At 42.0% G+C, this 72,089-nt stretch overlaps 3 protein-coding genes and 1 long non-coding RNA gene across 6 annotated transcripts; 3 read left to right on the plus strand and 1 right to left on the minus strand.

Moving 5' to 3' along the window:
- The first annotated feature begins 31,757 nt into the window (after positions 1-31,757).
- Positions 31,758-35,679, plus strand: LOC139435042 (uncharacterized). Of its 3 annotated transcripts, XR_011644324.1 has the most exons (8): positions 31,761-32,208; positions 32,485-32,672; positions 32,973-33,086; positions 33,450-33,688; positions 33,773-33,899; positions 33,983-35,251; positions 35,355-35,396; positions 35,600-35,679. It is a non-coding gene; the product is annotated as an uncharacterized lncRNA (long non-coding RNA). The 3 variants fall into 3 exon arrangements; XR_011644325.1 differs by having other exon boundaries at positions 31,758-32,208; positions 33,458-33,899; XR_011644323.1 differs by having other exon boundaries at positions 31,760-32,208; positions 33,450-33,899.
- Positions 35,680-35,911: 232 nt separating this feature from the next.
- LOC139435041 (interleukin-18-like) lies at positions 35,912-39,730 on the plus strand. Its single transcript, XM_071205329.1, has 3 exons — positions 35,912-36,095; positions 38,412-38,542; positions 39,017-39,730. The coding sequence occupies exons 1-3, from the start codon at positions 35,945-35,947 to the stop codon at positions 39,245-39,247; spliced, it is 513 nt and encodes a 170-aa protein (XP_071061430.1). The 5' UTR covers positions 35,912-35,944; the 3' UTR covers positions 39,248-39,730.
- Positions 39,731-39,928: 198 nt separating this feature from the next.
- Positions 39,929-51,634, minus strand: sdhdb (succinate dehydrogenase complex, subunit D, integral membrane protein b). The gene is made up of 4 exons (XM_034096789.2): positions 51,532-51,634; positions 50,201-50,311; positions 44,660-44,810; positions 39,929-41,408 (listed from the first exon to the last, which is right to left on the minus strand). Exons 1-4 carry the CDS (start codon positions 51,578-51,580, stop codon positions 41,243-41,245), a joined length of 477 nt encoding a protein of 158 aa, XP_033952680.1. The 5' UTR covers positions 51,581-51,634; the 3' UTR covers positions 39,929-41,242.
- Positions 51,635-53,684: 2,050 nt separating this feature from the next.
- timm8b (translocase of inner mitochondrial membrane 8 homolog B (yeast)) lies at positions 53,685-55,665 on the plus strand. Its single transcript, XM_034096790.1, has 2 exons — positions 53,685-53,945; positions 55,045-55,665. Exons 1-2 carry the CDS (start codon positions 53,844-53,846, stop codon positions 55,210-55,212), a joined length of 270 nt encoding a protein of 89 aa, XP_033952681.1. The 5' UTR covers positions 53,685-53,843; the 3' UTR covers positions 55,213-55,665.
- Positions 55,666-72,089: the final 16,424 nt, after the last annotated feature.

Raw genomic sequence — 72,089 nt, forward strand, 5'->3', positions numbered from 1 at the left:
TCACATTATATATGCTTCCGTTAGGCACTATTATAAGGAATCATTCTGTACAACTTTCATTGTTATAAAATAAAATTCAACGACTGCCTTAAGGACTTAAAAAAACGTGGATGACCTTAAACTTTTGATGTTAAACACGACCAAAACTGAAGTTATTGTACTTGGCCCGAAGAATCTACGAAGAAATTCTCTAAAAGACATACTAACTATGGATGGCATTAATTTGGCCTCCAGTGAGACTGTAAGGAATCTTGGTGTTATATTTGATCAGGATTTATCCTTTAACGCCCACATAAAAATCAATTTCAAGGACCGCCTACTTCCATCTACCGTAACATTGCAAAAATCAGGCATATCTTGCCCTCAAAACGATGCAGAGAAAACTAGTCCATGCATTTTGTTACTTCTAGGCTGGATTATTGTAACTCTTATTATCAGGGAGTACCAAGAAGTCAATCAAGTCGCTTCAGCTGATTCAAAATGCTGCGGCTCGTGTACTAACCAGAGTTAGGAAAAGGGACCACATTAACTCCTGTTCTGGCTGCGTTACACTGGCTCCCTATAGAACACAGGATAGAATTTAAAATTCTGCTTCTCGCCTACAAAGCCCTTAATGGGCAGGCGCCATCCTTACCTTAAAGAACTCATTATACCCTACTGTCCTACTAGGGCATTGCGTTCCAAGAATGCAGGGTTGTTGGTTGTTCCTAGAATCTTTAAAAGTACAATGGGAGCCAGAGCCTTTTCTTATCAAGCTCCACATTTGTGGAATCAGCTTCCAGTTGTGTTCGGGCGGCAGACACCCTATCCGTTTTTAAGAGTGCGCTTTAAGACCTTCCTTTTTGATATAAAGCTTATAGTTAGGGCTGATTAGATTCAGCCCCTAGTTTTGCTGATATAGGCTTAGTTTGTCGGGGGACCATCTTACTTCTTCCTTCTCTCTGTCTATACCCGTGTACACTCATGTTCCGATTAACCCAGCTCCCCAAATGTCTTCTCTTTTTGGTGTCTATATACGCTGGATCCGGAGTCATGGATGATCCTGCGGTCCTGTGTCCTGGATCGCGATGCGCTGGATCTTGAGTCGTGGCTGTGGTCCTGGATCATAGGTCCTGGATGGATATCCTCGTGGATTCATCTTCCTATTATACACAATGCATTTCCCAAACATTTGGACTACCTATGTTGCAAATGTATTATCTTTTCAATTTACAAACGGCATATATTGCACGTCTGTCCGTCCTGGGAGAGGGATCCCTCCTCTGTTGCTCTCCCTGAGGTTTCTCCCATTTTTCCCTTTAAACTGGGTTTTCTTTGGAAGTTTTTCCTTGTACGATGTGAGGGTCTAAGGACAGAGGGTGTCGTATTGTCATACTGATATTCTGTACACACTGTGAAGACCACGAGACAAATGTAACATTTGTGATATTGGGCTATATAAATAACATTGATTGATTGATTATGTGAAAAATAAGTTTTGTGTAACTAATATGGGTTTCCAAATCTGTTAGTAAACAGCCTAGAATTTTTAGCCGTGAATATTGAGGGTAACAAAGGGTCAACAGCTCATGGTGGTGGGCTGCTACAGGGCCCCTTCGGCTGTCAAGGACTCTTTATCGTCATTGGCAAAACTGTTATCACAACTTTCCTACAAGGAAATAGTTGCTGCTTGGTGATTTTAATTGGGACTGGTTAACTTCTGTGTCAGAGGATTTTAAAAACCTGTGTACCTCATTGCATTTTACCCAGATTATAGACAGTCCCTACTCGCCCCAAATATTAAGTCCCCAAATAAATCCTCCTTAATTGATCTAATTTTAACAAAGTTCCACCTAAATACTCATCTGTGGGAGTATTTGCTAATGATGTGAGGACCACTGTGTTGTTAGCCACAATTAGGACACTAAGGTCCCAAAGGTTTAAACCCGTATCATCACAAAGAGAGACAAAACACACTTTGTGGAAGCAGGGTTTTTTACATGGATCTGTTTGATTTTGATTGGGGTAGAATCAATTTGTGTGCTGATGTAGAAAACTGCAATGGTCTTATTTTTATCTTGGTTTTATGAAAATCTATAGATAGACATGCCACTCTCTGCGTAAATTTAGAGTGAAGGGACGAAACAATCCCTGGTTTCTGCTGAGCTGTCCAGTCTCCTTCATGAGAGAAATAATGCTTGGGCTAAGGCTAGGAAATCAGGCTCAGAGGTAGAATGGCTACGTTTTAGGCAGCTAAGAAATAGCTTCACATCTCAAATAAAAAGTGCTAAATCAAAGTACTATTTGTCGGTTACATCTTGTCCAGATATTCCAGAGTGTCTCGGTCCCGGGGCAGCGGGGGGCAGGGGTCGCTTACCCTCCGCCCAACCAGCCGCCTGCGGAAGCAGATGGGCCGCCAGGCTCTCATCAAGGGGGGCACACCCGCACACGATGTGTCCGGGCGGCCCTCCACCTTGATGATGCCTGCCATAGCGGCTACTGGGGCCTTCGTCTTAAATGGCTGCTGCCATGTCGCCTCCACACACCGCCATATATCAGGCAGTTGGGGCGAAACAAAGGGTGGTTGCGCTGGATGCACCGGGCCGTAAAACCCCTGTCTCAGGCGGCTATAGGCCTCGGTGGCAGCGGTGGTGGGAGCGGTAGGCCTACGCGCTCCGCTGCTGCCCGGGTCATCACCGCTGGGAAATCCACACGTGCAGACCTGAGAGTCGGACCTCCCGACACCGAGGCGTCCTCGTCCTCCTCCTCCGGAATCGGGGTTGTCTTCTGGCCCCACGGAAGGGAGAATCGGACAGCACTTCCTCCTCTCCTGACTCGCCCATCTCGACGACGTCGAGATCCGAATCCTCCACCTCATCCCGCGGAGTCTCTGCTGACAGGAAATGCTGCCCACGATGCTCACGCGTGAGCCGAGGAAGCCTCTGGCAGGCTGAGCATGCCGGCGTCGGGCCCATATCGCTCACAGCGTGGTTAGGCCCCATACACAAAAACAGGAGGGGTGAGGATCCGCTCCCGCGATCAGGTTTGGACATTTCGGGCAGGTCCTGTGGTCAAGAACTGACTCCATTATCTCTCAATTTTCCGTCTTTCTAGCTCCGTGAAAAACACTTCCGCTTGCTGAAGAGAAAAGGATGATAGTCAGGAGGCGAGGCCTCCTTTTATACGGTGTGATGCGCGCGCATTCAGGTAGGCCCGCCCAGGGCCGGCTACGTCTATAGAAGTCTCAGTGGGAGAATGCTTGCGGGGTAAGAGAGTACCCATAGAGTCCAGTAGAGGGTGGAGCCTGTGAGAGATATAACAGTTAAATATTATTTTGATAATAACATATATTTCAATGTTGATGAATTTCATACTGTTCATTCATAATCTGATAACAATTAAAAAATAATTATATCAACAGCCCCATAACACACAAACACACCTCTTTCATAAATAACACACTTGTTCTGCAATAATGTTTTATGTTTCCTGTAATTTTTGTTAGGAAAGGACATGCCCGAAAGACACGACATCTTCTCCTTCTCTGTGGGTCAAGAAGAACATCCAAGAGGAACATTAAAAGCTGATGTTATGAGATTTTAAGACCAGTACAGGACATTCACTAAGAAACTCCTTTTATTGTGAAAACAAAGATCTGCACACCGAATATTTTTGTAATCTATCAGGACCATCATTTGTTTGTGACACTGCCTGCACCTCAGAGAAGGGGTGGTTATAGTCAGGCTTATAAAGTGTGGCCAATAACATAGTCAGCTGATCGAATGCACCTATTTCCACATCTACACTCCATCAGCTGATTATTTCTATTTGCCTCACTTTATGAGCTTCACATCACTTGTGCCTTGTACCGCAGAGTTTGCAACGTCACAAATAAATGGGGCCAATCTTCAGTCAGATGTGAATGTGTTAATATAACATTTTAAGTAAGAATAATGGACAAAAGGAGTGCAAATACAATTTTATTGAAATGGTGAACCAAAAGTTAATCAAATGTTTTAAATAAAAAGCACATATGGACAGAAGGTGTGTAAACTTATTACATGTATAAGTAAACACATTTAGTCAAATAAAGTGACAGACTAGGCCTGTGCAGTTGGTATCAGCTTTGCCCAGCATGGGCTCCTCCATCAGGCCTGGTCCTCCTCGCAGAGGAAAGACCCTCAGTCCTCTCCAAACCAACAGACAGGACGTCCATCACACAGAGGTTTCTCCCTGAAGTCTCTGCAGCCCTCTGGACACTACGCTGTCTCAATCCGTCCACACTAGGGGTGTAACAGTATCCGTATTCGTCCCGTACCGTCACGGTTCGGACCGTCACGGTTTTCGGACGTCACGGTTCGGCACATACCGTCACACGGGGATGCGCCTTTTTTTACGAGCTGGGAAAAAAGTCTGTCACTCAGGGCAGTTATTGCACTATTATTATAATCCAGGGGCGGTATTGCGGCCTAAAAGCCAGCCGTTAGTTAGCAGCTATGGCGGAGTTCCACACAACACACAGGAGCTAGAAGACCCACCTGCTGCTTTTTCTAGGTGTGTGGGACATTTCAGGTTCCCTGTGGACTACAACAATGATGGTGCAAGTTGTGGATCGGACGAGGACGGTGTGCGGCGTTGTTCGACAGCGGTGCGGTATTGCTAGTGGTAACATGGTCAACATGCTCAATCACATCCGAGTCAGTCTTTTAGGTTTATTGACATAGGTTTAGGTTATTGACATATCATACACAACTACGGTGTAGTTATGCAATGAATGAAAAACTTGGGTCACAGGTTCCTCAACAGTGCATTACAAGACATCTATCAATATGTGTGTACCTCTACCATTAAACTGGTCATATTCTGCACATTTCTTATTCTATCTACATACATAAGAGTATAATTAATGTGTATAATATCAGTTAAAATAAGTGCTTCAACATAGTTAACATTGCAGGAAAGCAATATATTAGACGTTAATACTTTATCAGGCTTAATATTTAATATTTAATGTTTAAATAAAGGTTAATCCGTTTTTTCTGTTTTGCACCTTCTCCTATTAATATCTGTGTACATCCTGCACTAAACTGTTTTTATTGTAGAGATCACTTATAGTATCTTCTTGATTTTTTATATTCTATATTTCTATATTTATACTTTCCGCCCCTATGAAAGTATGTACTCTTAATATTGTTTTAATCAAATATAACATATAAAAACAATAATTCAATAACATGGTTTAAACCACTAGGAGGTGCCACAAGGTGCACACAGCCATAATAACTTTGTATTATTAGTGTGTATGTACAACATCTGAAGAGTCGTATCGTTTTATGCATTTGCTTTCACATCATTTTACAGCATATTGCTATACTATTTCAGACCTCAGTATTTACATTCTTACATTCGAAGAAAATCCAGTAATATCTTTAAAACTACAGTCCTTTTCTATCAGCTGTGCACCGTTATGGTGTAAATTATAACCTATCTATGAATTAGATCAAATGTAAAAGTCAGCCGAATTAGTGTTGATACTGCAAGGAGACGTATTGTGTGAAGAGAAATTGAAGATGTTGTTTATTGTTGATATATTTATGATCCACGTCAAGTATTCAGTTTCGGCGCATTTCTTCCAGTTTTTCCAAAGGTCTTCTATCAGGGCTCTCTAAATAAAGAAAACGGCAGATCTGTAATATGTAATGCAGCCGAACCGTGTATTACAATGCCTTTATGTGATGACTTTCAAGAGGAAAAGCAGAGCACTCGGAATATAAGTATTATTTTATACTTTTAAAATGTTTTCCGGATTTCATATAATATAAACACCAACTCCCAGCATGCATTGCGGCTAACACATCCAATCAGCGAGCTTAAAACCATAGCTGAGGATCTTGGGTAATCGCTCGAAATGCCTACGTCTGTTTCCGGTTATATTTATTTTGAAATTCAGTTCCCTGACGGACGCCAAAAAAAGCCCGAGATTATGGAATTAAACCAATAATAAAAGCAAGGATAATTGTGTGTTATTGGTGAGTAAATAATAGTGTGTTATTTGAAAAGAATAACAAATTAGAAGGAAAAAAAGATTTAAAAAATACAGATTTCAGTATCCTGAGGCTCTGAGCCCCATTTATTTTCCTCACAGACGACAACAAAAAGTCCGAAATTATACGATTTAAAATAAAAGCAATAACTGTGGCTTGATATTGAGTAAGAACATGTTTTTATGAACCACACAGCTTCCGGTCTTCCACGACCCGAACCGGAGAAAAAGACGTGCTGCAGCCAGCAGGCACGAAACAACGTTACCAGTAGAAATACATTGCTTTTAAAATCGTGCTGTGCAACACGAAAAAAAAGGGGCAAATCGTGATGGTGAACACGAATCAATAGATTAAAAATCGTGTTGGTGAACACGAAATGCCGTGAGACTGGGTTGGGCTGTCTGTACCTTGTGTGCACCTCCTAGTGATTAAGCACGTTATTGAATTATTGTTTTTATGTGTTATATTTGATTAAAAAAATATTAAGAGTACATACTTTCATAGGGGGAAAGTATAAATATAGAAATATAGAATATAAAAATCAAGAAGATACTATAAGTGATCTCTACAATAAAACAGTTTAGTGCAGGATGTACAAAGATATTAATAGGAGGAGGTGCAAAACAGAAACACGGATTACCTTTATTTAAACATTAAATAACAGATTAAGGTCTTTGGGGGTATCTATCTACAGATAAATATTAAGCCTGACAAAGTACTTAACGTCTAATATATTGCTTTCCTGCAATGTTAACTATGTTGAAGCACTTATTTTAACTGATATTATACACATTAATTATACTCTTATGTATGTAGATAGAATAAGAAATGTGCAGAATATGACAGTTTAATGATGGAGGTACACACATATTGATAGATGTCTTGTAATGCACTGTTGAGGAACCTGTGACCCAAGTTTTTCATTCATTGCATAACTACACCGTAGTTGTGTATGATATGTCAATAAACCTTGAAAGGGATGTGCAAAATAGCCATAATACAGAGTCTTTAATTAACTATTAGTAGAGAATAACGAGTAATGAATATACTTTATTACTTGTTTCCATTCATGTCAATTGCAGATACATGTTTAGTCTTCTCAAGCACCAACTATCAAATATCTCTCCTGATTGTTGGCACTTGACAATCACCTTACCTGAATTTTACTCAGGTGTAACTAAAGTCTGATGTAAGGGTTGTTTATATTTCACATAATTAATCAGAATCTGCAAAGTAACTCAAATAAATGTAGTGGAGTAAAAATACCAGGTTAACCTCTGAATTGTAGTGGAGTAGAATTACAAAGTAACAATGAGCTGTCATGTGGGTATATATTAATGCTGCGCATTATGGACAAGCGATTTTCACCCATTTATTAATTATATGTTTTACATTTGATAACACCAATGTGTTTAATACTGGCAACTTCTAATTGTGGGAAAAACGAAAACTTTCAGTAGAGACGTCCCATAGAACATTTTGCGTAACACAATAGACAGCATGTGTAGTTCTGGGGGGGTGTTCGATTCCAGTTTTGGATAGTCTGGAGTGGTTTCGTTCCATTTCACACAGCTGTTTGACGCTCTGCGTAACCTTACGGGGACTGTAGTCCTAAACGATAGCTGGGGATTATGGGTAGTGTAGTGTCTTCGGCCATCCTTGTCAGGATTCTCATGTTTTGTCACGTTTGTAGTTTTGTATGTCTGGTTATGGGTATTTTCCTCCTTGTTTTTTTCCTCCCGTCGTTAGTTTCCCTGGTGTGTCTAGTTGTCTGATTGTTTTCACCTGTCACTCCTTGTGTGTCTCCTGTGCTCATCAGTGTTGGCCCCGCCCCTGATTGTTCCCACCTGTGTCTAGTGACCCTGTGTTTAAATCCCCCTGTCTCCCAGTGTTCAGTGTCGGTTCGTCTTGTGTATTGGCTTGTCCTCGGTGAGTGTTCTGTTCTGTATTTGTCAGCATAGCCTTGGAATAAAGGAATTATTTTTACGTTAATCTGCATTTGGGTCCTACCTGCTTCACACACCGTAACATTACGAACCGACCAAAGATTGTCCCAGCGGATTCAGCTTTTTTGATGCCACAGGCGGCTGCTAAGAGAAGGAGGCGCAAAGCCAAGCTAGCAGCCATGCCTCAATGCTCCAGTACCGGCCCACGCAGCTTTGCGTCCATACTGGATTACCTGGCTTACACAGCCAGGGTCCAGGCTTCCGCTCCGGACCTTACAGCCAGGTTTCCGGCCCCAGCTGCCACAGTCCCATCTCAAGTTTCCTCTCGAGTCCCCTCTCCAGTTTCCTCTGGAGTCCCCTCTGGAGTCCCCTCTGGAGTTCCCTCTGGAGTTCCCTCTCCAGTCCCCTCTGGAGTCCCCTCTCCAGTCCCCTCTCCAGTCCCCTCTCGAGTCCCCTCTCCAGTCCCCTCTCGAGTTCCCTGCTCTAGTCCCTCCTATAGTCCCTCCTTTAGTCCCTGCTCTAGTCCCTGCTCTAGTCCCTCCTCTAGGTCCCCTCGCGAGTCCCCTCGCGAGTCCCCTCTCGAGTTCCCTTCTCTAGTCCAATCTCTAGTCCCTCCTCTAGTCACTTCTCGAGTCCCCTCTCGAGTCCCCTCTCCAGTTCCCTCTCAAGTTCCATCTCTAGTCCCTCCTCTAGTCACTTCTCGAGTCCCCTCTCCAGTCCACTCTCGAGTTCCCTCTCGAGTTCCCTCCTCGAGTCCCTCCTCTAGTCCCTCCTTTATTCCCTCCTCGAGTCTCCTCTCGAGTCTCCTCTCGAGTCCCCTCTCGAGTCCCCTCTCGAGTTCCCCCTTGGTTCCCCTCTCGAGTCTCCTCTCGAGTCCCCTCTCGAGTCCCCTCTCGAGTTCCCCCTTGGTTCCCCTCTCGAGTCTCCTCTCGGGTCCCTACTCCGGGTCCTGTCCCGTTGGGGGCTCCGTCGACTACTCCTCTGCCGGAGGTCCTGCCAATCGTATGTCTGTCCCGTTGGAGGCCCCGCCGACTACTCTCCTGCCGGGGGTCCTGCCAACCCTTTGTCCTGTCCCGTTGGAGGTCCCGCCGTCTATTCTCCTGCCGGGGGTCCTGCCAGCTCCATGTCCTGTCCCGTTGGAGGTCCCGCCGTCTACTCTCCTGCCGGGGGGCCTGCCAGCTCCTTCTCCTTTCTCGTTGGAGGTCCCGCTGTCCACTCCCCTGCCGGGGTCCTGCCAACCCTAGGTCCGGTCTCGTTGGAGGTCCCGCCATCTACTCCCCTGCCGGGGGTCCTGCCAACCCTATGTCCTGTCCCGTTGGAGGTCCCGCAGACTACTCTTCTGCCGGGGGTCCTGCCAACCCTTTCTCCTGTCTCGTTGGAGGTCCCGCCGTCTACTCTCCTGCCGGGGGGCCTGCCAGCTCCTTCTCCTTTCTCGTTGGAGGTCCCGCCATCTACTCCCCTGCCGGGGGTCCTGCCAACCCTTTCTCCTGTCTCGTTGGAGGTCCCGCCGTCTACTCCCCTGCCGGGGGTCCTGCCAACCCTGTGTCCTGTGTCGTTGGAGGTCCCGCCGTCTACTCCCCTGCCGGGGGTCCTGCCAACCCTATATCCCGTGCCGTTGGAGGTTCTACCGGGGGCCCTGCCAGCCCCATGTCCATCACCTGTCTCGCCGGGGTTCCTGTCAACTCCTGGTCCACTTCCATGGGGGATCCTGCCGAAGCCTTTCCGACCGGCTCCGGTTTCTGGCCGGCCGACACCGGGTCCTGCCCGGTCTCCGGAGCTGTCCCATCAGCGCTTTCCTGCCCGGCCTCCGGATCCGGTCCGGTCGACACCGGTTCCTGCCCGGCCTCCGGAGCTGTCCGGTCTTCACCCTCGAGCCCGGCCCTCTGAGAGCCGGAGTCTTCACCCTCAATCCCGGTCCCCTGAGAGCCACGGCCTTCACCCTCGATCCCGGGCCCCTGAGAGTCACAGCCTTCGCCCTCGAGCCCGGCCCCCTGACTTTCCCGGCCGCGGTGGCCTTCGCCCCTCCATAACCCCCACCTTGGACTCTGTCTTTCCCCCGGGCCGTCCGCCCGAGTCCCCCTTCTCGGCTTCTACCTTACCCCCGGGCCGTCCGCCCGAGACCCGTTCCTGGTCCTCTGCCTTGCCCCCGGGCCGTCCGCCCGAATCCCCCTTTTTGGACTCTGCCTTACCCCCGGGCCGTCCGCCCGAGACCCCTTCCTGGTCCTCTGCCATGCCCCCGGGCCGTCCGCCCGAGACCCCTTCCTGGTCCTCTGCCGTGCCCCTGGGCGGTCAGTTCAGTCCCGTCCTCCAGACCCCCTCCACCCACCCTGGTCTTTTTCCCTGTGTTTTTCCTCCCGTCGTTAGTTTCCCTGGTGTGTCTAGTTGTCTGATTGTTTTCACCTGTCACTCCTTGTGTGTCTCCTGTGCTAATCAGTGTTGGCCCCGCCCCTGATTGTTCCCACCTGTGTCTAGTTACCCTGTGTTTAAATCCCCCTGTCTCCCAGTGTTCAGTGTCGGTTCGTCTTGTGTATTGGCTTGTCCTCGGTGAGTGTTCTGTTCTGTATTTGTCAGCATAGCCTTGGAATAAAGGAATTATTTTTACGTTAATCTGCATTTGGGTCCTACCTGCTTCACACACTGTAACAATCCTAAACTCAGAAATGTTGACAATCGCAATGATGCTCGAAATGTCCCTTATAGGCCTACGTCTGTTTCCGGTTATTTTTATTTTGAAATTCAGTTCCTGACGGACACCAAAAAAGCCCGAGATTATGGAATTAAACCAATAAATAAAAGCAAGGATAATTGTGTGTTATTGGTGAGTAAATAACAGTGTGTTATTTTGAAAAGAATAACAAATTAGAAGGAAAAAATATTTAAAAATACAGATTTCAGTATCCTGAGGCTCTGAGCCCCATTTATTTTCCTCACAGACGGCAACAAAAGTCCAAAATTATACGATTTAAAATAAAAGCAATAATTGTGGCTTGATATTGAGTAAGAACATGTTTTTATGAACCATACAGCTTCCGGTCTCCCACGACCCGACCGGAGAAAAAGACGTGCTGCAGGCAGTAGAAATACATTGCTTTTAAAATCGTGCTGTGCAACACGAAAAAAAGGGTCAAATCGTGTTGGTGAACACGAATCAATAGATTAAAAATCGTGTTGGTGAACACGAAATGCCGTGAGACTGGGTTGTGTATTCATACCCCTCACTGTTTATTCATCATTCAATTCATTCTATATTTAATTCTGTAGATTGTGTACATTACTTTTCACTTTACTGCTTGTTGCACTCCTGGTTAGAAGCTAAACTGCATTTCGTTGTCTCAGTACCTGTAATATGTGCAATAACAATAAAGTTGAATCTAATCTTGAGCAGGAACAAATGTATTTACTCAGTACATATCTGACATTAACGATTAAACACATATGTGCATTCTTTATAAATGCAAACCGAGTCAAGTCGACTCCGGAGGTGGCAGTATGCACCTTCAAGCTGTTTGCAAACCGCCAAAAAACCGAGAGAAGAAGACGAAACCGACTCCGAGCTTTTTAAAAAATGTTTTATATATATATAAATGTTTTATTGAACATTTTTAAAACATACAAAAGCTCGGTGAGGATATCATCAACTTATCAACATAAGTGCAAGCTGTCCGAGCTGTCCGACTTCAGGCGAGCTTTTTGAGACTTCCCCCGGCTGCGATCGGCTATTCTCGTCTACTTTCGAGGCGAGCCGCAAACGCGTCTCAAACACTGCTTTCATCGCGTCGCGATGTTTCCAGAGAGAACAGCTGTGAGGTCCGTGCAGAAAGCAAAGCAGTGTGTAAAATGTATATCACTCAGTATAACAGGCCTACTCTCTTTATGTGCTTTAGTTTAGTAGATAACTACAAACAAAGAGTCGATATATTTCTAAGACCATAGTGCACATAATAAAATAGTAATACACAACGGCTGTAGACTGATTATGCTTTAGGAGCTGTGTGTGTGGTACAGTGTGTAGGTGTGTGTGTGTGGTACAGTGTGTGTGTGTGTGTGTGTGTGTGTGTGTGTGTGTGTGTGTGTGTGTGTGTGTGTGTGTGTGTGTGTGTGTGTGTGTGTGTGTGTGTGTGTGTGTGTGTGTGTGTGTGTGTGTGTGTGTGTGTGTGTGTGTGTGTGTGTGTGTGTGTGTGTGGTACAGTGTGTAGGTGTGTGTTGTACAGTGCGTAGATGTGGCGGACAGACGGGTCTCAGTTGGTTTGGTGTCCTCTGCTTACTTTTAATAGCCTACTTGTAAATATAACTTTTGGCCCGTAATTTCAATTCCCCATTTCAGCGACCAGAGAGAAGGGGGGGATATATCGAATCTCTGATTGTGTTATACGTTATTATGAGAGTGCTCTCATACTTTAAATTGTATATATTTATATATTTGTGTGTGTGTCCGCATCTGTAGCCTGTTATTGTCTCATTATACCGCACTCTCAATGAATTCAAAGTAAATATGTGGGGGAACAATGTTCAGCTGATCTAACAGAGATTATAAAATACAGTGCTATGACAAAACACTCGATAGCGGATGCAGCTGTTGCCATGTAATAATTAGTGATGGCGAGATGAAGCCTTATGAAGCTTTGAAACTTTCCAGCCAATTGGTTCACAAAAGGGTTCATCTCATGAGGCTTCATCATGGGCTTCATTTGAACACAAACCCCCCTGTTGGTCAAAGTGTGTAAAACAGACAGATTGGACATCTCAACAGTGTGCTCTCTATCTCATACCGAGTTCTCATTGAGTAAAGCCTTAGAATACATCGAACGAACATAAAATCATATTTTCATGTTAACAATATTGTATTTATTCCAGTTTAATGATTGTGATTGATAAGCCTAAGGAGGCTGGTAAACATTGCAAAGAGGGATTTGTATTCCTTAATAATATTCATAAACTTAACCATGTTGTAGCCCGAGAAAGGCTAAACCATATCAAAGAATACATTTATTAACTACATTATCTCATTTAGCTGTAGCTTTTATAAACAACAAAAAATACATATTGTCCAGTCGTTGAACCAGGGACCCTGCGGTCATGAGTCAACTGCTTTCCAGCTGGGCCACAGCACACACACTAAAGCTCCCTGAAAACACTGCAACATGTATTTATTGATGTTTTTATTCCTACATTTATTTATGCTTGTATCTATTTATACTTATGACATGTTCCGACCTCTATAAGTGATCTGAGCTCTCTTGATTCCATCGTGTCACCGGGCACTCCAAAAGGAGCATCTCAATATCTTGGGCTGCCCTGAGGGTGGTGCCCCTGGAGACCATCTGCGCCGCGGCATCGTGGGCGTCTTCTGGCACATTCTCCAGTTGTCATCAGGTCAATGTCGCCACTCCCCATTTTTTGGGCGTGGTCCTTTTGCCGAGCTCTGCGGCTTCCAGTGGTGAGCAAGGGCTTGGATTCTTCATGATATTGTTGGTATAAGTCATCCAGTGCTTAAAGCACCGCCTCTGGCGGTCAGTAGGGACGAAATAGAACGATAGTTACGGCTGTAACTCGGTTCTATGAGTCCCGGATGACCGCCAGAGTTCCCTGTCACTCAGAATTCTTGTGTGCTCGCGAGAAGATTCTGGGAACAGAGCCTCTGACGACACCGGCTGATATAGCCGGTGTCACTTGGGTCACGGGTGACTTTGTTGTTATTGGTACTCGAGCTGCGCATGCACGCGATGGACATATCCAGTGCTTAAAGCACCGCTTCTGGCGGTCATCCGGGACTCATAGAACCGTAGTTACAGCCGTAACTATCGTTTTTAAATGATCTGGTTAGGAGGGTGTGACTTGTTATGCTGAGTGGGAGGAGGAGTCATCTGCAAAAGTGAGAGTCAAAGAAGCTTTGTAGCTTTTTCATCAATCATTTTCAGCCAAGCAGTCAGAGGCACCCGCAAGGATGTTTGAAAAACCCCACATGTAGAGTTGAAATACTCCAAAACTAAATCATGAGAGGGGTCCTTCCCTAGCGTCACCAAACGGGTTGCGCGGTAATACCATCGCCCAGATGGTCCGCTTTCAGTTTCCCAGACGGTGCTTGTCAGGACTCTTGTCACTTCTGGCGATGGGGGAATATCTCCTTCTTCCTCCACATCGAGGGGCAGCGGTGAAAACTCTTCTTTGATATTGCATGCTGTCTGCGTTTCTTTGCTTTTCTTTGCAAATATCTTGTACACCGCTGGTTCCACTATGGTTTCTTGATGCACTACTTCTTCCGATACAGTGGTTGCGTGGAGATCTCTGGAAGACATCAGAGTTAACACAGCCCAATCTGTTGAGGTCAGTGTCGCTTTAACAGTACGGGGTCTATACGTTTCTCCATTCTTCAGATTGTAGAAATGCAGTTCATTCGCCATATAGTTGAATACATAACCCCAAACATTGCCATTTTTCAGAGTCCATTCTTCATGAAGTTCTTCGGCTGGAGGCATCTGAATCTGGCACAGATACTGCACCCGTTTCTTGATTGTCACTCCGGATGGATGGCGATAAGTTGTCACAGGCGTCTCGCAAATTAAACCCATATCGAGGCGTCTCTTGGCCATTTTTCTTTTTTTGATAGTTGACTCGATGAGTGGAAATGACTGGCTTTTTTATTTAGTCTGTATGGAATTCTTTTTTCACCTAATTCCACCCCCCACTATCTTCTGGCCTCATATCGTGTGACAGGAAGGGGTGGAGAAAGGGGGAGAGGCCTGGGCTTTGAGGGGGCGGGGGCTAGACAGTCTCACGCATAACTTCAAAGAGACACCTAGATTAACATCAGAGGCTTATAACACACCGGTGTGAAATCACACCTGCCTGTTATAACACGTCAACCCTCACATCAAAGGACAGACATCAAAGGCTAATTAGATTAGACAACAAAGGGCTGTGAGGGGACAGGGGCCAGACAGTCTCACGGATAACTTCAAAGAGACTGCCTTAATCAATACCTAGATTAACATCAGAGGCTTATAACACACCGGTGGGAAATCACACCTACCTGTTATAACACCTCAACCCTCACATCAAAGGATTAGATAACAAAGGGATGTGAGGGGACAGGGGCCAGACAGCATAACTTGAAAGAGACTGCCTTAAGCAACACATCAAAGGATTAGACAACAAAGGCGCTACACAGGGGGGCATTTCACACCTAACTGTTATAAGACCTCAACTCTCACATCAAAGGATTAGACAACAAAGGCGCTACACAGGGGGGCATTTCACACCTATGTGTGATGACACCTCACCCCTCACATCAAAGGATCTCGAACAAAGGGGGGCGGGACTTAGCTCATTAGCATAATTGTGCCCCTCACATCAAAGGATCTCGAACAAAGGGAGGGGGGACTTAGCTCATTTGCATAATTGGGGGCGGGCCACCTGTCACTTTTCATGCATACTAATGTGATTTAAAGGGGATCATTATTACTACTACAGCCTTTTTATTAGCCTTAACATTAAGTAACTCAACACGTGAACCCTTTGAAGAGTACCGTCACAGCGGTGTGATCATTCTATAATGCACAATTTAAGCATGGGGGATAAATGCTAACGCTACATTAGCATCTGCGATCTTTTCTACTTCACGCTTTCTGCACAAATGGTTTACATTAAACATTAAAAAGACCAGGCAGTTCAGAGAGAATCAAAGGAAGGCAGGCAGGCAGCTTTGCATGACATTCTTCTGGACGTGTTTCATTGTGGTGATAGTGAGGGTAGTCAATCCTTTTGTTGACAAGACAGTAGTGACGGCCATATTGGTGACGTGTGTTGTTCTGCTAGACCGGAGATGTAGTTAATTCAGCGTTTCACACAAACAAATGTGTTACTTCACAGTTTTACGACACATTATTATTTTTTGGCAAAATTATCTTTTAAATTGACAAACATCATATGTGTAATTCGTGGCACAATTCAAACGGGATCGAAAGATAATCTTTCTCTCTCCATTGACTTCAATACATAATTTTTTCTAAATAAGGTCCCATGGCAACACACTCTCACTCCCTAAGCGTCCAATAGCGACGTTTGTTCAGTGTCCGTGGCGTCCAATTGTGACGCTCCTAGGCTCCTTCAGCGTCATAAAGGGACGCAAATAGCTTTCAACTGATTGCAATGTATTCCCATCTGCGTCGGGATTTGACGCTCATGGAAGCACGGCATTCGTTTATGTCGGCTGCCCTTAAAGGCAATGTGAGCGTCCATTGCCATTGGATAACGGAGAATTGTACACCCGGAAGTAAGTATTCCTCTTACTGTCGATTGATTTTACAGTGATATCTGCACTACTCATCGACTAAAAAAACACCAGATTATCCTTGTTAATTACACAACATTGATTGGTGTGCAATGCTTTTGTATTTTTCCCCTTCGATTCGGAGAAACAAATATTTTTTCTGAGTAAAGGATGGCAGAAGACAATACACTACCCAGAATCCCCAGCTATCGTTTGGACTACACCATGTGCTCTGTTTGACACACCCCGTTTTTTTCACCATTCATTCCGATGGCTGGCGTCTATGTCACATGATCTTCAAATTTCTCCTTGCAGAAAAAGAAAACATGGCCGAACTTCGTTTTATTCTCGGTGGAAAATGCCTATTTTAAAGTTAGTTTGGCCATTAAAATGCGTTTTGATGTCATTTGATGCGAGAAATATGAGTTGTTATTTCAGATTATGTGTGCAGTGGATGTACATGATCTTTAGTTTACTACGAAGATTACTTCAGGAAATCGCGACGTTTTCATTGTTACCAAGGTGGTTGCTAGGGACGCTGCTATCGATATTATTTCTGTTATGTTGTGTAACTGTTTAATGGTGTTATCTGTATTGCTACCCCCTTCCCCGTCAATGTATAGTGTTGGTCCACAGCCTAAACATATTAGTTTAACAAAATCCGCATCTAAAGATAGTCTACGTTATTTTCCCCCTGTGCAATTCCAGTCTCACATCTCACAGCACATCGTCATTAAAGGAATGGTATGCTCATGACACTCATTTTTTAAAAATTATCATCCGATAAAACAGACCAGTCTCTGCCAGTCTCTCTTTTTTTTTTTTTTTAATCCGATGACATTATCAGTGATTTTAAACTGATTATATACCGAAATAACATCAACACTGTGGGCGCCGCCATTTCCCGGACGTGACGTAATCCATGCGTTTGGTTTTCGAAGACACGTTGATCTCCATGTTATTTACTGTAGTTTTTAAAAAATGTTTTATATATATATAAATGTTTTATTGAACATTTTTAAAACATACAAAAGCTCGGTGAGGATATCATCAACTTATCAACATAAGTGCAAGCTGTCCGAGCTGTCCGACTTCAGGCGAGCTTTTTGAGACTTCCCCCGGCTGCGATCGGCTATTCTCGTCTACTTTCGAGGCGAGCCGCAAACGCGTCTCAAACACTGCTTTCATCGCGTCGCGATGTTTCCAGAGAGAACAGCTGTGAGGTCCGTGCAGAAAGCAAAGCAGTGTGTAAAATGTATATCACTCAGTATAACAGGCCTACTCTCTTTATGTGCTTTAGTTTAGTAGATAACTACAAACAAAGAGTCGATATATTTCTAAGACCATAGTGCACATAATAAAATAGTAATACACAACGGCTGTAGACTGATTATGCTTTAGGAGCTGTGTGTGTGGTACAGTGTGTAGGTGTGTGTGTGTGGTACAGTGTGTGTGTGTGTGTGTGTGTGTGTGTGTGTGTGTGTGTGTGTGTGTGTGTGTGTGTGTGTGTGTGTGTGTGTGTGTGTGTGTGTGTGTGTGTGTGTGTGTGTGTGTGTGTGTGTGTGTGTGTGTGTGTGTGTGTGTGTGTGTGTGTGTGGTACAGTGTGTAGGTGTGTGTTGTACAGTGCGTAGATGTGGCGGACAGACGGGTCTCAGTTGGTTTGGTGTCCTCTGCTTACTTTTAATAGCCTACTTGTAAATATAACTTTTGGCCCGTAATTTCAATTCCCCATTTCAGCGACCAGAGAGAAGGGGGGGATATATCGAATCTCTGATTGTGTTATACGTTATTATGAGAGTGCTCTCATACTTTAAATTGTATATATTTATATATTTGTGTGTGTGTCCGCATCTGTAGCCTGTTATTGTCTCATTATACCGCACTCTCAATGAATTCAAAGTAAATATGTGGGGGAACAATGTTCAGCTGATCTAACAGAGATTATAAAATACAGTGCTATGACAAAACACTCGATAGCGGATGCAGCTGTTGCCATGTAATAATTAGTGATGGCGAGATGAAGCCTTATGAAGCTTTGAAACTTTCCAGCCAATTGGTTCACAAAAGGGTTCATCTCATGAGGCTTCATCATGGGCTTCATTTGAACACAAACCCCCCTGTTGGTCAAAGTGTGTAAAACAGACAGATTGGACATCTCAACAGTGTGCTCTCTATCTCATACCGAGTTCTCATTGAGTAAAGCCTTAGAATACATCGAACGAACATAAAATCATATTTTCATGTTAACAATATTGTATTTATTCCAGTTTAATGATTGTGATTGATAAGCCTAAGGAGGCTGGTAAACATTGCAAAGAGGGATTTGTATTCCTTAATAATATTCATAAACTTAACCATGTTGTAGCCCGAGAAAGGCTAAACCATATCAAAGAATACATTTATTAACTACATTATCTCATTTAGCTGTAGCTTTTATAAACAACAAAAAATACATATTGTCCAGTCGTTGAACCAGGGACCCTGCGGTCATGAGTCAACTGCTTTCCAGCTGGGCCACAGCACACACACTAAAGCTCCCTGAAAACACTGCAACATGTATTTATTGATGTTTTTATTCCTACATTTATTTATGCTTGTATCTATTTATACTTATGACATGTTCCGACCTCTATAAGTGATCTGAGCTCTCTTGATTCCATCGTGTCACCGGGCACTCCAAAAGGAGCATCTCAATATCTTGGGCTGCCCTGAGGGTGGTGCCCCTGGAGACCATCTGCGCCGCGGCATCGTGGGCGTCTTCTGGCACATTCTCCAGTTGTCATCAGGTCAATGTCGCCACTCCCCATTTTTTGGGCGTGGTCCTTTTGCCGAGCTCTGCGGCTTCCAGTGGTGAGCAAGGGCTTGGATTCTTCATGATATTGTTGGTATAAGTCATCCAGTGCTTAAAGCACCGCCTCTGGCGGTCAGTAGGGACGAAATAGAACGATAGTTACGGCTGTAACTCGGTTCTATGAGTCCCGGATGACCGCCAGAGTTCCCTGTCACTCAGAATTCTTGTGTGCTCGCGAGAAGATTCTGGGAACAGAGCCTCTGACGACACCGGCTGATATAGCCGGTGTCACTTGGGTCACGGGTGACTTTGTTGTTATTGGTACTCGAGCTGCGCATGCACGCGATGGACATATCCAGTGCTTAAAGCACCGCTTCTGGCGGTCATCCGGGACTCATAGAACCGTAGTTACAGCCGTAACTATCGTTTTTAAATGATCTGGTTAGGAGGGTGTGACTTGTTATGCTGAGTGGGAGGAGGAGTCATCTGCAAAAGTGAGAGTCAAAGAAGCTTTGTAGCTTTTTCATCAATCATTTTCAGCCAAGCAGTCAGAGGCACCCGCAAGGATGTTTGAAAAACCCCACATGTAGAGTTGAAATACTCCAAAACTAAATCATGAGAGGGGTCCTTCCCTAGCGTCACCAAACGGGTTGCGCGGTAATACCATCGCCCAGATGGTCCGCTTTCAGTTTCCCAGACGGTGCTTGTCAGGACTCTTGTCACTTCTGGCGATGGGGGAATATCTCCTTCTTCCTCCACATCGAGGGGCAGCGGTGAAAACTCTTCTTTGATATTGCATGCTGTCTGCGTTTCTTTGCTTTTCTTTGCAAATATCTTGTACACCGCTGGTTCCACTATGGTTTCTTGATGCACTACTTCTTCCGATACAGTGGTTGCGTGGAGATCTCTGGAAGACATCAGAGTTAACACAGCCCAATCTGTTGAGGTCAGTGTCGCTTTAACAGTACGGGGTCTATACGTTTCTCCATTCTTCAGATTGTAGAAATGCAGTTCATTCGCCATATAGTTGAATACATAACCCCAAACATTGCCATTTTTCAGAGTCCATTCTTCATGAAGTTCTTCGGCTGGAGGCATCTGAATCTGGCACAGATACTGCACCCGTTTCTTGATTGTCACTCCGGATGGATGGCGATAAGTTGTCACAGGCGTCTCGCAAATTAAACCCATATCGAGGCGTCTCTTGGCCATTTTTCTTTTTTTGATAGTTGACTCGATGAGTGGAAATGACTGGCTTTTTTATTTAGTCTGTATGGAATTCTTTTTTCACCTAATTCCACCCCCCACTATCTTCTGGCCTCATATCGTGTGACAGGAAGGGGTGGAGAAAGGGGGAGAGGCCTGGGCTTTGAGGGGGCGGGGGCTAGACAGTCTCACGCATAACTTCAAAGAGACACCTAGATTAACATCAGAGGCTTATAACACACCGGTGTGAAATCACACCTGCCTGTTATAACACGTCAACCCTCACATCAAAGGACAGACATCAAAGGCTAATTAGATTAGACAACAAAGGGCTGTGAGGGGACAGGGGCCAGACAGTCTCACGGATAACTTCAAAGAGACTGCCTTAATCAATACCTAGATTAACATCAGAGGCTTATAACACACCGGTGGGAAATCACACCTACCTGTTATAACACCTCAACCCTCACATCAAAGGATTAGATAACAAAGGGATGTGAGGGGACAGGGGCCAGACAGCATAACTTGAAAGAGACTGCCTTAAGCAACACATCAAAGGATTAGACAACAAAGGCGCTACACAGGGGGGCATTTCACACCTAACTGTTATAAGACCTCAACTCTCACATCAAAGGATTAGACAACAAAGGCGCTACACAGGGGGGCATTTCACACCTATGTGTGATGACACCTCACCCCTCACATCAAAGGATCTCGAACAAAGGGGGGCGGGACTTAGCTCATTAGCATAATTGTGCCCCTCACATCAAAGGATCTCGAACAAAGGGAGGGGGGACTTAGCTCATTTGCATAATTGGGGGCGGGCCACCTGTCACTTTTCATGCATACTAATGTGATTTAAAGGGGATCATTATTACTACTACAGCCTTTTTATTAGCCTTAACATTAAGTAACTCAACACGTGAACCCTTTGAAGAGTACCGTCACAGCGGTGTGATCATTCTATAATGCACAATTTAAGCATGGGGGATAAATGCTAACGCTACATTAGCATCTGCGATCTTTTCTACTTCACGCTTTCTGCACAAATGGTTTACATTAAACATTAAAAAGACCAGGCAGTTCAGAGAGAATCAAAGGAAGGCAGGCAGGCAGCTTTGCATGACATTCTTCTGGACGTGTTTCATTGTGGTGATAGTGAGGGTAGTCAATCCTTTTGTTGACAAGACAGTAGTGACGGCCATATTGGTGACGTGTGTTGTTCTGCTAGACCGGAGATGTAGTTAATTCAGCGTTTCACACAAACAAATGTGTTACTTCACAGTTTTACGACACATTATTATTTTTTGGCAAAATTATCTTTTAAATTGACAAACATCATATGTGTAATTCGTGGCACAATTCAAACGGGATCGAAAGATAATCTTTCTCTCTCCATTGACTTCAATACATAATTTTTCCGAAATAAGGTCCCATGGCAACACACTCTCACTCCCTAAGCGTCCAATAGCGACGTTTGTTCAGTGTCCGTGGCGTCCAATTGTGACGCTCCTAGGCTCCTTCAGCGTCATAAAGGGACGCAAATAGCTTTCAACTGATTGCAATGTATTCCCATCTGCGTCGGGATTTGACGCTCATGGAAGCACGGCATTCGTTTATGTCGGCTGCCCTTAAAGGCAATGTGAGCGTCCATTGCCATTGGATAACGGAGAATTGTACACCCGGAAGTAAGTATTCCTCTTACTGTCGATTGATTTTACAGTGATATCTGCACTACTCATCGACTAAAAAACACCAGATTATCCTTGTTAATTACACAACATTGATTGGTGTGCAATGCTTTTGTATTTTTCCCCTTCGATTCGGAGAAACAAATATTTTTTCTGAGTAAAGGATGGCAGAAGACAATACACTACCCAGAATCCCCAGCTATCGTTTGGACTACACCATGTGCTCTGTTTGACACACCCCGTTTTTTTCACCATTCATTCCGATGGCTGGCGTCTATGTCACATGATCTTCAAATTTCTCCTTGCAGAAAAAGAAAACATGGCCGAACTTCGTTTTATTCTCGGTGGAAAATGCCTATTTTAAAGTTAGTTTGGCCATTAAAATGCGTTTTGATGTCATTTGATGCGAGAAATATGAGTTGTTATTTCAGATTATGTGTGCAGTGGATGTACATGATCTTTAGTTTACTACGAAGATTACTTCAGGAAATCGCGACGTTTTCATTGTTACCAAGGTGGTTGCTAGGGACGCTGCTATCGATATTATTTCTGTTATGTTGTGTAACTGTTTAATGGTGTTATCTGTATTGCTACCCCCTTCCCCGTCAATGTATAGTGTTGGTCCACAGCCTAAACATATTAGTTTAACAAAATCCGCATCTAAAGATAGTCTACGTTATTTTCCCCCTGTGCAATTCCAGTCTCACATCTCACAGCACATCGTCATTAAAGGAATGGTATGCTCATGACACTCATTTTTTAAAAATTATCATCCGATAAAACAGACCAGTCTCTGCCAGTCTCTCTTTTTTTTTTTTTTTAATCCGATGACATTATCAGTGATTTTAAACTGATTATATACCGAAATAACATCAACACTGTGGGCGCCGCCATTTCCCGGACGTGACGTAATCCATGCGTTTGGTTTTCGAAGACACGTTGATCTCCATGTTATTTACTGTAGTTTCTCTATTCAAATATGCCTCACTGTATCGCGAAATATTGCCATAATTCGGATAGGAACAATCCACGGAATGCTCGGTTCCATCTGTTGCCAAAAGGTAAGCATAAGAAGTACATTCGGAGGCAGTGGCTAGCGAAATGTGGACGGCCCGAACCGAGAGATTTACAGGCTCATGTATGCAGCGAACATTTCACATTTCCGGACGACTACTCTGAGAGTATGATCAAACATAACATGGGATTTAAAGAACAACCATTACTCAATGGAGATGCAGTACCATCGGTCTTTCTGGTGTCATCACCGACCAGGACACCAGTTCGGCCAGTTGAGAAATCTCCCTCTGCAAGTGTGAAGCGACGAAGGAGCAGAAGTAGTGCTCGGAGTAAGAATAAGGTATGTTATAGCGCATTTCCATTGCAGCGGCTAGCCCCGTTTTAACGTCCTTTAGCGTCCAGGCCAGGACAGTTTTTGGTGGCCTTTCCATCAGCCTGTCCTCCTACAAAAAACGACCAAATAGGTCGATTGTTTAAGCACCAGATTACGACCCATAGCCACGTTTTAAAGTGTAGCACCGCTAGTGGTCGTGTAAGAAACAACATGCTCCCGTTTATTTACAAATAACCCTCTCTGGAAAATCCTAAATTGTAGAACAGTTTGGCCATTAAAATGCTTTTTGATTAGATTTCTAGCGAGAAGTGTATATTGTACTTTTATAATCCACGTCCAGTGGAAGTGTAGGATCTATAGTTTGATAGATATTACGAAGATGATTTGAGGTCTCGCCAGGATAACGTGTATATGCGGCAGCTTCCATGTAAAGTTAGCGTGGGTGAAAACAGTATTTCCGGTCTCGAAGTTTTCATAATAAAACCGGATATATTCCCCTCACTGTCAAATGATTACACAGTGATATCTGCATTACTCATCCACTAATAAACATCAGTTTATCCTTGTTAATTACACAATATTGATTGGTTTAAATGGTGTACAATGCTTTTGTGTTTTTAACCTTCGAGTCAGAGAAACAAATAGTTTTTTAGGAGTTTAGACACTACAGTTTCCGAAGACACTACACTACCCAGAATCCCCAGCTATCGTTTGGGACTACAACATCCGCCTTGCTTTACAAACCCCGTGATTAGTCATCAAGCCCTGTGATTGGATGTTGGAGTGGCAGTGCGACAAGGTTACGCTGTCAAACAGCTCTTTGAAATGGAATGGAACCACGGCAGACTTTCCAAAACTGGAATTGGACGGGTCCAGCCCCCGGCTCCAGCTTCCCCCCCCCCCAGAACTACACATGCTGGCTATTGTGTGTTTCGCAATATATGGCACGTCTCTTTATAAGACGTTTTCGTATTTCCCACAATTAGAAGTTGCCAGTATTAAACGTGTACACCTTGGAGGTTTAGGGGATACGAAACACAGTGGTGTTATCAATTGTAAAACATATAATTAATAAATGGTGAAATAATATACCCACATGACACCTAAGGTCAGAAGAGCTTTATTTAACAGATGGTTTTATGTCTACCCCTCCTGTTGTTCATTGATAAGCCGGAAACATGCACTTGTCAAGGTTCAGAGGCAAATTTTGCAAATATGGCAGTAGCCATCGATCATCTTAAGATAAGATAAGATATACTTTATTGATCCCAAGTTGGGAAATGTTTTTGTTACAGCAGCATGTACTACTTTGTTCTACTCCACTACAATTCAGAGGTTAACCTGGTATTTTTACTCTACTACATTTATTTTTGTTACTTTGCAGATTCTGATTCATGATGTGAAATATAAACAACCCTTAAATCAGACTTTAGTTACACCTGAGTAAAATTCAGCCTTATCAGTTTGTCTGTTTTGCACATCCTCCTGTTAATATCTTTGGACGTCCTGCACTAAACTGTTTTATTGTAGAGATCACTACAGTATCTTCTAGATATTTTCCATTCTATATTTCTATCATTGACCCCTATTTTGTATGTAGGCTACTCTTAATATTTAAATGTTTTCATCAATAACTAAATAAATATAACTTATTCAACAACTACATTCAATAACGTGCTTTAACCACTAGGAGGTGCGGTTTAGACCAGTGGTCTAGTTAATAAAACATAATAATATCGTACATAATATGATTATTCACTTTATTGTGAGTTTAAAACAGAACGGTAAAGGAAAATACAGTTTCAGTCTCTCGATGTGAAGCTTATGCATTGTACCATGAACCTGTATAGACCTGTAACAGTCAACTGCATGAGGAGTTGGAAAGGTAGTTCAGAAAATCAGTAATATCTTTAAAAAGCTGTGCACCGTTATGGTGTAAATACAGACTATCTACTAATTGGATCAAATATAAAAGTCAGCCGAATTAGTGTTGATACTGCAAGGAGACGTATTGTGTGAAAAGAAATGGAAGATGTTGTTTAATTGTTGATATATTTATGGTTCACGTCACGTATTCAGTTTTGGCGGCATCTCTTCCAGTTTGTCAAAAGGTCTTCTGATCAGGGCTCTATAAATACATATCTAGGGCAGATATGTAATATTTAATGCAGCCGAACCGTGTATTACAATGCCGTTATGTGATGACCTTCAAAGAGAAAAGCAAGAACACTCGGAATAAAGTATTATTATTATTATTTTTAATGTTTTCCGATTTCATATCACATAAACACCATATCCCGACGTGCATTGCGGCGTGAAACCTCTGAAAAAAGAAATGTGTCTCTCAGAATCGAAAGAGAAAAACCTATGGGAAAAACACAAAAGCATTGTACACAATTTAAACCAATTAATGTCGTATAATTAACTAGGATAAACTGATGTTTTTTTAGTGGATGAGTAGTGCAGATATCACTGTTAAATCATTTGATCATTGGTTTTATTATGAAAACGGCGAGACCGGAAATACTGTTTTCAACCCGTAACTTTACATGGAAGCTTGCCGCATATACACGTTCTCCTGACGAAATCTCAAATCATCTTCGTAATATCTATCAAACTATAGATCCTACATATCGACTGGACGTGGATTCTAAAAGTACAATATATACTTCTCGCTAGAAATCTAATCATAAAGCGTTTTAATGGCCAAACTATCCTACAATTTAGGATTTTCCAGAGAGGGTTATTTGTAAATAAACGGGAGCATGTTGTTTCTTACACGACCACTAGAGGTGCTACACTTTAAAACGTGGCTATGGGTCGTAATCTGGTGCTTAAACAATCGACCCATTTGGTCGTATGAGTTGGAGGACTTGTTGCTTTCCATATAGCGTAGTACCGGCTAGTGTGTATTTTACCCCAGTTTTTTCCATAAAATCGTGATTCTATGGCCAGGGACAACGAAGCTGAGCTAGAGAGGGAATCGCTAGCAAGGGTGGTACTACATGCATACATATAGTATCTTATATCATCTTCCCATTATACACACATGCATTTCCAAACATTTGGACTACCTATGTTGCAAATGTATTATCTTTTCAATTTACACACGGCATCTATTGCACATCTGTCCGTCCTGGGAGAGGGATCCCTCCTCTGTTGCTCTCCCTGAGGTTTCTCCCATGTTCCCTTTAAACTGTGGGTTTTCTTCGGAAGTTTTTCCTTGTACGATGTGAGGGTCTTAGGACAGAGGGTGTCGTATTGTCATACTGATATGTATGGCTGAATTCCCCCATCCAATCTCTTCACATTGGTCAAAACTTGTTCCTCTGCTGACGAGTCCGAACTGAAATACTCCACCATATTTCCGTGTGTTGACAAAGTGAACGCATGGATGACGTCACGACCATCACGTGACTACTGAAAATGGCAAACATGGCGGCGGCCAGACGGAATATACAGGTCTTGATAAAAAAGAGCTATAAAATCATTATTTACCGGGGAATATCGCTGATTTCTTCAGGGTATGGTTTAAACATAACGTTTCACTAAATACTGAAGTTTTGATTAATTATCTAATGAGTGGACCATTCCTTTAACAAATACCGGAAACAGACCGAAAACATTTTTAAAAAATAATAATAATACCTTATTCCGAGTGTGCTTGCTTTTCTCTTTGAAAGTCATCACATAACGGCATTGTAATACACGGTTCGGCTGCATTACATATTACCTATCTGCCGTAGTTCTGTATTTATAGAGCCCTGATGAGAAGACAAACATGAGGAACGTGACGTGTATCATAAATATATCAGCCATTAAACAACATCTTACATTTCTTTTCACACAATACGTCTCCTTGCAGTATCAACACTAATTCGGCTCACTTTTATATTTGATCCAATTGGTAGATAGGCTGTATTTACACCATAAAGGTGCACAGCTGATATAAAGGGACACCTGGTCGTTAAAGCATGTTATTGAATTTAATTACTTTTATTATTAGATATTAATACGATCCCTATAAAGTATATTCATTACTCGCTATTCTCTACTAATAGTTAATTAAAGACTGTATGTAATGACTATTTTGCACATCCCTTTCAAGATTTCAAGATTTTCTAAGGTTTATTGACATATCATATAGGCCTACACAACTGTGGTGTAGTTCTGCACTGAATGAAAAACTTGGGTTGCAGGTTCCTCAATAGTGCATTACAAGACATCTATCAATATTTGTGCATACCTCCAGCAATGTTAACTATGTTGAAGCACTTATTTTAACTGATATTATACATAATGTATTATACTCTTATAAGATGTATGTAGATATTTCATCTCCGGCCTTGTCAGGTATTAAACAATCAATAAATAAAGAACACAGAATTGTTGAATATAAAACACAGAATTTGTGTGATTATACTAAATGATTTTCAAATAAACACAACTGCATATTTAACTGTTACACATGCTGATGTAACGCAAATGTTCCAACTTGGGATCAATAAAGTATATCTTATCTTAAGCTGATCGATGGCTACTGCCATATTTGCAAAATGTGCCTCTGAACCTTGACAAGTGCATGTTTCAGGCTTATCAATTAATGTAATGTAATGTTATCACAGGGGTCACAAACATAAGACCAGCTGTTAAATAAAGCTGTTCTGACCTTAGCTGGCATGTGGGTATATATATTAATATTGCCCATAATGGGCACAAGCAATTTTCACCCATTTATTAATTATATGTTTTAAATGTGAGTGTTTCCTGTCCCCTAAACCTCCAGGGATGTACACAGTTTAATACTGGCAACTTCTTATTATGGGAAATACGAAAACGTCTTTTAAAACTACAACTCCCAGTAGAGACGTGCCATAGAGAACATGTTGCGAAACAGAATAGCCAGCACGTGTAGTTTTGGGGACGGGGTGGGGGAGGGGGGACGCGGTGGACCCGTTCAAATCCAGTTTTGGACAGTCTGCCGTGGTTCCATCCCATTTCAAGTGCTGTTCGAGAATCGGTTTAACCCTCGGAGCACACTCTCCAATCACAGAGCTTGAGGACTATCACGGGGTTTGTCAAACAGAGCACATGGTGTAGTCCAAACGATAGCTGGGGATTCTGGGTAGTGTAGTGTCTTCTGCCATCCTTTACTCAGAAAAAATATTTGTTTCTCCGAATCGAAGGGGGAAAATACAAAAGTATTGCACACAATTTAAGCCAATCAATGTTGTGTAATTAACAAAGATAATCTGGTGTTTTTTAGTCGATGAGTAGTGCAGATATCACTGTAAAATCAATCGACAGTAAGAGGAATACTTACATCCGGAAATATGAACAGGTCAACATTTAAAATGTAACTATCTGATAAACGAACTACTTTCTCAAAACGCCTTGTCTCTCCCAAAATAACAAGCCACCACATTTTGCTAGTTGCAACATTAGAACTAGGAGAAATAGAAAAACACATTTTATAGAGACATTTCCAACTACTTTAAGAAAACCCATACTTTAAAAAAAAATTGGTTTACGAAGTCTGAGAAATTGCTTATCAGGCTTGAACCAAAAACGGGAGTTTTAGGCAGAGAAAGTGGAACAGGAATACGATTTTCGATAAAACCTTGACTCCTTTGTTTTCACTTCTGCCACCCTGGGTGTTTCGTGTTTGTCAATGTCGAGGAAGGCTGCTCCAGAGCCACTAGGCTTGTTTGAGACAAGCAAGACCTGCGCAGACCTGCGCAGTTGCGATCAACGTCTTGCTGGTGCGTTGCATGATGGTTAGTCATTTTGTCCGACGCCCGCAGCCTTGAGAGCGAGGCGAGTTGGCGCAGTTGCTCTCCACGAGCTGCGGAAGCGAAATGCTTGATGGGAAACGGCTCGCTGGTATCTCGAGCTGAGCGCTCATTGGTGGTTTTTACCACATGCTGCTGATGAAACTCTCCAATTGGCTGGCAAAAGTTTGTTGTTGTTTTGTGTCAGTTTTACGTCGCCACATCCATTCCCATTTTTCATCATTGTTCCACAATGTTTATCATCATGAAATTAATATCTATATATTTTATACTATACTGCTTACCGTTTTCATACTTTATATATCTTAGCATATTCATACACACTGTTCATACTGCTCACAGGCTGATATCTAGTGTATTCATACCCCACTGTTTATTCATCATTCAATTCATTCTATATGTTATTCTGTAGATTGTGTACATTACTTTCCACTTCACTGCTTGTTGCACCTGGTTAGAAGCTAAACTGCATTTCGTTGTCTCAGTAGGCCTACCTGTAATATGTGCAATAACAATAAAGTTTCTCTTTAAGTTAAACCAAATCATTAAAATAAAATATATTGTAATGTAATGATTTGGTTTAACCTTATTTATTGAATACATCATTTAAAATGGCAAGATTAAATCAAATTACATCCATGTTGTACACATCATAAAGCTTAAAGTGGCAGCTAAAGAATTAACACAGCAGCAGGTCTGTTCAATTCATGCTCATGAAGCTTCATGTGTGCGGATCTGAAGGGACTGATCATTTGTAGCATGTCCACCTATCAGTTTGCAAACATTAAGAGGGAGGAGCATTTCTAATTATGGAACCCAGTCACTGGTGTGGTTCATCATCATGACTGAATTAACAAACCTATATAAAGCAATGGAGATCACCTTTGTCTACAGTGGGTAAAATGGAATTTGTGGTGCTTACACTGCGTGATGGACAGGGAGACATCACTGTAAGAGTCTCACAAGACATTTCCCAAAGACTACAAAATGGTGAGTAAACAACTAAATTGCATTCCAACAATCTGGATATGATTTTAAATGATGTAAATTATTTTTCAGATAACAGTTTAGCAGCTGCACTTATGCAGCAAGCAAGGGCTGCAACAAATGCACAAGGTAATCTATCATTTCAATCAAAAATGGTATTGTCTTTTAATGCAAATCAAACAAATGACATATTCATGTTTATTGTAAACAAATATTTAATTTTCTCTCAATCACAGTCCCTTTAGATCATGTCATTCTCCATACAATACATGTGGGATTTCTATTGCATCCACTTCATCTGCAACGAAAAACGCCAACGCAATTTCCGCCATTGCAAACCCAGCCAGTCAAGCCGACTCCGAGTCCGAGCTGTCCGACTTAAGACGAGCTTTTTGACACCTCCCCCGGCTGCGATCGGCTACTCCCGTCTACTTTCGAGGCGAGCCGCAATGTGTCTCAAACAAGCCTACTGCGCCGCCGCGCCTCGCTCTCAAGGCTGCGGGCGTCTTTGTCCCGCGAGATTTCAACGTCTCATGTAGGCGAGCCTCCAGAGCAAGTCGGACAACATGACTAACCATCATGCAACGCATTAGCAAGACGTTGATCGCAACTGCGCAGGTCTCGCTTGTCTCAAACAAGCCTACTGACCATGCTACTCATAAGAGGCTTCTCAATACTCAAATTTCCCCTCCTCGACTCCTCGGTCCTCCGGTAGTGACCCGGAAATGAATTTCAGCGCGCCATTTTGAAGGACGTCTCATTTCTCTAAATGCACACCGAGGACCGAGGATCGAGCGTCGAGGAGGCTCTCTGGAGGAGCTATAACCGAGGATACACTGATGGTTCCTCCACGGCTCCTCCGCGGATGCATTTCCGGGAACGGTGGAGGCGTGACACACGGCCGGACTTATCTCAGCCAATGACAGCTCTGCATGCATCCCCTGGATATTATTTTAGAAACTGCTCTCATCGCAACGCGATGTTTACAGTGAGAACAGCTGTGAGGTCCTGCAGAAAGCAGAGCAGTGTGTAAAATAAATATCACTCAGTATAACAGACCTACTCTCTTTATTTGCTTTAGTTTAGTAGATATATACAAACAAAGAGTCGATATTTTTCTAAGAACATTTAGTGCTTCACATACTAAAATACACAACGGCTGTAGCCTGATTATGCTTTAGGAGCTTAGGTGTGTATGGTACAGTGTGTGTGTGTGTGTGTGTGTGTGTGTGTGTGTGTGTGTGTGTGTGTGTGTGTGTGTGTGTGTGTGTGTGTGTGTGTGTGTGTGTGTGTGTGTGTGTGTGTGTGTGTGTGTGTGTGTGTGTGTGTGTGTGTGTGTATGTCCTGTACAGTGTGTAGGTGTGTGTGTGGTACAGTGTGTGCGCAGATGCGGCGGACAGACAGGTCTCAGTTGGTTTGGTGTCCTCTGCTTACTTTTAATACTTGCAAATACAACTTTTGGCCCGTAATTTCAATTCCCCATTTCAGCGACCAGAGAGAGAGGGGGGGGGGGGGATATATCCAGTCTCTGATTGTGTTACGTTATTATGAGAGTGCTCTCATACTTTAAATTGCATATATTTATATAAATATATTTGTGTGTGTGTGTCCGCATCTGTAGCCTGTTATTGTCTCATTATACCGCACTCTCAATGAATTCAAGGTAAATATGTGGGGGAACAATGTTCAGCTGATCTAACAGAGATTATAAAATATGACAAAACACTCGACAGCTGATGCAGCTGTTGCCACGTAATAATGAACGGACGTCGCTTTAATATGACCGCTCAGAGGAGAGGAGTTCTCATTTCTTTAAACGTCTGCTGCTTCCCCTCCTCTTTCCCCGGTTCCCCTCCTCGGTCCTCCGCTCGCATCTCCTGTGGGCGGGACTAAGTCTCGAGGAGGGGAGTCGAGGAGGGGAGTCGAGGAGGGGAAATTTGAGTATTGAGAAGCCTCTATAGACATATAAAGAGTAGACGCCGCATTGGCTGCTGGGGCGCAAGAAATACGGCCGCCATCTTGGACCGGTCATCCTACAGACATTCTACCCATAGACAGCAGAGGTTTCAAGATGCCAGAGCACTGTGCAGCATATTGCTGTGCAAATCGGCGGACGATTGCGAACAGGGGTCGGGAGATTACTTTTCACAAGTAAGATTCAACATTATAATTGGTTGTATTTTGTAAATAGAATATTATTGTACTGTATTGATGTCCGCCAGCGAAATCGTAGCCAGCAAACATTATGTTCATGGCCAACTGAGACTTTATAAATCGCTGCTGTAACAAGTGAATGTCCCCGTTGTGGGATGAATACAGTAACATCTAATCTAATCTATCTAGGAAGAAGAAGGAAGAAAATAAGCTTGACCTCCTTCTTAAAATGTTTTTGTGTTGACTCTCAAATCTCCCGTTTTTATTTTGAAGGTTTCCCAAAGACAAAGATATGAGAAAGAAGTGGGAAGTTGCTTTGAGGAGGGAAGGGTTCACTGCAAGCGAGTCATCCGTGATTTGCAGTGAGCATTGTAAGCAGGACGAGTTTGACAGGACAGATTGTCCGACTCAGAGATGGTGTTATTCCCTCCATCTTCAGCTTCCCGGTTCACCTCCAAAGAGTAGGTGTATCATCATACGGTTATTAGCATTCATAAATGTAAATATTCTATTATCAATAACAGGGCTGTGTGTGTGTGTGTGTGTGTGTGTGTGTGTGTGTGTGTGTGTGTGTGTGGTGTGTGTGTGTGTGTGTGTGTGTGTGTGTGTGTGTGTGTGTGTGTGTGTGTGTGTGTGTGTGTGTGTGTGTGTGTGTGTGTGTGTGTGTGTGTGTGTGTGTGTGTGTGTGTGTGTGTGTGTGTGTGTGTGTGTGTGTGTGTGTGTGTGTGTGTGTGTGTGTTCATTCTGCTTTTTCATTTTAGCCAGAAAAGGGCAGGACTACGTCTACTTCCAGAAAAGCTGAAGAGAGCCTGTCTGTGGCCCCTCAGGACGACCCAGAAGCTTCAACCTCACACTCACAACCTCAGCCTAATGATGTGAGTATTTCTATTTTCAACATCATATCATAATGGTCCTAGACAAAGTCAAATCTCTCTTGTTTGCTGCCACTCATATTAAACACACTCACAAATAAACACATACACACACAATTGAAGACATGTTGAACATGCATTCCTGACACACACACACACACACACACACACACACACACACACACACACACACACACACACACACACACACACACACACACACACACACACACACACACACATGATGCTGGCAGTGGCTTTGACAGGTGATGACTATAAGAAAGAATGTGGGCCATACTCTAGTTGTGTCAAAGTGTTGTGTGTGAAGTGAAACATCACTCAAACCATGTTCATCCCTCTTTCTAGGATCATAGCGATGTCTCGCCTGCTTCTCCTACTGCTCTTAAGGCCAGACTCAATGAAGCTTTAGCAAGAGTGGAGAGTCTCGAGCGAGAGAGGAAGAATGCCATGGCTAGAGAAAAGAGGGCAGAGACCACAGTGAGGAGTCTTTTGGGGGATTTGAGGGAAAAGAACCTCATTAATGAAGAACTCAAAGAGGCTTGATTTCTACTCAGGGAAGATGAAAGTAGCACTTTGAGATTCATGTACATCTTACTCTTACACTCTTTATTAAACTCCTTTGTTATTATATGAAGGGGACTTATTAATTTTTTCTCATACAATTTCAGATCTTCAAATAGACTTGAAGGCAAAGCAGGGCCATGAGTACTCCAAGGACCACAGAGAATGTGCCCTCACACTCCATCTACATGGTCCAAAGGCATACAAATACCTCAGAGAGACTACAACAAAAAGGTAGTCTTAATGTTGTTCAATTTCATTTTTGGAAATTACGGTTGCAAGTACGTTAAATAGCTACTTCTCAATTTTTTTACAAGTGGCTGTTTTCGGTGGATGGCAAGCCTGGCCTGAACAAGATGATGCTGGATATGCTGGAGAGAAGATGCCAGGACGACCAGGCTAAATATGGATGTGTTTCACTCATGTTGGATGACATGGCCATCAGAAAACATGTGCAATATAATCCACATAACCAGTCAATGTCTGCTTTTGTAGACATGGGTGATGGAAACAATGAGACCGATGCTGCTACTGAGGCTCTTGTGTTCATGGTGGTTGGCCTACACGGACATTGGAAGGCTCCCATTGCATATTACCTGACGAAGTCTTTGTCACCTGAAACACAAAGGGTCCTAATCTAAATCTAAAATCTAATCTAATCTATCTAGGAAGAAGAAGGAAGAAAATAAGCTTGACCTCCTTCTTAAAATGTTTTTGTGTTGACTCTCAAATCTCCCGTTTTTATTTTGATGGTTTCCCAAAGACAAAGATATGAGAAAGAGGTTCTCAGTCATGCTTTGGAGGAGCCGCATGCACGGGGCATTCGGGTGTCATGAGCAACTTTGTGTAAATATGGTTTGGGCGGGGTGGTGTCATGTTCTTGTGTTTAACTTGAACATTTACATTTTTTATATAGATGTAGAAGTACATTTTCATTTTTTATGACATAGATATTCATTTTTACTGATATATAACTTCTGTCTATGTATAATGTATTATTGTTTCTTCATTTTTCAACTTATTAAAATAGCTGAGTATAGGCCTACACAATATGCTTCTCTATCATATATAGACCATTAGTGTTTTTTTACGTGTGTGTGTGTATATATTATATATCGTGTGTCTTTTGCAAAATACCTATCATACATAACATAGGCTATCAAATACCAGAATATTCTATTGCTGTTAAGCCTACTATGAATATTAAAATACGCCGAATCATGTGTCCGGTATCATGCCTACATATATGACGTTTGCAGAAAACCCCCCCCCGTGAAAATCAGTTTTGTATTCAGCGAGTTATGATTGATAAAATGCGCTGACACTTCATTGCGCCTGCCAGACAGATTACACTGAGTGGAGCGGGTGACCGGTCCAAGATGGCGGCCCCACGGCTCGTCAGCGCCAATAGGCAGCAGCGGTCGATGCGGCGTCTACTCTTTATATGTCTATGATGCTACTGACTCGGAAGACATGTTCTACTAAGCAAGCGTTCTCGACATAAACACCCCCTGTCTCGCAGACACAGCGCGGGAGCAGTTTGTTCAACACTCCCAGAGCTTCTGGGTGCGGCGAGTCTGACTCAGGTGACGTGCTGATATGTTGAGGTGGCTTTAGCTCGACGTTTTGGCAGGACGGAATTTTAATTTGACAATTTTTTAAATGTCTGTTTTTTGTCTTTATCTACAGGGGGTTATACACACTGTCTGAGAGCACACTGCATCTTCAAAGGTTTGTTACGCTATCATCACACAACATAGGCTACAAGTATGCCAGTTATTGATGAGTACAATTATTAATGTGTTGATGTATTTATCATGCTGGTAGAACAATGTTATTAACTGAAGTGACTTCATCTATAAAAAGCAGTACATCTGTTCTGAAGAATTGTGTTGAAACAACATTTGTAACATAAAGAATTTTGTTTTACCAAGTCTTCCCGATGGCGTCCTGTGACTACTCCCATGTTACTTTTGTGAATACCTGTGATGATGCCTTCTACTTTCAAGGTACATGTGATTTTATTCTTTCTCAGTAGGTACTTGCTACTTTTATATGGTTTAAAATATTTGAACTATCATTTTTGATATAATCACTATCATTTTTGTTTCTAAATAAATCCTGAAATATATTTTTCTGTTCCCCTTTTCTATTTCAACATGACAGAAACACCAGGTGAGAAAATGGTTGTGTAGTTGTTTTTGTTGAATACACAGTCCACATTGCATTCCTTTTCAATGGATGTTGCTCCTATTATAACATGTTTTTCTCTCAAAGAGATGGGTGAAGATTTGGCTGAAGATGGTTTCGCAAAGTCACTGCTGGAACCCGAGATACGCTGGGTCCTAAGCAAGTCCAACCAATTCCTGCTCTTTCATGAAAGTCAGTTTGAAGTGAAAAACTTAGACGAGACTCAGCTAAATCAGCCTGGTAAGATGTAACCAACATATTGTACTTTAATCCAACCTTTATAAACGGGGATCCATTTACAACTGCAAAAATATCAACCTAGCATCTATATGGACACTTACAGCATTTAGAAACAAGTATCTGGAAATATATTATATATATAATTAAACCTTTATTTATACAGATAAATCCCATTGAGATCATTGATCTCTTTTTCAAGGGAGACCTGCTCAAGTAGTTCCACATGAAACATAAACAGAACAACAAAAGGACATCATCCAGCATCATTTACATAATTATGTACATAAACAGGTACCAATAGCTTCCGATTGACTAGCATCCAACCGAGCTTTAAAAACATTTAGTGGCACCAGATTGTTCAGTTTCCATTTAATTTGCAGACTATTCCAAGACAGAGGAGCTGCGCATCTAAAAGCTGTCTTCCCTAAGACAGTCCTAGCAGTTGGCACATTTAATAAAACCACAGCATTCGATCTCAGGCAGTAGCCACTTACAATTCTCCGTAAGATCAGGGAGCAGATATAAGATGGAAGTTTCCCTAACATATACAAATGTACCAGTGACTGAGCCTCCGTACAGTTAGTGAAAGCAAACCAGCCCTTGCATACAGGGTACAGTGATGGGTTAATGCTTTACAGTTTGTCACAAATCTCAGTGCGCTGTGATACGCAGCATCTAACTTGACCAGGCAATGGGCAGGTGCATTCATATAGACCAGATCCCCATAGTCCAGCACAGGTAAAAAGGTCACAGTGACTAGCCTTTTCCTGGCCTCAACTTTCTTCCAAAACGCTTCATGGTGGAAAGGCAAGTTTATTTATATAGCACCTTTCAGCACACGGCAATTCCAAGTGCTTTAAAAGTTTAAATAAAAGACATCTAAGAATAAACACATCATAAAATGGCATTTAAAAACAGGCATTAAAAAGCAAAGATAATAAAATAAACACAACAGGTATAGAATACATGAATAAAAACCATGCTGCAGTGTGGATATAAACAGCTCACTCAAATGCAGCGACAAAAAGATACATTTCTAGTCTGGATTTAAAAGTATTAAGAGTTGCAGCAGACCTGCAGGATTCATGGAGTTTGTTCCAGATAGTCGGGGCATAGAAGCTAAACGCTGCTTCTCCACGTTTAGTTTTTACTCTTGGAACAGAGAGTGAATATTTGTTGGCTCCTACTGGCTAACAGGACTCGTGGAAATACAGTGAATACAATGAGGATATACTGCTAACCAGGTCCAGCTGTGAAGAGCTGAACCCTCCTCGAATTAGATATGAGTAACATTCCTGCGGTCAGCCATAAAAGACGACAAATGTATGCCAGATGTCTTACATTAGTTCAAACACCCTTATATGAAACGCAATGTGTGCAGAAGAAGCTTTATTCACACAAGACCGAAAGCATAAAACACAATCTGTTTCCAGTCTACATTTATATTTATATTGTGTGAGTGGGAATGAGTCCTAACACCGATTGCAATTATGCTGTGAAAAATTACAAAGTAGTGTTAATATGTGGGATTATCCTGCTGAACAAAATGTGTAAGTATCATAAATGCGCGTTAGCAACAGATCCTTTTTCCTGCAACATGCCTTTTTGTCTAGGGAGCCCTTGTGTTGCTATCTTCAGGGTGAGGTCTGTTTTATTCCACGACACAGTATTTACTTGACTCAATATAACATGTACATGTGCTGTATATCGTTTAATTATTTATGCATTTTACTTGCACTATTTTATTTCTTTTGATGTTTTAAGTATATTGTACTTGTTGAGATTGTGTTCGGGGAGTGAGTTCCAGAGACCATAGTTGCAAGAGTGGAGCAGAGAAGGAGAGTGATGGCCGGAGACGGGATATCTTTTTGAGATGGAAGAAGGCAGTTTTGTTGATGTGCTTAATATAGTTTTCAAGAGGTTGCTGTCGAAAATGACTCCGGGGTTGCGGATGTGTGGGGAGGGAGACAGAGGGGAAATATCGAGGGTGATGCAGAGGTTATGATTGTTTTTGGTGAGGGATTTGGGAGCGATGACGAGCATGTCTGATTTTATCACAGTCGAGTTTGAGGAAGTTATTTTACATCCAGGATTTTATTTCAGTGAGGCAGTTGGTGGTGATGGATTTTGTTGAAATGTAGAGTTGGACATCATCGGCTTAGCAGTAGAAAGCCTATGAAAACACAATACATTAGGTCGTACTGTGAAAGTATTCTCAAAGATGTCAATCGTTGTGTTTCTATAACAACGATCCTCCATCATTCACAGTGTGCTGCTGTTTCCTCTTGCTTCTTGCCCTCTGGTTTTACTTTTTAGACTGCCAATTCAAAATCCAGAATTACAATGACATGGAGACTGATGGAAGGCCAATCATGCTGTATGCGAGTATCGGTGGCGATAAAATGGTGGTGCGCTGCGAGCAGGATAGTATTTCTTCTGAAAGAATTGTGAGTATTCACAAATAATTTACAGTTATTTACAATGTGTGGTGAAGATCCACTCTCTTCCTTGACTGTGATCAGGTTTCATTTGTTGTTTCCAGGGATGAAAAAAGTACTTAGATCTGTTACTCACAGTAAGTAAAAGTAGCAATACTAAAGTGTAAAAATGCTCTGTTATAAGTACAAGTCCAGCATTTGAAATAAAACTTAAGAAGTACATACATATTGGCTTAGGAATATTCTTAAAGTACAAAAAGTAAAATTACTTTAAAAATGACCGCTGCCTTTGTTGGTAGTGTTTCAAATGGTAAGGCGACAACAAATGAATTTCCGTCAAGGAACACTGGGAGTCATTGATTTACAAATGATCATTTCCCTTAACATTTATCCCATACTCCTTCAGCTTTTCATTCTGTCAACTCTATTCAACTAACTGAATGCATAACTAAATCCGGTTTGCTGTGTCTCTTTCAATTGAAGGATCTTCCAAAGAAGATTGATGAAAGTACCAGCGACAAATTGTTCTACATGGAAAAAAGCCAAGCATCTCACATGTACAAGTTTCGGTCCTCCAAGTTCCCGAATAAATACCTGGGATTTGCGCCCGATGCAAACCTTAACTTGAATAAACTGGTGCTAAAGACGAGCGAGGAACCGGATAATAAGTGTGAGTGGCGTGTGTGTGACTGCAAAGGCGGTCTCAAAATGTAATCATAAAAAAAACACCCTGATTGTCTCATTAAGGGTGAATGGCTTTGGGGACTACCTGCAGTAATTGTTTTTCCTATGTGCTGTTACATACACTTTACCTTGTTTTTGAGAACTTAATAATTTAATAACAGCTTATGGGACCCACAAGTCTTATAGTATCAAACAACAAAGGCATATTAAAATAATCATATTGTTTTTAATATCTAAATCAAAAATAATTTGGGAAATTCTGAAATAGTATTTGAACATGTATTTTATTACAGTGTTATATTAAGACATGTTTCATATTGAATAACTGCATTCTTTTATTTCAAAACATTTTAAATCTGTTTTTATATAATAATGGCATTTCCCCCAAAAAACAAGCATTTGGTTTGTTGCATTATATTAATAGCTTGAGTTTATTGATGTACTATTGAACAGTTTGTTGATGCATTACAGTGTAATGTAATGGACTCAATAAATGATGTACCTTAAATACGACCAGCTTGTTTACTGCATTCGTTTCTGCCGGAGTATAAATTGAATGTATTGTAATTAATGTATGATTACAATATCAAATGAAGTATGTTTTTTTTATTATAAATTACATCAGAATGTTTTATAATATGGTTCCATACCTTTTGTACTCTACTGTCATTGTATATATTGTTAGGTCATAAAATGTCAAAATATGAAAACATCTGTAAAGCAAACTTTATTTTTGCTGAGGCAGGAACAGTGCATTTTTCTTGCCACATCGGATTTTGTGCGTATAATCTGAAAAGTTGAACAAAAATTTAACAGAAATGACAAATGAACAATTTGGAAGAATCAAACAGACCAAGACAAAACGTGTAAGCTCTCAGAAACATTTACTGCGTGAGCATTGAGACAACCAAATGAAGTTCAAACCGGTTTTAAAGCCAACACAACCGGCGACACCCATACAAGCAGTACTAAAGATTATTGCTGGAATAAATGAAGGAGTTTGATTCGTCAGCCATATTGAATATAGGCTCACATTGATGAAGGAACACAGAAATTAGGTTTCTATTTCCCCCCCCCCCCCAAGAGGTAATAAATAAATACAACTGCCATCAATACATTTGTATGAAATATTCTGAAGTTCGACATGTTTTTATTTTGTCATTTGCTCACTTACAGTGGAAGCGGTTTGTAATCTATACTGTACATGAAGTACGACTCAACAAATGAAGGTACAGGCACGGTAATGCTACGTTCTTTTGTTGTAGGATTGGCTTGATTTAAGGATGCACTTCCGTTCTTGCCTATCTTTAATGAACCTTCAATAGGGCAGCAGTTAGCTAATGAAAGCAAAGGCAGTCTGCTCTCAACAAAAACAAACAGCTGGAGATCTGCAAACAGCTGTCTGTCATCAGCATAAAGTGAAACTCGAGGTGAGGGAAAGGCTAAGAGTGTAGCAACAAAAGAAACAGTTGGGGGGGTTAGTGTGGAGGGCGCGCGGATCTGCTATGCTATCCCTGATGAGTTTGAGAAAAAGGTAGTATGTACACATTGTGAATGAAACAAAATACATTACAATACATACAAATGAGCAACATACAAGACCCGAACAGACAGCACTTTTGTGTAAGACTTAATTGAAGTTGTAGCAGTTTATGCATGTACCCAGTAAATATAACGATTACATGCGAGGAAACTGGTAGCTCCTATTTGTAGAGTTATGTTGTTGCTTATGATGAAAATCTACAGGGGAACGTTGCTAGAAGTCCACATTGAACAAAAAGATCTGAATATCTCCCACATTTTAGAAGAGAAAATGGATGCCAGTTGTTGACGTAAAACTTAAAACAGAGACCAAGCCTGAATTGATCGACGCTAATTACAGTTACACACCTGTGAATCACTGTTATATTGTCAACATGATATATTTATAAGAATTTACATCAAACACCTTCAATTTTTTACAATCAGCCAGGACAAGATTTCTCTTCTCCCGGTGTCTCGGTCCTCCAAGCTTCCACAGTTAACTCATTTGCTCCAGAGCAGGGCGATGGCTTTGCAGAGGCCCACGTCGTTGTAGTTGAAGTAGCAGAGACCGGCGAAGGTGACCGTGGACAGGAGGAAGAGGCCGGCGTTGGTCATCTTGATCTTTGCGTCCCCATGAACGTAGTCTGTTAATACCTGCCCGATACCCCTAGAGACAGACACAAGCAAACGCAGAAAAGTTTTAGTAAGCAAAACACTTTTTATAACATTAGGTAAGTTTGTTGATAGCTAATTACTTTAGCCATTTGCTTTTGGAGATTGCATTTAGCTTCAATTGCATTTTGCTTTATGTATAAATGTGCTGTTAATATGTGGAGATTGTCCTGGACAAAACGTCTAAGTGTCAAACGTGTGTTTGACAGGTTTGCAAAATTGCAAAAATCCGATGGAAAAATGGCGCTGGCTTTTTGCCGAGGGAGCCCTAGCGATGCCGACTACTGGGACGGAATATTACAAAATGTTTGCTTAGGTGTTAGCCTTTGACCTAGATCATCATTCTATAACCTCTGTTTCTCGTCTCTCATGGCTCAGGCAGGAACCCTGTAGAGTTGCTGTTATCTCTCTCACATAGGGGCAGCTCTGCCTCTTTCTATTGACAGTTAAATCATAAGCTCACACAAGATGTATTGTCCAAGGACACATGGGCCCAGGAGTTCAAAACTTTTAATCTCAATCAGATTTTGAAATTAATCCTACCGATCGCCATCTAGTGGATATGAAAAATAATACATGGAAGACGAGAGACCACATTGCAGAGACATCTATAATGTCTATATTTTTAATTTTGAAAGGTGATGACAGATGATGGACTTTTTTTGTTGTTGATGATAATCTAAATTACATTTGTGATTGACAATCTTTGTTGTGATACTTTTATGAGCATAAACATTTATGTGGTTGAAAACAAAATCGGCCACCACAAACGTGAGCAAAAATGGAAAAATAAAATGTATTTCCCATGAAGGCTAAACATGGTGTATTATTTCAGTTAACAAACTTTGCCATCTTATTTATATTGAAACATATTTTTAAATAAATGGTACAGTCCATTTTGCTCTGGTAATCCACTGGAAATCCACCCCTCTGGTGGGAACAGGATAAACCAGTTGTTTGGGATCAAACTGATCCCAATCCTGTGTTGTCGGTTTGAACTACCCGTTTTGAAGATTTGATCCAGATTAAAGCTTGGATTGGATTTCCTGATCTGATCGGATATCAAAGTGATCCTAATCCTGTTTTTTTGGTTTTGAACTACCCAAAATCTAAATCTGAGCTGATCAGATAGGGATTACAAGTGTTGAACTCCTGGGCCCTGGAGGTCCAGCATATCAGATGTGCAAGTCCCTTAAGTTTTGCAGAAACAGTTTTATTGCCCTGCTTGTTTAGTCTTAGTATGAAGAATGTTTATTTATTATTTCTGAACTAGTTAAAATCTCTGACTAGGGGAAAGATTCTTCAGAATTGGTTTGGGAAACCTCTGTGTCACCTCGTGGCTGCAGCAAATATCTTTGTCAATTCTCCGGCTGTAACTTCAAATAAACCTTCAGCTGTTTGCAATCAAGTTGCAGCTCTCCCGTGTTCCATTGTGTTATGACTCCATTGCTCCAGAGCTTTTCCATTACAAGGGAAACCATAATGCTGATGTGGCCCGCCATGAAATTGAGTTTGACTCCCCTGGTCTATACTTATGAGACTTCATCCTCCATTGCTACGGCACGTCAGAGATGCAATTCAATACAATAGCTAATTTAAGACACTTTGTTGTTGCCGTTGGGAACAGATAAATGTGCACAGTTTAGAGTACATTAAGAGTAAATTGATATAAGCTGCAGATGTAAAATGTGTTGTCTCAACAGCGTTATCTTCAACTTCCACCAGATAATGGTCCAAGAAGCAGAGCTTGGTAATTCAATGTTTTGAGCCCAATGCACCTTGGGATTTATAATTGATGCTTTATGTACAAAGGCTTTCCTGTCAAAAAATGTATTTTAATTATTTTAATAAATAACAGATTTGATATGAGAGCTTGGTTGATGAATTGGCCAGGCCTCTACCTCCTTAGATGAAATTGCCTAATTAAAAGGCATTCAGTTCCAACATTCCTTAGTACTGTATAATCCTGTCAGGCACAGCCTACATGTACTAGCCAAAAAAGAGGAACCTTTCCAACCTTCATCCCGGGCCTTCAACAATGCCCATCGCAGCATCATGTTAACTGGTTTTGGACACAGAGGACTTGGCAGGACCCTTGGAGGAACGCATTGTTTGACTTATCACTACTCATGACTGGGATTTGTGGCCTGCACCTGCCAAGCTGTTAAGTCGGCGCTCAAACTGACGGAAGAACACATCGCTGCAACGCTAAGCTAAAGCCACCCTCTCAAGTCTGCAAACAAAGCCAGGCCTAATCGAGGCTGAATTAATAGCTGCTGACAGCCGAGGCAGGATGGCTGAACCCCCCCTCAACAAAGCCCCATGGCATAACGTTTGCATTTTGTCCTGTGAGGGTCAGTGAGCAAGCTAATTCGATGACCTGGGTAGAGACGAAATAAATTTGTGGAGGGTTCAAAGAAACTTTCATTCCAACTCCCCATACGCTCTACTTGTGTTAAATCCCAATCTGCTGGTGTATGACCACAGAGGTGAGGAGGGCTGTGACCGGGAGGCTGACAAGTCGAATTAATACCCTATTAGCATTCGACTACAATTCCCTGTGAACCTTGAGAGGAAGGGATTTACCCGTCACCTTTTCCCAGGATAAGGGAAGTCTATGATCTACTCAGTGACTGGTCCATCTGGAGGCTTCAGCTGTTCAATGTCAGAAACACCCTTTCAGCCCTCAAAATAACTACATTAAAATAGGGCTGCTCGATTATGGCAAAAATCATAATCTCGATTATTTGGGTCAATAATTGATATCACGATTATTAAAAACGATTATCCATTTACTTTAGAAAACATCAATTTATTGGAGAATTTATTTTTTATTATTATTTAATATTAATAATAAAAAAATAATCGTTTTATTTAGATTACGTTGTTTTCGTAATCGTTGCAAGCCATAATCGTAATTGCGATTAAAATACGATTAATTGAGCAGCCCTACTTTAAAATGTATTACCAAAAACTAAACTTAAGACTTTATGGACCTTATTATTTAAATAAGGACTCATTGAGTACTAACGTTTGGCCACTACAAAAATGTGCTTCAACGCCTGGCTCACTTATCGGGGGCTTAGTTAGAAATGGAGAGTATGGTGTTCTATTCAATATGTTACACTTTAGGACAAAACTTTCACGGTTTTAAAACTGCAATATGGTTATTAATGAGAGCAATTGCCAACTTTCATCCTCACAAATAATGCCACCAAGGTTTGGGTTAGTGTTTGCCTGTCTCACCAGTGTCCATGCAGGGTCAGGGCAGCAGCCAGGGAGTAGTCGACGGCAGGACAGGGGCTGAAATAGGCTGCGGGTCCCAGGGCCAGCAGCAGGATGCTCACCACTCGCTCTCCTGTCCAGTGCAGAGAGGCGGCTTTGGAGCCAGAGCCCGCTGTAGAGGGAAACAAACAGCAGACCTCAGTATCTGTGGCCAAAAGGTAAAAACAGTAGAAGGAGTGTACCAAAGAAACTTGTTATATTATATTTTTTGGAGTAGTTTATATCAAAGCACATAATCCAAAGAATGTGACACTTGACACTTTTTGATTCTTGATGCTGCAAACACATTTTTGGAAAGTCTTCAAAAAGTGTTGTAACAACTTGGTAACAATTGTAGTGTTCTGAACTCAAAAAATGTAGGGATGCTCGTGCCTATATGACACACAATAGACATTTCCTTTAACGTTTCAATAACACTTCAGTATCTAGTGTAAAGAAGTTATCAACCCAATTAAAAAAAATGTATTTCCTTAAAATAAGCCTGGTGTATTAAATTAACAAAGTCTTGGTAAACACGATTAAGAATCGGGCGAAGCCGAGCAACACCAAAACCGGTGAGCAATAATCAGTCCTTGCATGAACCAGGTGTCAGATTACAGCCACCACTCGAGTATTTAGGGTGCTATAAATGAACCACAAAACACCAGACCTACATCAGAAAGGCCGTCAGCCACCTGCTTTCAGGTCAAACCTTTTATATATAGTCTATGGCAGGGCTATTCAATTACAAATTCAGTTGGGCCAGATTTTATAACTACTCAATTCAGCTGGGCCAGACATTCAGCGGCCTGTAAAAAGCGGGTAATGACACATTTTAAACCAACACAATTTTTATTCATCCTTCATCTAACAAAGGCACGTCAAAAAGTGCATAAAAACACAACAAATTAGCATTAATTTAACAGAATCTGAGGATTCTCAAAGTGCATACAAAACAAAAAGTGCACAGTTGAAGCATTACATTTTGTTCGCTTTAGAAGTAAAATATTCAGGTTATTTTTTTAACATTTTTTAACATATTTTGCATTTAACCGAATACAATAATAGCAGTCTTAATAAATGTCTTCATACATACAAAATAGGATACATATGACACATGCACATCAAAAAGTGCATTAACAAACAGTTAAAGAGCTCCAATGTAACACAAAGAGGTAGTACTGTAGCAATACTATTTTTTCACTTTTCAAGTATTAACAAAAAATAATACATGTTGGTCACATTTGACCCAGACACATTACAAAGTGCATTTAAATGAATACAAAAAGAACTGTCAAACCCTTCAGTGCACAAACCCATAACAAGGGATAAGGGTAACTAACATATGAATGAACACGTCTACTCGCTGACTTTCTCAATGGGAGAAGTGACATTTTTTGTTTTGAACAAGAGCAGTGATTTTTGGCTCATAGGATGTCAATGCAATCCTAAGACATTGGTGAAGAGTGCTGTCAGTCAGGGAGCAGCGAGTGCTACTTTTTATTGAGTTCATGTGTGAAAAGCTTGATTCACATGTGTATGTTGATCCATACATACTGAGCACACAGATCGCTACTTTCTTAAGGTTAGGGAACTTCTGTTTGTTGACATCACTCCAAAACTTCGCTGGCCCGTTGCTGCGCTGCTCTTGTGCCATGGTTACGGATGACTGCATGTCAATAAGCTCCAGTATAAATGTCCCCTCGTCGATGGAGGGGACCACTTCCTTTGCTCTGCTGGATACGCCCCCCTCTATTGCAACAGTGAAGGGGTCTCTGACAAAGCCCATCACCTCTGTGGGCAGAGCAAGTCCATCCAATCGACCGGCAAAGTTCTCTTTCAACCTCGCAATGAACTGTGTCATCACATCCGTGATTTGTGCCGGGGATGTGATGTGTTTGTGGAGCATCGGAAAATGCAGCATCCGACCCGTGCTCAAGTCGGTCGCGAAAAGGTCCAGCTCGACTTGGAATGCGCGCATCTGCTCCACAAGATCAATGACCGTTTTGTCTCTGCCTTGCAGTCCCACGTTTAGGTCATTCAGATGTTTGAATATGTCGCTCAGAAAGCAGACATCTGCCATGTAGCTGTCGTCCAGTATGCGTTGCAAGTTTGCTTCTGCCTTCTTTTGTTTGCTGCTGCGGAGAAAAGTTATAATCTCTTCTCTGAGATCACAGAAACGCTCCAGTGCTTTGCCTTTGGACAGCCACCTGACATCATTGTGCAAAAGCAGGTCGTCGTGCTCAGCTGACATCTCTGACAGCAGCTTGCGGAATAAGCGGTGTTGGAGGTTTGATGTGCAGCGTATAAAATTAATAGTAGCCATCACATTGTTCATTGTAGTTTTGAGCTCCCCACCGAGTTTTGCGCACAACACCGTCTGATGCACAATGCAGTGTAAGGATGTTAGCCGGGGTGCTACAGCGGACCAACGTGCTGCTAAACCACTTATTTTCCCTGCCATGGATGGAGCCCCATCTGTCACAAGCATGCACACACGCTCCATATCTAGACCATTGTCTTTGAAAAAGGCTGAAATTCTCTCAAAGACTATCTCGCCAGTTGTGTGTCCTTCTAACGACAGTAAGCCAAGCAATTCCTCTCGGAAGCATTTGCTGTCGAAAAAACGGACATATATGCACAATTGTGCGGTATCACTTTTGTCTGTGGACTCATCTACTGCAATGGACATTACATCGGCTTTCTTCAGTTCTTCCAACAGCGTTTCAAACACATCTGTAGCAAGAGTTTCAACCCTACGGATGTTTGACGTGTCTGACAAAGGAACATTTTTAATAGCAGATGTCACACACGTTTTAATTTTGTCGTCATGTATCACTTCATCCACGACGGCCATGGTTTCAGAGTCTGTGAATGGCCTTTTATTTTTTGCCAAGATCCATGCAACACGGAGAGACGCCGCTGTAGCTCTTTCTTGGGCTGTGAATGTTCGCACCATGGTGGTAGAGCTCCGGTTGTAACATGAAATCAAACTCTGCACTTTTACCGCCCTCTCCTGAGATCCTTCGGGGAAGTTTGTTCGGAAAGTCGGGTTTGTCATTGTGGTGCCTCCGGAAATTGTAATCTTTAAGTACCGCAACGCACTGATTGCAAATTAAACACATCGGCTTGGCGTTTGGATTTGACGGCTGAATAAACAAGTATTTGTCGGTCCAGGCAGGGTTAAACTGACGGTTTTCATCGTCAAGTTTACGCTTCAAAGTTGAGAGAGACATATTTTAGAGTTGCTATCATAGGACCACTCGACGTACTTTCAAAAAAAGCGCGCCGTAGTTGTTGTTTGGTTGTTTCTAGGCAACGCGGAGTGTTGCGTTCATGGTCTGTACTAGTGTAGGAATTTGGCCACGGGAGGCTGGGCCACTCGGGTGTTGCGTTCATGGTCTGTACTAGTGTAGACATTTGGCCACGGGAGGCTGGGCCACTCGGGTGTTGCGTTCATGGTTTGTACTAGTGTAGACATTTGGCCACGGGAGGCTGGGCCACTCGGGAGTTGGCTCTGGGCCGCATCTGGCCCGCCATTTGAATAGGCCTGGTCTATGGTCAAACCAGAAAAACTGCACCGTGCTAGTTTAGAGAGACATAAACACACCACTATTAAAGGCGGGGTAGGTAAGTTTGAGAAACCGGCTCGCGATACACTTTTTGTTATATTCCATGGAATGCTCTTAACATCCCGATAGCAATGAATATCTGAAGTGCTTTGACAAAAAATCCATAAAAAAATGTGGAAACCGTCATACTGTAAAAAGCACGACCAATCCGTTTAGCCTGTCAGCCTTCCATCTCGTGCCGTCATTGGGCGTGCATTGCAGCAGTACTTCAATGACCCCCCAGCAACAGGCGGCCACTTTCACCAGTCTGCTGACGTCATGTGCGCGTTCATGTGTGTTGGAGGAGGTGCTCTGTAAGGAAGTCTGAAGGAAGGGGCGGATTCTTTTCGGCTGTGTACTTTCAAATCTTAGTGCACTCGAGCCGGTTTCTGAAACTTACCTACCCCACCTTTAAGCAGTGGTCGTCAACTGGGCCGAGTGCCACATCCACCCTGAAGAATAATAATGGATTCAAAAACGGCAATGACCCTGGATCACAGAAAATACTAAATTAATACATATGGTGCCCTGCTACGTGTTCCTTCACATGTGCATTTTAGTCAGTCTGTTGTACCTGCTTTGTTTAAACCAGCACAACCTACAGTTAAGGAGTGAACTGTGTAATTACATTTAGTTAATTATACATTTTAGTCATCACATTCCTCAGTGCGTTGCCTCTTTGGCAGAGCACTTTTAATGTCAAAAATGTAATCATTATTGATGTCACACTTTTTTTTAAAGAGTCTGTTCCTAAAAAAATAACTTCAGTTTCGTAATACATTAAAATATTGAACAATTTGAGCTTAGCTAGGCATACATAAAAAATGTCTTAATCATTTGAAAGTCCAACCTATAGTGAGTATTTGTTAAATTCTGGCCCTTTGACACATGTAGATGATGACCCCTGCTCTACAGAAAAGCAACACATTCAAATAAAATGTAATAAAAAGGCAAACACAGATGAAGAGAAGTATCAAAATGATTTCATTTGACACTAGTTAGACACCTTTACTTGTTCAGTGGTATTAATATTGGTCCATTCTCTGCATGTATCATAATGTGCTGGACTAACCATTTTATCACATAACCTTTGGACGAAGCATTACTTACTTGGTTAATGAATTCTCATTTACAAGGTTGACAAAGTGCAGGTGATGGCGTTAGCTTGTTCACGAAACAGTGGCACTGGTTTCGATTCAACAAGTGGTCATTTCTGTTTATTTTATGTAGGGCTGGGCAAGTTAACGTGTTGTTATTATCGCATGATTCATTAAAAAAGAAAATTCCGCGCATTAACAGTTTTATTTTTATTGCTATTATTATTTTCAAAGTCCGTTGCTCACTGGCTCTGAATACACATACAGACAAACCATGGCGGGGTGGGATGTTGATCAGTATTGGCTTGGATGGGCGTCATCACGTGTCTCAACCAATGAGAGCATTTGGGGCGGGCCTTAGACTGCTGCAGTGCTCACATGAACCCAAACATGGTGAAAATGGAGAAAGATACCGAACTCTTACATTGATATTTTAAATCTCTTCCAGACGGCGGAGTTGATAGGACCAGAGTTTTTTGTAACCACTGAACGTTTAATTTTATTACCACTGGACTCTGAGGGTAACTGGTTTCTCTAAAACAAACTAGATAACACATTAATGCCCTGGCAGTGGCAAATAACTTTGGTTTTATATTGGATTACATTAATTCATGTTGCAGTTGAGATTTACAAAAAAATACTACTTTTGAATTCATTATTGAATTTTGCGCATTCCAATGTGATGAATCGCAGAAAACCTGTACTAATTTGATGTTATTGGTTTGCGATATATAACGAGGTTTACCTCAGTTGTGTATTAAACTCCAGGTCTATTCTTTATGTTTCACTGCATATATCCATCCGTCAACACTGACCGTTCAGAGCCTGTGATGCATGGATCCTTGCTGTCAGCTGGTGGGGCTGCTCCTGGTAGTTGTGTGGTACAACCAGCGGCCTGGCCAACAGAGTGCCTTGGTAGAACAGAGCTGAAGAGAAAAGACCACAACATTTTTTTATTTTATCAAATGGACAAAAATATGGAAATCTAACCACAGCATAAACTGTAAACCAATACATCATGATACACAGCTATAAAGTATTTCATTTAATGCAGTTCAGCTCAGCACACAACACATATTTTAAGATAAAAACAACTATTATTATAACATAATTAACTGTTCTGTCCATTTACTAGAATAATGAACAAATGAAACAAAACTACTTGGTTAGATTGAAGCAGGTTTCGAAATATAGCATGGTTTTGGTTAAAATAAGTATGTTCTTTGGGTCCCTTAAAGGTGGGGTAGGTAATGTTGGAGAAACCAGCTCGAGTCCGCTAGAATTTGAAAATACACAACCGGAAAAAATATGCCAACAAAAATGAGTAAGTCATGTACATCTATGTTAAATAAATTATTATATTAACCTAATTTTGTTCTGACTTCCACCCATTTTTTAACCCAGTTACAGAGTCTAGCAGCATTAAAACTGATTTAGGGTCCAAACTATATAGTTATAAAATATTTGCTTTAAGTTTCTGAAATAATGTTTGTTAATGTGTTTCCATTAGAGATAGGTTCAAATAAAAATAAACACAGAACGTGGTAAAAACGAAACTGGCTTCCAAAAAACACACTTTGTAACAAGACAGTCAAAGGAGGACGGTGGCGAGCAGTCTTAACCTCAGATGAACTTTTACTTATGTAGAATAAGTAATATACTCAAAGCTTTTTTGAGTATCTTATATATGCCGAATTGAAAACAGAGTCGTGTTATCTTATCAAAGGTTTGTCGGAAAGTTTTACCTTGTATGTAAGTGGATCAATAAGCGTGTTAACTTATAGTTAGTACAACTTTAAGTAGGGTTTGGCGTGCAGGTCTGCGTAATAACGTCATGGACATCTGATGTCATCATGGTCTTCAATTCCCCCTCAGTGCACAATACTGTTTAAGACATGGTCATAGCCAATAACTGGCGCTAACCAGTGATGTGGATAAGAATACACTTAACATTACAATAAAGGCGTGCTTTGTAACTTATGGCTTGACTTGAAAGTAACAATATTAGCCAGACATGATGTGTTCATACATAGCTACTGTTCGACCTCCCGTCTGTCAAATCGCCCTGCCTTCAGACTACTACCCTATAGTAAGCATATATGTTTAAAAAAAGACAGACACAGTGAAAACAGGCAGAAGTACTCACGTTTGACTCCTCTGCGAAACACAGAACTCAACCTGACAATAGCCGCCATGATGATGAACCAACCAAGGTCACCACAGTTACCCGGATGTAGTTGTTGAGTCGCCAGGACAAAGATGTTAGAGGACTGAGGTGATCATGGACACGTCCTTTTTTTCAGAAGATCATGCAGCACTGGGGCCCCTCATTCAAATCAAACTTAGTCTTTAGGCCCTAAAGTTTGATTATGTAAACCCTAAAGTTTAGGGTTTACATAATCCCAAAAGTCTCACATGATATAATGGTTTAAATGGGTGTAAATACAGTCCGCTCTGTGCAAAACTACAAAATTAGGTTTACGTTTGAAATCCTGTCAAGCACAAAAAACAAAACAAGTTCAAATAATGATGAAAAAGAAAGTGAAATAAATGTAATTATTCACCGACTTAATTTCCACAATGTGTTTTTTTAATATTGGATTCTGTTTGGTTTTATAAATGCATTCATTTATAATATTGAATCAAATCAAAGTTTATTTATATAGCCCAATATCACAAAACACGTCTGTCTCAGTGGACTTTACCAACACAAACAACAACATTCTAAACAATAAAATTACTGGAAAATAATTAAATGACAAGATAGAGTGTAAAATACAAATATAAACAAGTGAATTAAGATACAACAGAAAAGACAATACAAATTCAATAAAACAATACAATCAAGTAAGTCATAATACAATTTCTCATGTAAATACATTCATTAAATCCTACCTAGAAGTGTATTCATCCATGCGCAAAGAGAGGCTCTGATCAGAGTCCTGCACGGGTCTGATTTTCAAGACCCGCTCCCGCCCCGCACCCGCGACGTGCAATACCGAACCCGCCCCGCTACCCGCACATATTGCCAATTAGTTCCGCAACCCGACCCGACCCGTCGGCACAAGATCCGCGACCCGACCCGAACCCGCATAGCCTATATATGAGCAGTGAAAACGTGCAATTATTAACACACGCAGTTGCATATTTGTCTCAGAAAGCGTGGGATGTTGGTTATTTTCTCCATCTAGGAACCAAAAGCCTCCCAGACGCTGGGTTTCGCTCTTGAGGAAGTGTTATTGAAAATGCTGTATTCTCCGCTAGAGAGCTTCACCTCAGCCATTTCGAATGTGGCGCGCACAGCATCAGATTGATGCGCTGCAGAGGTTATGATTATGCACGGTCCCGCGGGGGAGGGGTCTGAGGATTTAAACATTAAACTAAATTATCATTATTTCAATATATTTATTATGCAACACCCGCGACCCGACCCGCATCATCTTTGTTTTACCCAGAACCGAACCCGGAAAAAAGCGTTTGGAAAAATACCACCCGCGAATCACCTTTTTTGCGGGTCACCCGTCGGGATGACCCCGATGCAGGACTCTGCTCTGCATTACCTCAAAGGTGTTGTCTGACATGGACTGAGCATCACAACGCTTTTGAGTTGACACTTTTTATGTCCAACTATCAAAGTTGGGTGCTCACTTGCTGTATACATACAGCAAGTGAGCACCCATTGGAAAAATATAAATGATTCAAATAAAGTAATGACAAATATTCGAAATTCTAAAGGTTGCTTGTGAGATATGTACAGGGGCCCCTAACCCTGACCTGTGGCCCCTCTCTAAGTGACAGGTTCACAATATTACGATTTATTTGCTATTGTGCTAACTCAGCATTCTAGTCGGACCCCTTAGAGCGGTACACTTTAAGTTTAGTAACTTAAAGTTACTAAAACAAATACTGTAAATAAAAAACATAGCTACTGAAACAATATCTTTACTGAAACAAAGAACTTTAACTTAAAGTTACTGAAACAGATAACTGTATAGAATCAAATACAAATTACTGTATTTTATGTTCATTTCACGCAATTACTTTACACTGTCTTTTTCTTTTTAACTCACATTTATTGTGCCCCTCTCGTAAAATAACTGGCCCCAGCTTGGCCACCCCAGTATAATTGGTCTAATTTGTAAATAATTTACCCGAATGAAAAATCTGTGAAGGAGTAGGTTGATTGAAAATGCTTCTGGTCACAGTTTCTTTCTTCAGAGGCGGATCCTGTTCGTTATAAAACATCTTTGCATGCGTCACTTCCTGCTGATTTTGCACGCAGATTTACAAATGACTCAGAGAGCAGGCGCCACTCTGTGTAGCCCATCCCACAGTTTGTAGATCAGTGGTGTCAGACACGCAGCAGCGCTCACTTGCGGTGAAACCGAAGGTCACCTCATCTCAGAAGCTTCTTGTCAACAGGAATACAGACTCGTCCTGTAACTATTTGAAAACGCAATGGACAATTTTGAAAATTTCAGTTCGTCGGACAAAGCCGAGGCGGCGGAGCTGCAGCGTATGATCGCGATAGAGCAGCAGAAGGCGCAGTTCCAGGCCCAGGTGTGTATGCTAACCATGCTAACACATCTCCAGTTCATCTGTGACGGGGAGGCCACATGCAGCAGGGCAACTCTCTGTTAGGAAAAGTACTTCTCTTAACACGTATTACAATTCAAGGTTTCCTTTCTTCGGGTCCCACCGCTTAGCAAGTGTCAAATATTAAAGATAATATCATTTCAAAATGACTAGAGTAATAGAGTTTTGAAATTCATTTTGACATGTGTGAACGAATGAATGAACGGCTAACACAACTGTAAAGCTACTGTAAGGACCACAGTAAGAACATGTGAATGTGAATGTGACTGAATATACATTACATTGTTATATTATCAAGTGATTTACAACAGCAGCCTTTCTAAGTAGGCTATGTTGTTTCTTATTACTTAGTACTCCTTTCCTGAATGCCTATTGGATCATGATTATGTTATTAATCCCATAGACACCCAATCAAAGAGCCAGCATAGCCTAATTTTGCTGTTTGATTTAACTTCAGAAAATGCATATACATGTGCTAAAACAGTTATAAGTCTGGGAAAGTGGGAACAACTGTAAAATACCCCTAAACTAGTATATATCTGAATTATCCCTGCTTAAACCATATCCCACACAGTAAGACTATTCTAAAATGATCTTTTTTTGATACCTTATGTAATAGCTATTTTTATATATTTACATAGCTCAAAGAATTCACCAAAAAGGCAAACACACCAGAGCTTGTTTCATACGGGCTAGGTGTTAAGCCCCCCTCTTTAACAAATAATAATAATGACCCAGTAAAAAATCTGGTCTGCCATAATGAAGGATGTCTTCTTGATGCCTTAAGTGCTGTTCAAAGTAGTGATGATACACAACAAGACCATCCTTCTGAAGTCTTTTTATCAGACTAACTCGCTCCTGTATAACAATCTGCATACACGTAGCCATGCCTAAGGGAGCAATTTGGGGTTATTTGTCTTGACTGAGGTCACTTTGACATGTTGACTGAAGGCTATGGGGATCGAACCACTGAACCTCCGATTGGTAGACTCTCCCCTGAGCCACAGCTGCCCCCCTTATAGTTCATATCAGCTGTTGAACTACTTTTTTATATTTCTTTCAGGTGCACACCTTCACTGACGTCTGCTGGGACAAGTGTGTGGACAGTCCGGGCTCCAAGCTAGACAACCGGACGGAGACGTGCCTGGTGAGCTGTGTGGAGCGATTCATCGACACCACCCTGACCATCACCAACCGCTTCACACAGATGGTGCAGAAGGGTGCTCATTAATAATGGACTTACGATGCCAGTCGGACTGTCTAATGACATCAATACAATATTTAGTGTTCCAAACATTCTTATGGAAGATAATGTGAAGAAGACATGTTTTTTACTGCATATTCTTTCGAATGCTGCTTCTGGAAGATTACATGGAAACTCTGAATGGCTGTAGCTGCAAGATGTACCTGTTTGAAATGAGGTCATGTCGTGTGACATTAGTCAAATGTTTATGATCCTTATGTCATTAACAAGATGGAACAGATTTCAGTGTCCCAATCGAAACTGTTAACATATCTTGGTTCAGTGTCAAGTTGGATTTTTCACTTCAGAGGAGCAAAAGTAATATCATTGTACAAGGAGATAACACGTATGAGATGTTTTTCTTTTTTCAGAAATAGACACCCACAACAACATTGTTTTCATATACATGTTTGTTAAATGATAAATAAATTGTGAAACGCATCAAGGCATTCATGAATATTCCATGTTGGAGTTACCCTGACAGAATACAACTATAAATACATGTTGCTAATTAATACAGTAAAGTATACAATGCTTTATAATACAAAGAAAAACAACATGGGCCAGTATGATATGAATAATGGCTTTGTTAGATTTACTGTTAAGAGAATACCAAATATTGACTTACTCAAGTTATGTCATATGGCTTTGTTATTGTTGCAATAAAACTTCATCTAAAATCATAAAACACAGCATATAATTACTCACATTTAGCAACAGTAAGTTATGATACACATTAATGCATGCGTTAAATAGCTAAGCATTTATGTTGTACCCTTATGTTAGTGGTATACCCTCTTAGGGTTGACAAAGGGCCCGTGTCATGCATCTTAACAACTCAGTGGGTTAGAAACGTGTTAGCACAAAACAAAAAACGTAATTACCATTTGAGCAGATCTTTAAGTGTATTCATTCAGTAGAAAACCATGTCTGTATGAATTTACACAACAACTTGTTTTAACTAGTTTATCTGAAGCCTTCATGGGAAATCTATCTAATCAATAGTCTGTTCATACGTGTCGATGATGGTGACATATAATCTACACCAGGGGTTCCCAACCTTTATTGTGCCAAGGACCGGTAGATACATAAAAAAAAAAATCACGGACCGGTTGTCAATTTTAACTGATTTTAATATTTACTCACCACCAGCAGGTAGCAACAGAGGCTAATTGTATGTAACAGCCTGAACAAATACAAGAACAATATGCATCCAAAACATATTAAATGAAACAACGTTTAAAAAAGAACCGGTGTCGTTTTTTGGTTTTTCGGAAAAACGGAAAACCAAAAAAAACGACGTTATTCAGTTTTTAAACCAAAACGGGAAAACAGATACATCAACGTTTTGGTTTTGTTTGTATGATTTACGGATAATCCAGTGAATGCTGGGAAAACGAGGCGAAGGCGTATTATGCAAGCCCCCAGGAAGTGCGCCGGAGTCTGATGAGAATATTCGTGCTGGTCAAACTGCGGTACTACACTTCCTTTAGGTTGCTGGGCCCGGAAACACTTTTTCCCATTGATTTACATTAGGAAAGAGTGGTCTGTAACTCGTTGGATCATTTTTTTTAAACCGTTTAAATGGCTTATCAAGAGCACAACTAAAACATAACATCTGAAACGATGTAACAACATAATAAACTTTTTGGGGATGCAGCTTGTGAGGAGTGAAGGACACGGCTTAGAAGGGGCGTGTCGCCTTCTGTCCTGCCAGTGTTGGCAGGACATGAATTAAAATGGGGGCCCTTGAGCAAAGAGGGCCCTCAGTGACAAGATGAAAAAAAAAAAGAAAAATGATTATTTTAATTTAAAAAAAAATGTGGGCACAACCTCACTCATCATACATTGTTTTAAATGATACTCACTCTTCGCCATAAATAACACAGCTTTTCTGTAGGGTCAAATTAATATATTTTCTAAACCATCTCTGTACTGTAGGTCTCACTCAAGCCCCCAGGAAGTGCGCCGGACTCTGATGAGAATATTCATTGTGGCCAAACAGCAGTACTACACCTCCGTTAGGTTGCTGGGCCCGGAAACATTTTTTTCCCATTGAATTACATTGGGAAAGAGTGGTCTGTAAATCGTTGGATACTTTTTTTTAAACTACCCAGTATGAATGTTTGTATAGCCCATATTAAAAACATTCGGTCCTCAAGTTGTAAAATGTGCTAATAACATTATTCTGAGAGTTATTTTCCTCAGCATTATGAATGAGCATCTAACCCACGGGACCGCGCTGCCCGGCACGTTCGTAATTAATAAAACTCCTTGTGTACTTGTACAGCCAGCCAGTCATATTTTGGCATTAAGTGGGGTGCTGCTCTGAGGTTTTGAGTGATATTACCTAGGTATTCCTGAGCCATACACTGTCTTGGGATCTTATCCATTGTATCTTTGTCTTGTGATTTTTTACTAAAAGGGCAAAAGGCTATACCTACTTTGGTTGAACTATGTGGCTGCGTCCCTGCTTTTGACAAATAGGTGTGCGATTTGACATGCCAGATTGACTGAAAATTCTAAATATTGGTCATGTTGGTATGATTGGGTAGGCGTGGTGTTACTTGTTGGTACATGGGTTGGGGGGGGGGGGCATGAGCGCTCAGTGCCCAGGGGTCCCTGGAGGTACTAATCCGGCTTTGGGTTTAGAGCTATATTTGTTTAAGCACCGGATTGGCAAAACAGGAGAGTTTGTGCACCAGTCTGCCTTGATCTATGTATTCATGTCCGTGACACTCATAGTACCTGCTGCCCGCAGCTGTTTATAGAAGGAACACCTCCTTCACTTCATGACATCTCTGCAGCGCCAGGAGGCAGCGGGAGGGTTAACTCAGCCTCTGAGAAGACGAGCGGGCCGCGCAGTGCCTTTCGCACCGCCTTTCGCACCGCCTTTCGCACCGCCTTCACTGTGTTTACCTTCAGAAATAATCATTAGTAAGGCTAAAGAGCGACCGCAGGCTGATGTGTTTTAACCACACACACCTATATATACACACACGCGATTTGAACGCAGACTTGTGTTCCTCCATGTTTCGTTGTTATTGTTTCACTGAGCGGACCCGCGATTTTTTTCCAAACTCTTTTTTGGTCCATCTGCGGCGGTAATGGTTTTGTGCGCTGTGATAATTCGGCTGTACCTTTAGTAATGAATATTAAATGTTGAGAGGAAATCTTTTCACCAATAATTCCAATAAGTAATCCAAAATGTATTCACTTCAGGTTTACGAAAGTAACTGTAATCAGATTACTCGTTTTTCAAATGTAACGCGAGCTGAATACAGTTACTTGATTTTTGTATTCTGATTACGTAACGCCGTTACATGTATTCCGTTACAACCCAACCCTGTGTACAACCCACACAAGTATCATGCTAAATGAAGCTCTGTTGCTTGGATATCACTAGATCCTGATGTCAGCGTAATATAAAAGTACATAACGATTGATGTGTAATTTAGCATAATTTACTAGCTAGCCGCTAGCTGCTAACTGCCGCCTCGTTAATATAAATCCAGTACCATGCTGTCATGAACGCGCGGTGCTGTTACGTGTACGCAAATTCACGTGATTAATGTGAACGAGCCTTTGGGCGGCGTGGTTAAAGTTGCGCATGCTCTATGAGTGCACATACGGGTACTTCTCAGGCATGCCGGGTAATCTGTGACGTTTCGCTCTCTCAAAAGTTGGGCCATTTTGTCATCATGCGCCATTGAGCAACTCTCATAGGAATGAATGAGGCCCCATAGGCCGCAAGGTGAACCTTGGAAAGTCCTTTAGAAAAGAAATCCCGCTCCACAGAAGTGGAACTACATAATCTTTAGTTCATAAAAAAGAACGAGTCATGCTTATCCACCAAAAAAAGTTTGTCGCTAAAATTCCTGTCAATTCTTCTAGGCACGTAATTATTGGCTGAACTAGTCCCTTCAAAGCGTAATGATATCTTGGTCAAAATCAGTGCCACGGTTCGTCACGTGATCGTGCTACACCAATTGGGTAGCTGCATATTGTCAACAGAAGTGAAAGATGGCCGCCTACGTGGTTACGCTAAACCAGACCAAATGGATTCTAAACAGTGCTGTATGCTTGTTTTATGTCATGTTTTGTCATATGTCTTAATACATCACTAAGTCCAAGGTATTTGCGTTATATACGTGGTATTTGTGAGAGGTTTTACTATCTGGGAACAGAGTTGACCATCGAATCAACATTGGCTAGCAGCGTTTATCAGCCAACTCCAGCTACAACAACATTCCTGGACTACCATGTTCGCATCGCTAGGTTCATTGGCTGAGATCGTGGATTATTCCATTAGACTGAGGACTTTTTGTCTGTCTGTCTGTTGTTATTGTTACCCTGTACACGTTAAATGCACTCTTAAAATAAACATGACTTGATTTCATACATAGCTGCGTCTAATGCGGCTTTCACACCAGCTCTTTTCAGTTTCTAGCTCCGAGCGGGAGCTTTTCTGGTTCAGCTCCAGTTTCCCTTTTCAGCTCCCGCTCTGTGCACACCGCCCACTGGCGCCCCAGAGCTGCCCTTGCTGCGTCATGACGTCACCGTTTACATCGCTGATTTGCCCTCCAACGGCAGCTCACAACAACAACAACAACAACAGCGTCGGGTCGATGATCGTGTTGCTTTTAATCACACGAAGCCAGAATAAATTGAATAACGACTTCTCCAACCTTATACTTTGCTCCAGAGTGCCGTGGTTCATTGTTTATTAATGTGTTTCTGCAGCATTTACCGACCGCTGCAGTGCTGGCTGCTCTTCCACAGGAGTTTATTCTCCCGTTAGCTCCCGGTTAGCTCACACTGCAGCGGCCGCTCTAAAGTATTCACTGTCCGACTCACACAAGCAGCTGATGCATATCCCCAGTTCCCCTTAGCCTAAGTGAATGTGTGTCAGTCTGAATTGACACTGTTTGGTATCACAACGCTGTTATGAAAGTTTCTCTGGTATAAAACGGGTGATGTTAGCATAGCAACCGAAGCTAAACTGACTACTTGCATCCGATAGCTGCAATAATACAAAACAACACGTCTGCCTCTCTCCACAATGATCGATAACAGCGAACGGATGGTCAAAGTAAGGCACAAATAAACAGAATCACACGAAGCCTGGTTAGTGTTGCCTGACTTTATAAAGTGTGTTTATAGGCACTACTGCTTGTAGGCAGGCATAACAGTCGACCCATGGGAGGTGGGTTTAGTTTCCTGCACGCCTCGACGTGAGAGAGACGTAAGCGACGTCACCTCTTAGCTCCAAAGCTCTTGCCTCTGGACCGACAATTTTTTGGAGCTGGAAATGAAGCGGATTCCGGAGCTAAGAGCCGGCGCAGCTCCGGTGTGAACTGGAAAACCCGGCGCTTTTCAGGCTCTAGCTCCGAGCCGGAGCTGAAAAGGCGCTGGTGTGAAAGGGGCACAAGAAGAAGGTTAACTTGTTACGTTAAGTAATTTAGATCAATAAAATGCAGTACTTATACCAATGCCCATTGATTCATTTATTTACTCATTCATCATATAATAATTTGATGAATTACATTATTATTATTATAGATTATTATTATAGATATATAGATTATTATTATAGATATATATATATATTATATTATTATTATAGATTATTATTATAGATATATATAATATATATATCTATAAATATATATATATATTATTATTATTATAGATATATATATAGATTATTATTATAGATATATATAATATATATATATATTATATTATTATTGTAATATGATAATATTGTATTTGTAACTTCAAAATCAATGCCACTGTCATCATGGAGGGTGTACAGTCTGTTGATGTTGTTGAAGACCTGCAGTGTGATATTGGTAAAATAATCAACCTTTTCGTGCTTCACAGACGTAATATGCATGTAACAATGTTTGTGTGTTGATAATTTTGACTTTTTGAGACTTTCTGGTGCGGTCGCCACTTTTTCCAAATCTGTTTGTTGATACCGGTATATGCAGCTACCCAATTGGTGTAGCACGATCACGTGACGGACCGTGGCACTACTTTTGACCAAGATATTATTACGCTTTGAAGGGACTAGTTCAGCCAATAATTACGTGCCTAGAAGAATTGACAGGAATTTTAGCGACAAACTTTTTTTTGGTGGATAAGCATGACTCGTTCTTTTTTATGAACTAAAGATTGTGTAGTTCCACTTCTGTGGAGCGGGATGAAACGATAACAGGGTTCACCTTATGGCCTACCGCCTCCTATGCTGTATCCAGTTCTTATTATACATCCATGGTATTATGAAGGAGATGTCCGGTCGCCAGGGTGTGTGTGTGTGTGTGTGTGTGTGTGTGTGTGTGTGTGTGTGTGCGTGCGCGTGTGTGTGTGTGTGTGTGTGACACTGGCATTTGTTTTCAGAAGATATTATGATAGTGACTGTTAGCAGATTTAGATGTATACCTTTTGTCTCCTGCAGCAGAAAGGTGAATAATCTCAGCAGTTCAAGTTTAGCCATTCATCACGGCGTTATTTATTATAGGCACACATCTCAAGAGGCTTGAGGACAGAGAGAGAAGGGGCGTGACTTCCAACGCTCTAATACCCCCGGCAGAGCCCTAGAGATACCGGTACGTCCACACAGCAGCTTCAAAAGAATCTTCCACCACTTCCAACGCTTCTCTACCCATAGAGAGGCGAAGTCCCTCCCTTTCCGGGAGCCTCCATGGGACCCCGGAAGCGGAAAATTATACATTGAAGTCAATGGAGAGAGAAAAGTTATCTTTTGATCCCATTTGAATTGTGCCACGAATGACACATATGATGTTTGTCAATTTAAAAGAATATTTTGCATGTCAAAAAAATAAAAAAATTTCACCTGTTTCTTTCAGAATGAGGCGAAAAGTATAAAATGAGGTGAAAATCACTACAAGTCTGGGCATGTTGAGAGCTGTACATACACGAAAGGGGAGTTAGTCGGTTCTGTAAGAGCCAGCATGCGGGACCGGCTTTACAAGGTTTCGGTGAGTAATATGAGGGCAATGTGTTAGCTAACATTAGCTAACAAGGTACACTAATGTGTTTTGTTTTAGTAACTAGTTTTCTCCTTAAGAACTTCGTGGTCTCTTTGTATGCTGTGGATCACATTAGTGTTCACAAGAACAAGGTACACTCCCGGGTTTTGTTTTAGTTGCTCTTCAGATTGAAGCGGCCAGTTTTATATCGACTATACAGTATAGTCTATACTGTATGTGTGATCTCCTTTTACATCTCGTTGTGTCATTTGAGTTTATTTGCTGTGTGTAGATTCAAGGATTTTGGTGACATGAACATGACCATCGCGGAGGCAGTCCAGTTACCATCCTTCTGTCTCCGTGAGGAGGGTGGGTCATATATTCTCAAGGAGAATCAACCATACTGGCACCAGGTCCAAGGGCAGCTGCACATCACAGACAGATCTCTGCTACTTTGTTGTGTGGACCAGAAGGAGGCGATCATCATCCTCATCCCCAAAGACCCTGCATGGCATGGAAATCTCCTCCTCCTGGAACAATTCTACACCCAGCATATGCTCCCTGTGTTGGCCAGTAGAGAGGAGGACATTTAAATAAACATACTCTTAACACCCTCAGACTCTGCGTTGTGTTCCGTATGTGTAATGGGGTGTTATGCAGATGTAACCGGTCTGGTTTGACGCCACATGTGGTCTCTGCGTTGTGTATGCGTTGTGTAAATGAGAACGACTTCCTTCTTGCCAAACGGGATTTATTCTCTGTGCAAAACAGAATATAATAATTAGAGCAGGAAATCGCTTCATCGGCTTTCTAGCTTCACACTTCTCCTCAGTGCAGCCTGAAGCTAACTCAGGAAAGCCATACACACAAAACACATGATCCCACAGCTTCTTGGCGACCTGTTTTGCAGTCTGATTAGTGCATGGAAAAGCATGTGCTAGCTTTGTGAAGTGGTCTGTCAAGACAAGAACATCCACTGAGTGCTGCCTACTATCCTCCGCACTCCAGAAGTCTATGCACACTAACTCCATGGGGGCCGACGTCCTGATGCTTTCAAGTGGGGCTCGAGCAGAGGGTTCTGGTGTCTTCGCCAGAATGCACCTTTGAGAGCACTTGACATACTCTTTGACATCAGACTCCATCTTCGGCCAAAAGAACCGCTGTCTTGCTAGATGCAAGGTCCTAGCCTGTCCCTGATGCCCAGCAACATCATGAATGCCATGTAATGCTTTTTCTTTAAGACTGTCAGGCAGAACATACTGATGCCTCTTTTGTTTACTGAAATGATCCTTGGTGACCCGATAGAGGACACCATTCTGAACCTTCAGTCTCTCCCATTGTTTGATGAGAACCATAACTTTGGCATCTAGTCCTGATCGTTCACGTCTGGAAGGACGGCGGTTGCGAAACACAAATGGTAGGAGTTTTGAAATAATGGGATCAAATTCCTGACTGTGCTTGAGTTCCTCTAACGAGAACACAGGAAGGGAGTCTTGGCCCGGCAGCAAAAGATCCTGGACAGTCTGAGCCAACTCCACAGCTCTCGTCTCGGCAGCAATCTCCCACTGAGCATGAACATCCAAAAGAGCCTTGACAGCTCCAGAATCACTGTGACACATGAGGGGGTCAGATTGAGACTTAATGTTGCCACCAGGTAACTTCTTCATCTGCTGACACTGGACTTTGAGTCGGAAAGTGTCTTGAATGCCGTCGTGACTAACACCCTCGGCTTCAGCAAGAAGGTGACTGTACTGCTCTGTGATGAGCCTGTGGCTTACTGATCTTGCGAAAGGATCTCTGCTGAGAGCATCAGCCACTATGTTCTTGGTGCCAGGTATATGTCTCAGGTCGAATGTGTAAGGAGCGAGCCTAGACACCCAGCGCTGTTCGCACGCATCAAGCTTCGGTTTTGTCAGGATGTAGGTAAGAGGGTTATTATCAGTCCATACTGTAAATTCATGGCCTTTTAACCAATGGCTAAATTTTTCACACACACTCCATTTCAGGGCCAGAAACTCAAGCCTATGGGCGGGATATCTCTTCTGAGAGCCACTGAGAGTCTTACTTGCAAATGCAATGGGACGTGCTTTCTCTTCACCAGCTGGTATCTGTGATAGCACGGCCCCTAGCCCATCCAGAGAGGCATCAATAGATAGAATCAGAGGGCGAGAGAAATCTGGGTGTGAGAGGACGACGTAGCTCAAGAGACTGTCTTTCAGATTACAAAGAGCCTCATCACATTCCTCTGTCCAATCAGAGGGTTTCAGTTTCCTGAAGGAGCCGGTATTGGAGTTTAGCTTGACTCTCCCTCGTCTCTTTTGGCCTGCAGTAAGAGCAAACAGTGGCTTGGCCATAGCAGAACAGTTAGAGATAAAATGTTGATAGTAGAACACCATCCCCAGAAAAGACTTTATCCTCTTTACTGATGGTGTGCAACCATCGTCTTCCATCAGGTCCAACTTTGACATTTTTGAGATCCATAGCCACTCCATTACCATCTATAATGTGACCTAAGAACTTGACTGAAGATCTCATCAGGTGGCATTTCTTTGGACTCAGTTTAAGGTTGTGAAGCCTGAGCCGCTGAAAAACAACCTCCAGCCTCTCCAACGCCTCTTCTTCAGTTGCAGCAAACACAAGCAGATCATCAAGATAACACAGCAAACTGCTGAAGTTCAGGTCTCCAAATATGCTGAGCATCATGCGCATGAATGAGGCAGGACTGTTGCACAAACCTTGGGGCATCCTGTTGAATTCATACAGTCCCATTGGAGTAGTGAATGCAGTGTATTTCTTGTCCTCCTCTGCCATTGGGATGTTATAGAAGCCAGAAGTCAGATCCATTGTGCTGAAGTAGGTGTTCCCACCCAGGGCAGCCAAGCAGTCTGACTGGTGTGGTAATGGGTGCGCATCCTTGAGAGTCCTCGCATTCAGCCACCTGAAGTCTGTGCAGAGTCTCAAACTGCCATCTTTTTTCCACACAAGTACGAGGGGAGAGGCATAATCACTTACTGACTTCCTGATGATCTCTTGTTCTTCCATTTCTGAAAGGACCTGTCGCAGTTTCTGGTAATGGGCTGGTGGCACCCGCCGGTAAGGGAGACGGAATGGTCTCTCATCAGTGAGCCTGATGCGGTGCTTGAAGCCCTCTGCCTCACCGCAGTCCATAGAATGTTTGGAGAAAATGTCATTGTACTTTTCAAGCAGCGCGACCAACCTCTCCTTCCCTCCTTGGCCAGCCTGGCACTGATCGATATCAACCTCAGTGAGTCCAACCTGTTGTAGTCGCTGCTTGAAATCTGTAGGTTTAGCCTTGCCTAGACTTTCCTCCTCCTTAACGTTGTTGAGTTGGCTGGTACCTTGAAAAACCTCAAACTCTTCAACAGCTAGACAGGGGAACACGTCGGCCAACTTGCTGTTTCTTTTCAGGGTGATAGGCTTGTCTGACACGTTTGTGACTTTCATTGGGATCCATCTGTCACCCCACAATGGTGTAATAACACGCCCGATCATGATGTTACGAGGCATGCACTTGGATGAGGTGGGCTCAACTATTACTGTGCTGCCTGGAGACATGGGAGCGTTATTTGGCAACTTACCCCAAACAAGATGTTCTTTCTTAGCCATTAGCGTAACCGCATGCTGGAGTTTAACGGTCCCTATTCTGTCTGGAAGCTCCTCGCCTCTCCACCTGGATGAGTTTGCCATGAGATCAAGGAATTGTTCACACTCTGGGAGAAGATTGCCACTGGAAACCAGGCGCCAATAGTCACTGGTTATTTTCAGCTGATGCATGATAAATCTGATGACATTTGTGCCTATGATTAAGTCATCTCGTTGGCCAGGCACCACAAGAACAGGTACGATACAGCTCTCCCCATACAGTTTCATTTCCACTTCGTACATACACTTGGGTTTGCTAAGTGTCCCTCCACAACCTATTAGCACAATCTCTTGAGTCAAAGGAATGGATTCTGAGAGTATATTCTCACTCAACATCTTCTGCTCTGCCTGCTCGCTGAGAGTACAAGCCATGGAACCAGAGTCAAGCATCCCCTGCACCTGAAATGTGTTGTTAATGCTAACAGGGGTGTAAAACAACTCATCAAAAGGGCCCACTCTCTGTGTATTTTGCACTATTACCTTAGCATCGGCTGGTGCTGCTGCGCATGCTTTTATATAATTAGTTTCAATATCACCACTGTTGAGGGTTTCTTCTCTGTTTCCCACACATTCCCTCACTAAATGCGGGCCAGTTAGTTTAAAGATGGAGAATTCTGTGGCGGGAAAGCCGGAGAACCTCGGCCAGCCTGACGGTTAGGACAGTTCTTCCTGATGTGGTTTGGCTCGAAGCATGCTAAGCAGAGGCGTTTCTGCCTGCAGTGTGCAAGGGTGGAATGATCGAGAGACTGGCAGACCCTGCAGGCTATCGGTTGAAATGGATCAGAGGGGAGTGGTTTGTGTGTAACCTGGTTGTTCTGTGACAATGCTCTGTCAAATAAACTGACTAACATTTTCATACAGTCATCATTACAAGAGGGCTTGGATGCTGTGCTGTTCTCACCTTGCATAGATGACTCCTGTGGGTGACATATTGTCTCTGAAACGTCAGGTGCGGAAACCTGGACATGAACTGTCACTGGTTTAACTCTCTTTGATTTGGAAAGCACCTGTTCTTTCATTTCAGTTTGGTAGCGATCGATATGCTCTTGGATTTCACTAGCTGTCCACTTATTTGGTGCCTTAAACTTGAAAACAGCAGCAAGGGTGGGATCTGAGCAGTATTTGACAAACATCATTGCTACTTCCTGACAAGAATCCTCCATCTTCCGCCCAAGCCTCTTCAAGCCCTCCTCCGCTGCATCAACTGCCTTGTTTAGCCGAAGCCAGTACTCTACGGGGGACTCTCCTGCCACTGGAACTGTAATGTAGAAATCAGCCATGGGCATACATGAATAGGTCACATCACTAAAGTGTTGTCTGAGGATGTCATAGATCAATTGTGGGTTATCTTGAGGCTTCATGGATGGGCAGCTCCTCAGAGTTATCCTCACTATGTCTTTAGCCTTGCCCATTAACTTAGACATTATCTCAATGTGCTGTTCTCTCAGAGGTGTGGCTCGTTTCCTGAAACACACTCCCATTAACTCTTCCCACTCACAGACTGTGTTCTTGTCAGATCTATCTCCTCTGAAGACTGGAGGCTCTCTCACATCTGACTGCAACACTAACCAGTCAAGTTGAGGTAAGTGTGGTCACTGGGTAACTGGCCAACACCGCTCTGAGCTGGTGTGGCTCCAACACCCCTTGCTTCACATTCCCCCCTTAACTGCTCTCTTATAGTCTGTCCTACCTGCTGAGCAATGTGTGTTATCAGGTTATTTAAAGCTGGATCATTTGTATCTGGAAGGCTTGAATGTGAATCCTCCTCACTCTGAGGAGATGCTACATGACCTGGCATGCGAGTAGAACAAAAAGCTGGCGAATCTACATTAGCTATACCTCTGATTGGGATAAAAGGGGACCCACTGATGGGTTTCCCTCTTCCAAAACCGAAACTAAAACTGTCAGTTAGAACATTGTCCCCATCCATTTGACCAGTAACATATGTCATTTTTAACCCTGTATACCAAACTTCAAGGTCTTCAGTATACAATCAAATACAGAAATGACAAATGTACTCTCTAAACAATGAATGTAAAACAATTACAGAGAGAAAAAAAACAAAACAACAATTTCCTCTATGTAATTCCTTTTCTTCAATACATGAAAGTAAGTGTGCGGCGTGTAGCAACCTCTGGTGACCAAGCTGGTGTTGATCCACAGCCTCAGGAACGACGATGGAACAGTCTGAAGCACTGTGAATCCGGGTCACGGCACCACTGTAACCGGTCTGGTTTGACGCCACATGTGGTCTCTGCGTTGTGTATGCGTTGTGTAAATGAGAACGACTTCCTTCTTGCCAAACGGGATTTATTCTCTGTGCAAAACAGAATATAATAATTAGAGCAGGAAATCGCTTCATCGGCTTTCTAGCTTCACACTTCTCCTCAGTGCAGCCTGAAGCTAACTCAGGAAAGTATACATAACAAACAATACAATTTACAGTTACAAACACAAAAAGAATACCCACATACCTGTGCAAAACAGAATATAATAATTAGAGCAGGAAATCGCTTCATCGGCTTTCTAGCTTCACACCTTCAGTGGAAGAAAACACCCACATGTTAGATTAGCATATAGCTACACTTTAGAAAGCTCCCAAACAGTTTGAAGCGCTGCACATTATATAAACTAGTCACACGGCAAAATATAGATACTAACTGCAAATAGGTTTGGCTTGTGTGAAGTGTAACATTAAACAATCTGTTAACATATAAAATACAACATTTATGACACCACTCGTTCCACTTACTTCTCCTCAGTGCAGCCTGAAGCTAACTGAGGAAAGCAGCGCGAGTCTGCAGAAATGTGCCTGTGCCAAGAGTACCAAAATAAAACGTTCTTTTCAAAATAAAAGCATCTAAAATATAAAGTGACAGTGACAAGTTTTACAAATAAAGTATGGACAATGATTTTACTGAAATATAAACAAGTGAAGTTATACATCGGTTACACAGAGGGGAGGAAAACAGGAGGCAGCAGATTGGAATTGTGGTGGAGACGCTGAGCAGTTATTTCATTGTTGCATGTAATTATTATTATACTGCGTGCTTCTTAGTTATTCCATCTTTTGCTGTAACATGGATCTGTATGTAACTCTATATTTACATACAGTAAACATCATACATCATACACCATCATTATACATGATGGTGTGTATATAGGATATATATATTTTAGGGCTGTCAAACGATTACAATTTTTAATCAGATTAAAAAATTAATTAATCATGATTAATCACCATTCGAACTATGTCCAAAATATGCCATTTATTTATGTATATTGTTGTGGGAATGGAAAGATAAATGAAAGAAGGCGGATATATCAATTTAACATACAGTATCTATGTTTATTATAACATTTTTCTGCATGTCAAAATGAAAGACAACCCACACACCTATCAATCATCAAACCGTGGGGTCTTAATTCATTACGTGTTAATTTCTATCAACGGGGGAGTACTTCATGAAAGTCGACAGAGGGGGGAGCTAGTGGAGTACTTCGTGACCACAGAGTGTGAACGTTGTGATCAGCTGTTGGCGTAGTTTTGGCACAGTTCCGTTGTACAGACCGACGTTAACAGCAGCCCTGTCTGTGCACACGGAGACCGACTCTGTGGTCCGGTGATCTAACTGCCTTCTGGAAAAGCTTCACAAGTAGGTCGGTACGCAAATGCGCTTTGTGACACAAGTGACGGTACGCATTTCAGATTACGCACATAACCTGCGTACCAGTTATGTGCACCCCTGTACCAGAGCCATATTATTACTACTATATGGCTCTGCCCTGTACTACAGCAAAAGTATTCTGCGTCGGGACTTCCTGCAACAACAACACGCCGTTATCAAAGATGTTCTATTGAGAAGACGATCACTACGTGACAAAAGTTTTCAAAACCGTGGCTACTGAAATCAGTCTGACTAACTGCTGTCTGTGCAATTTACTCCGCGCGAGTTGGCAGACTTTATTTTGCTTACTTTAACATCATTTTTCATGGTTGGGCTAAGCCATTTCTTGGTATGGGTGTAGCCTACCCCAGCCATACCCTGGCGCTGCCACTGGTGGCATGTATGGGGCGGGCCATTCTGCACATGCGTTAAATGCGTTAAATATTTTAACGCAATTAATTAAAAAAATTAATTACCGCCGTTAACGCGATAATTTTGACAGCACTAATATATTTGTATACATATCTGTAAATTGTATAATTTAATTTTTCGTATTTGGGATTGTTGGAAACGTCTTTTTGATCTCTGTCTATAAACACAAACTGAGTAAGATTGACAATACAGTTGACTTTGAAAAATATATATATTCTTTATGAAAATAGTTGACTGTTGGCGAAATGAATCCAAATTAAATGTTGGACTGAACTACAACTACGCCTTTAAATCTCTACGGACTGTTTTTCAGTGGGATGGCAAGTTCCTATCTTTAAACATTTATTAGTTTTTTCTCAGAACAGATTTGATTTTCTGAAGTTAATTTAACTTTGGCGACCATGTAAGGTCATTATTAAAAGGTACAATCAATTTGTTTAGGGTTGACTAAAATAATGAAAAACATTTCATTTGGATAATTTACTGACAGAATAAGAAACTCAATGATGCTCTACTCACCTGTTCCTTTTTATAAAGTGAAACAGTTGAAACGATAGATTTGAGTAAACTTAAAAACAACCTTCTCCAAAAGCTATCAAGGAATATACCGAATACTTATTTTAGAACTTTATTACATATTATTTGTATATAGTTTGAATGATCCATAATTGACAGAAGCTTGTGTTGACACTGACCTGTTACTCATATATTAATGTCTTTGTAACTTCAGTAAACCACTACCTCACTCATTTCTTTCATTCATCACGGTTCAGTAAACTAAGTGACACATGAACCAGTTTAATCATTATAATAACGTAGGATTGCAACTCTTTGAAACTGTAGGTGGCTCTTAAAAGAGCCGTTGTGTTTGGGTGTGCTGGTCTCAGGTCAGTTGAAGCCCTCTCTTCGCGGATGCGGCGGGCCAGCTGGATGTCCTTGGGCATGATGGTGACCCTCTTTGCTTGGTTCATCTTACTGGGGGGCAGCTACATGGATGTCGGTGCAGTCCATAGTCATTGTCAGTGGCGGCTGGTGGAAAATATTTTTGGTGGGGCTGTTGATATAGTGAGTAAAACATTTTTTTTTGGGAGAAATGACCCCTTAAATTAGGACTTCTGGTGATGTAATGGCGCGTTTCCAGTGCAGCGCGGAGCTCGCTTTAATGCTGCGTTCAGACCGGACGCGATGCGAATATTCGCTTTGCTCTAAACGCTCCTATCGCATCGCTCTAGTCGCTCGAGTTTCACCGCGGCTGCCAGCTGTGTTTACTCGCATCATTCAAACAAGACGCACTGGCTCAGGAGCTACAACTACAACAAAATGAACATATTTTACCGTGATTAAATTGTAATACACGTTTCTAAATGATGCCGACGTAACAACATACTGATACCGGTTAGTAAAAACCATGAATTAATGCTTTGACAAGTCTGCAGACAGACGGCAGGCGAAACACCTTTTAGAATGCTTGTTTTCTGAATGGAGCTTGGCTAAGCTAACGTTATATATGCTCCGACCGTCCACACTCACAACAACGGCCTATACAGACATAAATAAACCAGCGACTGTATTCTCCATGACACAGACAGTCTGTGGTTTGTACTTGTTTAACTTTTGTCTAGTTTCTGAACAGATCGTATCTGTCCCCGGCTGTTTGAAGAGCAAGCATGGGAAACAAAAGATAGCATTTACCTGTTTGCATCCAGCTAGCCTTTCTGGTGTACCAGCTACGTGAGAAGCCTCTTTGATACTATTTGTCTTTTTCACGAGCTTGCTGTGATATATACAAATCGGGTTGGTCCGGTCCAAGGTCTTTAAGTATAAATTTATCTCCCAAACTTCTCCTTTCGAAAGGATTGGAGAGTAGCTCTTGCACGGAATTGGGTGCGGACCGAGGTCCGGCGACTCCACCTGCACACCATTCTCATCCAACTTCTGCGTCACCTTGGTCACTCACGAGTAGGGTTGGGTATCGTTTGAATTTCCACGATTCCGATTCCGATTCTACTTTTCGATTCCGGTTCTTAACGGTTCTCGATTCCGATTCTTTGAGGGGCAGGGTATAAAAATGATACATGCTTCTTCCACCAAAAAAAATTACATT

Source organism: Pseudochaenichthys georgianus, chromosome 13 (genome assembly GCF_902827115.2).
Source record: "Pseudochaenichthys georgianus chromosome 13, fPseGeo1.2, whole genome shotgun sequence".
NCBI classification, from domain to species: Eukaryota; Metazoa; Chordata; class Actinopteri; order Perciformes; family Channichthyidae; genus Pseudochaenichthys; species Pseudochaenichthys georgianus.

What these genes read in the sequence shown, in the direction of transcription:
- LOC139435041 (XM_071205329.1), top strand. Translation starts at nt 35,945, where the DNA reads ATGGGTGAAGATTTGGCTGAAGATGGTTTCGCAAAGTCACTGCTGGAA. An exon ending in GACTCAGCTAAATCAGCCTG is followed by an intron (nt 36,096 to 38,411) that starts GTAAGATGTAAC and finishes TTTACTTTTTAG; the next exon opens with ACTGCCAATTCAAAATCCAG. An exon ending in GTATTTCTTCTGAAAGAATT is followed by an intron (nt 38,543 to 39,016) that starts GTGAGTATTCAC and finishes TTTCAATTGAAG; the next exon opens with GATCTTCCAAAGAAGATTGA.
- sdhdb (XM_034096789.2), bottom strand. Translation starts at nt 51,580, where the DNA reads ATGGCGGCTATTGTCAGGTTGAGTTCTGTGTTTCGCAGAGGAGTCAAA. An exon ending in GTTTCGCAGAGGAGTCAAAC is followed by an intron (nt 50,312 to 51,531) that starts GTGAGTACTTCT and finishes TTTTCTCTTCAG; the next exon opens with CTCTGTTCTACCAAGGCACT. An exon ending in TGCATCACAGGCTCTGAACG is followed by an intron (nt 44,811 to 50,200) that starts GTCAGTGTTGAC and finishes TTCCCTCTACAG; the next exon opens with CGGGCTCTGGCTCCAAAGCC.
- timm8b (XM_034096790.1), top strand. Translation starts at nt 53,844, where the DNA reads ATGGACAATTTTGAAAATTTCAGTTCGTCGGACAAAGCCGAGGCGGCG. An exon ending in AGGCGCAGTTCCAGGCCCAG is followed by an intron (nt 53,946 to 55,044) that starts GTGTGTATGCTA and finishes TATTTCTTTCAG; the next exon opens with GTGCACACCTTCACTGACGT.